Source organism: Vicia villosa, linkage group LG3 (genome assembly GCF_029867415.1).
Source record: "Vicia villosa cultivar HV-30 ecotype Madison, WI linkage group LG3, Vvil1.0, whole genome shotgun sequence".
NCBI classification, from domain to species: Eukaryota; Viridiplantae; Streptophyta; class Magnoliopsida; order Fabales; family Fabaceae; genus Vicia; species Vicia villosa.
In genome coordinates, this window is record NC_081182.1 from 98521851 (window position 1) to 98593939 (window position 72089).

Consider the following 72089-nt stretch of genomic DNA (forward strand, 5'->3'; position numbering starts at 1 on the left):
AGGGAAAGAATTGGGCGCGAAAATAAAAAAAGGCAAAAATAAAGTTTAAAGCAGAAATTAAATAAAAGCAATAAAAATTAAAAATAAAATAAAAAACTTAGCTTTTTAGTGAGTGAGGCGTGACGCGTTATCGGAGGATACTAGATAACCCTGAAAAGGCATAAAAAGAAACATGGAAAATGTTTAGTGCATTAGTGATCTAACGACAAACCTCGCAACCCTGATTAGGGCACAAGTTAATCATAGTTAATAAAATAAATAAAAAAAATCAAATAACTTAATTAAATCGACAAAACAAAATTTTGATTAAATTGTCTAATCTTAATAGGTATTTTAATTAATAATAAAAAAGGGTTAACCTAATTAAATATTTAAACAATTAAATTAATTATAAAAATATTATTAATATAACGATAAAAAAAAGTCAATCTTTCGATAAAAATAAACAATTGTAAAATTGTTATGAAAAAAAAAAAAAAAATTTAAGTTATAGAACTAATTAAAAAAAATAAAATAAAGAAAGAGTAAAGAAATAAGTAAAAAAAACAATTATAATTAAAATAAAAAATAAGTTAGAAAAAGGACTTAGCTGGTAATCCTGTGTGCCACGTTCTGGAGGTTCATGGTGCACCCTCGAGCCCTGGTGCGTTGGATCTGACTGGGAGAAGATCTGATGGTTGCCGATGAAGGGCGCATGGTAGGCATAGGAAAGCTGTAGTATCGGATCTGCGAATAACAAAGAGAAAAAATAGTTTGCAGCATCCTGGGGTCGAACCCAAGTCTTTCTGTTCATATGTATCTCACTCTTGCCAACCATGCCATAACTGTTTCGCTGTTAATCAACCAAAACAAAACTATAAAATATAAAACAATGTTATTAATGAGAAATTCAAATAAAGAGTCAACGTGGGCCCCTCGTGTGCTACAGCAACGAATGGGAAAAAGAGAGAGAAGGGTGGAAAAGTTGACTGGCGAATCAACACATCCCACGCGTGCAGAGAGGGAACGGAAGCATTGACCGGCCAATAGGTGCTGCCCACGCATCTGGTCAATTTTCCAAGGTACTATTCATCTTCTCCTACCTCGGTACCTGCGGAAATTATTGTGAACTTACCCATGGAGTTACCTGCGGATTTTCCGCAGGTTTTTCTTCTTCAATCCCATGATTTCGCAACTGCCATGAACGAAGCTACATGGATCCCGATCTTGCCCAGATCCACTAAAACTGACATTACGAGTTCGATGGTACTATTGGCTTCGTCTGAATATTCCTGCAAAAGCAAACACGAAGAACAAAAGAGTTTTGCCCTAACAATGGCATATTGTGTTATAGGCTTCGAAGCTTTGGTTCAATGGTTCAAACATGTCCTGAATACCATTATGAACTTGTGCACATGATTAGATTCCATTTAAATAGCTTTAATCGAATGTATAAGAATTAAAAGAATACATGAACAAGAAACGATTGGTATGCATGTTATAAGTATCATGGAAGCTTAGTATTCAATCATACATACCATATGTTACCTTAGGAAGAGAATTGGATGATTGGTTTACTCTGCAAATGGCTGGAATGAGGAATCCGATTTTTTTTCTATTCTTTGAATCTTGTATCTTTCAAACCCTAGCTTTGCCTCTCCCAAAATCCGTCCCTTTGTACCTCAGAATTATTGTGAATATATAGTGGGTATGGTTAGGTCAATGGATTTGGAAATAAATCATGTGATTGAGGAGAAAGAAATTTGATTGAAAAAAATCACATATTCTTTCTATTTTTGGGCAATCTCTATCCAATCTCTTTTTAATGATTTTGAATAATACATTACTTGAATATATCCCCAATATATGTTTTAGAAATAAGCCAAAAGCAATATTTGATTTTTCTCATTATTTACTTAATTTAAAATTGAATTTTAAGAGAATAAAATCCAAAATAAAATAAATAATAATGATAAAATCAAGAAATTGGTCATGTGGGTCGTTGATAGGCTATGGACCATGTTTGAATCAAAAGAACCTGGGCCCATTTGAAAGAAACTTCATTTTGAAGCCTTTTATTTCACATTTTCCTCCTCAAACTTGTTCAACTTTGACAAGGAATATCTCTCTCAATTTTTGAGGTATGGAAGAGTTCTAGGACTTTTTAGAAACCTTAGAGAGTCCTCTAACCAGTGTCTTTGGTCTCATATCAAAATTCTTCTCCATTCTCATTTTATATCGTCTTAAAAAAAGTGTCTTTTTGTTGACTTTTGAAAAGGACCTATAATGTATGAAGCCATATCTCTTAAACCATTGACCTATGAGCTCTGATTCTTGGACCATTGGATATAGGAATGAATTCCCTTTAAAATGAGCTTTAGTGGGAATTTTTCTGATGAAGTATGAATATTTGGTGAATTTTCAAAGTTTGGTTGACTTTTTCAGTTCACGCCCAAAATAGTAACTTTTGACTTTTCTGATCTTTCCTTGATTCATCATGATCAACCCTTGATCAAATGATGATTTTAGGGTTATGAGGATGTTGCTGACCAAATACCTTGAACTTTGACTGTGTATTGACTTGAAATGACCATTTTGCCCCTGAGAATTGACTATTGACTTAATCAAGGTTTGAGTGACTCAACTTGCTCTGATTGGCTTGAAACCTTACATGGAGATTCTTTGGGGTGTTTGTGACCCTATGGAACCACCTTGAGCCATTGATTCAGTGATTTTCCTTTGAGAGAACCAAACCCTAGTTCAGAGCTTTGTATAGGAGAATTTGTCTAGGAGCTTTGCATATGGATTTGAATTTGTGTAAGAGAAATAGCATGGGCAAATTTTGGGGTATGACACTACTGAATGATGAAGAACTCACTGGGGAGACTCTATTATCTGCCTTGTACAATGCCCAAGGTTGAGGCTGACTCTTGACAGGGGAGTTTTATTGTTTGGGTGCCTTGTATGAAGCCCAAGGTTGAGGCTAACTGTTTTTGTTGGTTTTGACTCTACTGAGGAGGTTTTATTTATTAAAAGACTGTTTTTCTTTGGAAGCTAACCCTTTCCAGGGATTTTGACTCAGCTGGAGAAATTATTTAGTAAAAGACTGACTTTATCATGTTTTTTTGAGGCTGACCCTTTCCAGGGGTTTTGACTCTTTTGGGGAAATTATCTCCTAAGAGAAATGAATCTTTATTTTTTGACATTTTAATAATTGACTTTGGAGGCTAACCCTTTCCAGGGGTTTTATTGAAATGAAGGAATGTGTGGAAGCTAACCCTTTCCAGGGATTTTATTGAAATGATGGATTGATTTTAAATGACTTTGGAGGCTAACCCTTTCCAGGGATTTATATTAAAAATGAATGGCAGAAAGATTATCTAATGGAGACTTCTTGTTTAAAGCCCAAGATGAAGGCTGACTCAATGCTGAGGATGACCCAAAGCATGGATCCTAGACTCTGCTAAGGAAGATTGATGAAGATAAGGGTGACAGAGACTGTCCATGTCTCTCATTCCAAAAGGTGTACTCAATGCAAAATTGAGACAAACTTAGCTTGTTTAAAGTCTGGTTTAAATTGGAAGAAACTCACCAGGGTAGGCTAAAAGGTGGCTAAAGACCTGTTCCTATGTTTATAAGAAACCTGATGGGTCCTTGTATACAAGCTCAAGAGGAAGCTGGAAATGCTTTTAAGAAGCCTGTGGGTCCTTGTACAAAGCCCAAGAGGAGGCTAATCGAGGGTCCTTGTTATAGCACAAGAGAAAGCTATGTAGTTTTGAACTTATTTTGGCTCTAAGCAAATGGGTAAGAGGTTTCACCGGGAATAATTCCTCTTTGGGTGGATGTGTCCTATTATTTGGATTCTAAGGTTTTTGCCAAGATGTTTCACCGGGAATAATTCATCTTGGGGGTTTGAACTACAGATCTCTAATTAGGAAAGAGCCTTCACCGGGAAGACATTCTCAATCCTAGGTCATATTCCTATAATATATATATAGTTTAACTGTCCTAGGGTTTATACTCAAACGTAGTTCTAAACTAATATATGCACAATTTATATTTGACAGTAATTTAAATAAAGACTGTAAATTGAAAGCTTGTAAAGCCTAACCTGGATGGAGTGGAGGCCATTGAAGAAGTATGTACAGAGCCTCAACAGTAATTTTTGTTGTTTTGTTGATGACAGTTGAATATATGATAAACAGTTAATGGTTTTTGAAAACAGAAGAAGTGAAGATGGACAAAGGTCACATAGGTATCTGAAGAGTTTCACCGGGAATAATGCCCTTCAAATACCAGAAGAATGTTTTGAAAACAGAAAGAAGATTTTGAAAATACAGTTTTGAAAACAAGCTAAGAAGAGAAGGTTTTTGGGACTTACACTCTATTAGAGGCCCAGTACTTTACAGTACTGGTGTAAAAGCAATTTGAAAAATGATTTGGAATGATGCAAGGTTTTGTTGTTTGAAAACCTTAATCATCCGTTTAATCAGAGATTGAAAACAGTTTTGAATATTGACAAAAGTCAACTTAATTAAGGCAAAGATAAAGACTTTTTAACTAATTAAGACCTAAACAATTAGGGTTTTATCATAAAATTATTTACAAAGTGATTAGGTTAAAATAAAGTGATAATATATATTTAAAGTATTTAAGAAAACACTTAAAAACATACTATTTTAAACCTAATTAAAATTCAAGAAATAAATAATATTTTTTATGATTTTTTGACTATTCACAAAATAGATATATTAAATAATAGGTGTATAAAAAATGAAGTGAAAATGATTTAATTTGATAGGTGAATTGATTGTGTGAAGTTGTGAAGAAATTTAGTGTGAAAAGTGATAAAAAAAATGGTTTTGTCACCTAGAGGGGTTGAACTCACGCCCTCCAAGTCATTGGCCAAAACACCCACCATCTGGGCTACGCGCGCAGTTTGTTTAAGATGCACATCCAACTTATTATATTTTCAAACAAGTGGCAAAACATTGAAAAATAAATGAAGCAAAAAGTCTGGGGCGAGGGGGATTCGAACCCCAGACTTGAGGCATGATGAGACTAAGGGCGTATGTGTGGCCACTGGGGCAAGTTTGTTCAGTCGTTTATAAAACACCTATCACTCAAAATAAAATAAACTTTGCCCTGAGATTTCAAAAATGGCGCGCTTCACCATCTTCGTCTTCAACCTCAAGTTCTCCATTTTTGAATTTATGAACTTACTCGTTTCTCAACTATTTGCAACGATGTAAACATGAAACTTGCTCTAAATTCACTCACGATTTTGAATATGTAACTAACATGGATTAATATTAACTACATCTAACTAATTTACCAGAAATCGTGAAGAACCCTAAAATTTCAAAATCAAATTAAATGACCATACTGAAAGATAAATGAATGATGATAGAGGGTTTTCAATCCTCTGATGATGCTGAACAAGATAGAATCGAGCTATTTCACAAAGAGTGCTTAAATTAGAGAGGTGAAGTTCAGAAGCTTACCTCTGAAAATGGAGGTCGTGAGGATGATAGAGAGCACCTGGGCTTGAATGAATGATCTCAATAGCTTCCCTGAGACTCAATGATGCTAACTGAATGCTTATTGGAGCTTGAATCCTTCTGAGTTGTTCTATGGACCTCCCTCGATTTCAGCTTCAAGTGAGCATGGAGGGTGTTGATTCTTGAGTTACAGATGAGCTGCAGACATCTGGTTAGCTTCACTATGACCTGAGGAGTGTGCCTGGATGATTGGCTTGGCTCAGAACCTCCTGAATTACTCCATGGACCTCCAACTGCAAATGCTCCAAAGTGAGAGCAACAATGGTGTTCCTCCAATTACAGAAGTGATCCAGGTGCTTGGATCACCTCAAATGACCTCCCTTGAGATGTTAGAATGTTCACTTCCCAAAGATGAGCTCTGGTTTGAAGAAATCGATTCTTCTTGCCAAAGAACTTTGAAAAACAATGAACATGAGAAGAGAAAGAGAAAGCAAGGAATATGGTTGCTTTGGTGTGTCTTTTTGAATGAGAATGAGGCCTCTATTTATAGGCAAATGGTTCAGTACTGAGTGAGAGTGTGAGCTTGCTTAATGGGAGAGTTTTGGTTTCTTAGCCATGAAGAAATTCAAAGAATCTCCAAAATGCAATGATGCATTTTCGGGCTAGCTTCCCCTATCCATTGATTCTATATGATCTTAGGGGACATTTCAGATGCAAAGTGAGCTCCAATTGGTTGATGAGAAGATTCCTTGGGTGATTCATCAATTTGCCATAAATTCACAAAAGTAATCATTACATAATCACATGTTCTTGTTTTTAGAATCTTCTTCAATTCTTATGGCATGGTGAAAATGAATGCATGGTATTGTTTCAAACATGTTATGGGTCGTGTAGCATCCATAAGAGAGGTTATTTGCACAAAATTTGCAAAGTCCAAAAGTGTCCATGACCTATAATTTTACTTCATGAGGCCAACTTTGAACAAGCATAACTCTTAGCTCAAATTGAATTTGGAGAAGGTTGAACACAATTTGGAAAGCCCTAAACATCTACTTTAAATCATTAGTTTATGTCTTCTTCAGAATCATTTGGGAAATTTGTGAAAAATGAGCCCAAAGTTGGATGAAAACTAGGTTAAAACACTTAGAAAAATTTCTAAGTGTTTATGACCTAAACTTCAAAATTTCCAAAACTTCATAAATGATTGATCTTTTGAAAAAAGTTCCTTTGTAAGATGTTGTTTTATTTTGCAAGATCTACAACTTTCATGTTGGAAGTTTTTTGAGTTGTGTAGGTGAAATTTTGAGTTCTCACCATGCCCTCAAAAACCCTAATTCCCGACTTTTTGCTCCTTGGTGAATTTCTTTGAATTTCTTTGGTCAAATGACTTTAATATCCATATATTGATGATATTGATCTTTGAAAGTCATTTTTTGACCAAAAACCTTAAAAGTCAATGATGATCCTTCACAGTTGACTTTTCCCTGACAAAGTGGATTTTTGGGCTTTTGTGTAGAAACAAGATCTTTTCCTCAAAGGATTGATGTAAATGGATTATATTGAGGTAGTAGAGATTCTTGAATCATGTCTTGAGTTTTGGATCCATGCCCTGATTAAAAGTCAACTATCTTGGTGAATTAGGTCAAAACCCTAATTTGTCGACCATGTGAAAATAATGACTGTAGACTTTGAATTGAGGTGTAATGTCCAGTGGATCTTGTCATATGAGTTATTTGAAGATGGTTGATGTCTTTGAATGGTTCCCTGGGGCTTTTTAGGGTTTCCCAAGAGTGATCCCTGATTTTAGTCCTTGATAGGCTCCAAACCCTAGTCTGTTGATCTGAGTAATTCTGTACTTAGATGACTGGGTGTCTAATCAATCATAGGTGAAATAATGAAGCTTTTGAGTCTTATGATTGTATTAGAGACTAATCCCTCTATTGATTGATCCTTTGCCTGAGTTTTCTTGTCTTTGAACACCCTCGATTGAATGTCAGGCTGCTCTGGGTACTTGCTTTGACTTGATGAAAATCCTGAAGATATGTCATCTCAGGGGGGTCAAAAATTAGGGTATGACAAGATACAATTCGATTTATTGAAAGAAAAGATTTAGAAAACCCTTTGAACTTCCTTTTTAAAGTTGTGATGATTAATTTTATCTTGTGAATGAACATTCAATCTTGGCCATCCATTGATTTGCATGCATGCGAGTAGAGCCCTTGATACCCTGTCATGCTAATGATGGCTATTAGGATAAAGAAGTACTTAATGTTTATAAATATAAAAATAGTTTCCTCTCTTTTTCATCGGTCACTTGTCTAACAATAAATTCCCTTTACAACCACTGCCTCTTGTTATTCTTTCATCTTTTGCAAAATTAATTTCATTCATCTACTCATGAAGCCTAACGACATGTTTATCCTTCTTCCCTTTCTTTATCTTTTTCATTTAATATTTATATGATGATATTCATCAGGTATTGTGAAGCTAGAAGTAATGTAGTTGAGTCATATACCCACATAAAGATATGTGAGTTATAGTGTTATTTAGTTACGAGTTCAAGGCGAGTAGATGATAAAGTCAATTGTATATTCTTCAAAATAGAGTTGTTCGAGAGTTACAATAATAGTTCTAGTAGTTATGATAGCAACAAAAGTAAATATAGTTACATTTTTTGTTATCTTCTTACCCAGGATCGACGAGACCTCTTATGGAGACTTGGAATGGAAGCATGACCACATTTTTTAAATTTGTGGTAAACATCAACTCACTTTATAACAATGATACCCTGGTAAAGTAGTTTTTTCAAGGGCCTATACATATCGAATTTTAGAGACGAAGACAATATTGTCTTGTTGGAGCCTTGCATGGAAGTCGAGAAAGCTTGTATTATGGAGCCTTAAAAAGAGGAGAATGAGTTCTTCGATTTCTACATGAGCGTTATATCTGATTTTCAGGAAAGTATTCCTTTAACCGTGTTCAAGGTTAGGTCCTGAAATCTCTCTACTTCGCTCATTCTTAGCTACATCTAAAAAACTATGATTTTATGAAGAGATTTGAGATCCTCTTATTGGCTTTAGGAATTACGCCCATTGTAGGTGCATTCTATTCTTTTTATTTGTCAAACAATATTGACAAAGGTAGTTGAGTTTTAGTAAGTTCCCTCTCCGATACAGGGTTTCTTACTCCATATTTTTCTAATTACAAAAGCTAGAATGACAAATTTGTTCGAGTTTAGGGTAGTATTGACTATCTCGACGTCATTTTTGAGGAGGATGGGAATCACTGATTTCCACTCTACAGGGCGAGCGAGCCCGTGTGATTTTGACAAACTTATTGAGGTAGAGAAATAAAATGTTTGATTTCTGAAGCAATTTTGCATTCTAAGTGTTAGGGAATTTGTAGATTATGAAAAAGATAAACCAATGTTTGATAGTTATTTGTGTAAGTGTGGTTTGTTTACTTGCTTTCTCGTTATTCATTTGACCTCTTATAGATTATTTGATCTTACACTTTATAGAAACGATGGCTCTATTGCCAATGTCCTAAAGAAATGTTGGAGAAGAGGAAAGAGATGTGAAGCGAGGGCTCCTAACCAAAAAGGGAATCATGTTGATGTATTAACTAGGGTCTATAATAAGAGAAGACAATGAAAGAAAGTCGAATCATCCATGCCACGTCCATCTCTATTGTGAAGCCACCACCACCCTCGCCCAAAGCCAAAAAGCATAAGGTTTATGTGGGGAAGGTTCCAATTGACTTCAAGGAGATTGCCTCCATAGATTTAAAGCTAGGAACTTTTTTTGAAGGTGGTATGACTGGCTCTTCCACGTTTCTTCTATAATGTCTTCAGGAGATCACCAAAAGTTTTTTCTAAAGTAAAGACTTTGATCACATGAGTTTTGTCTATAAAAATTTAGATGATTTCTAATGATGTAAAGAGAGAAAAGAAGATGAGTCTAAAGCATATGTTTCAAATGCTATGGACCTATATCACGATAAATGTTATGTTACATAGAGAAATATTTGAAGGGTTTGACTTAGTGGAGAAACATGAAGAAAGCTTGAAATCTTACCTCGAAAAAAAACATATTTGATTCATATAAGATTATAACTTCAATTTAAAATATTGCCAATGTAATAAGGAAAGGAACTTAATCACACCGATATAAATTACTGACACGAACACTGCGACATGACACGACACTGACACTTCGACACTGATAATGTTAAAAACATAGGACACTGACACCATTTAAACTTCATTTATCTATCTATCATTATAAAAGTTAAAAATATTCTAATAAAAACTAATATCTTTAATTCTTCAATGACATTGTTTCAATACAAGTTTAATCTTTTAGACGTGATTGAGATTGGATCGAAAAATGTATAAGGAATGTTAGACCAAAGAAAAAAAAGAAATTTATTTTGAAACAGTTATCTGAATTGTCTGACACGTGTTGTAAGAGTGTCATACGGGTGTCACACACTAATTCAACGAGCGTCGAAGCAAAGAAAAAAGAAATCATTTTTAAGTAACATTTATTTTACTTTTCTGACACTTGTTTGATTTTTTTGCCACCTATTATAGAAGTTTCGAACACCACAACCCGCCAACCCTTAAAGTGTCCGTGCTTGATAAATTACGAAAGATATAGTTGAGCTCTAAAACAAGTTTTTGCCATACTTCCACAGCATAATATCAAAACTTATGGTTTTTGTGTATCCATATAATACACAAAGAGGAATGATCAGTATAAAATAAATCAATGATTTTACAAACTAGCGAATAAGCATGTCTAGCCAACATTTGTGACCCCAATGTTAGGTGAAATCAATTCATCCACTAATTAATAAAGATAAGCACGGTAGCTCTAAGCTCATATAAGCATGTTATTAGGCACAGCTTTAGAATGTTGCTTAAATCTTGTTGGATACAACTTACATACAAACCACAATATATAAATCTCCACATGAAATTAAAAATGTACACAATAATTACACTTTGCTTTTCATAAACTTTACTATTATTATTATTTGGATAACAGAGTCACATTATTTCATGTTCGGAATTGGTAATAATATTATCAGTCTATTGAAACATATGACCCCATGACAGTTTTTATTTTTCAAAGTAGAATCCTTTGGTTCCTTCCAAAAGAGAAAGCGCGGTAAAACAAAGTTGGATTGTTCAGAAGTGATTTTTGTACTCAGAACTGACCCACAACTAAAATAGGCAGTGATGATTGCCAGCCATTATTGGCATTCTCTGACAGAAGAACATGGTGTTATACTGCATGAATTTGAGTAAGTTAAAAATGCAGTTTGTGATGGATATCATAGCACTTGGCATGTTAACCCACATTGCCTACAAATTCTTCTTCTGTAATTTTGTTCATGCATGATTAGTCCTTTTCGCCTCAGCAATCTCCAATATTCATATTTCTCTGATTTTGTTGTTGGTGATAATTTATGCATATGATAAATAGTTAAAGGTTTGTCCTTTTTCAAGTTAGACTCGTCCATTTCAATAATAAACCTAAAAAAGATAGGTGTTCTTATCACATGGAAGCGAGTTATTACTGGAGGATAGTTATTCTATTTTGTAAAAATCTTTTGTAAATATTCTTACTCTTTCTTGCCGTGACGGATCTTTTAAGGAGCCGGTGCAGTGGCATCCCTAAAAACGTGAGAGGTGGTGCAGACGGTTGCACAATTTACAACCTTACTCCTAAATATTAGGGGTGATCATTATGTAGATTCGTGCACGTCTCAAGCATGGTCATCATGACCATGACGTCACGAAAGGATATTGAAAGGTCCATAAATTGAAATTGCAAGTTCGCAAGAAATGTCCATTTCTACAAGAATTTTGAAATAGGTATTTATTGGGGGCAATTTGTTAGCTGAGAATTTCGACGAATAAGGAGAAGATTATTGAAAAGAAGATATTTCGAAGAGAGACATGAAATCCAACTTTTGAAGGCTTTTCAAAATATCAAATGTTTGAAGTGACATTATCTTGTCGAAATACCTGCGAGCTTTATATCCTCGAAGACGAAGATAAAGACTTAAAATATTATGGAGTTCTTAAGAAATAAGTTTCGACGACCACGTTGGTTGAGTTTGGCGCCTCGAACGAAAGAATATTCAAATTTAAATGATTTTTCTTATCGAAAAAGGACGTGTGGAGGCCTTAGAGTTCGAAGAGCATGCAAGCGAGAAACGTGGCATTCCGTTAAGAAAAGGCTGTTAGGGTCGAATTAGTATAAATTATAATCTTAGCGTTAGATTTCAGGGTGTTCAAATTTGAACAAAACTCAATCATACTCAAAGTATCAAAGTGTATCGAGAAACGAGTGATGAGAAATGGAAATGTGAATTACCATTCATTTTCAATAAAATTACAAAGCCTTTTACAAGTTTACGTTTATCTTCATTAAAGTTCCTTTTACTTTCTTTACTTTTTTGAATCAAAATCTTTAACATTTCTGCACTTTACTTTGTACCTTTAAAACTCATTTCTTTTTACTTACAAATTAGCCACAAATAAAACAAAGAATGAACACAGTACAAACATCAAAATTTTGAAACTTATACTATGTCCTAGGATCAATCTAGTCGATCATGCGAGCAACCAGAATAATAATCATTTTGGAGGACTAGCTCTTGTTTACGAATTTCCAACGTAAAACAGTGAGTCAGTACTCACAAGGATTTTATATTTGATGCTCGAAGTAGCAGTGCCGGTATCAAATCGAAAAGTTAAGCGCCAATCGAAATCGAAAAATTTGCAATGAAAAGAGAAGTTAAGTCAAATAAAATACCTTATGACTTGTGGCCCCATAGCTAGAATTGTCACTTTCGATAACTTCACCAGCAGCAGCAGTCTAAAGAGGCTCTGTATTTAGTACCCTCTAAGCAACAGGTTTCTCTAGCTTGAGTTTGCCTGTGATCTTCGTCTGAATGATGGAGGTCGAGGTCTTGGCCTTCTTCTTTGGAGCAAGTTTCGATTGTGGTGGAGACAGATCCTTAAAGTCTGAACCAATGGGAATGGCTTCTTATGGATTTTCTCTTCGTTTCTTCGGAGTAGCATGAGGTTTATTGTTGACCTGGAAAATTGCAAAGATAAGTATTCGAATACATATGCGTGAATATGGATGTTTGTAAACAATTCGAGTAATTACTTGCGGAGTGGGTTTGTTAGTGGTGGTCCCCTCGCTTTTTTCTTTCTCTTTCAAAGAAGCAGCAGCTTCCGTGCAACAACACTAGCTTTGTCTTTGGTGGCTTGTCTTCGATCAACCCCTGAAATTCAAAAGAAAGAAAAGTAAGTCACAACAAGTTAAAAAAGTTGTTAAAGCAAGTCGAAAGATTCGCTCATTCCACACCTTCAAGTATCGAAGAAAGTACGCGAATGTGTTCTAGGCCAATATGAAGATGCCATTTGAAACTGTCCAAGTATGCTTAGTCGAAACCACCCCATGAGAATGTTTCTTTGATTCTTCATGAAGGTTCTTTACAAAATCCCCACAGACGAACCAATCTGGAAATGGAGGGATGAGAGCCTCGCCAAATTTAAGACTGAGCAGTCGAGGAAAATTTGGAGGATACATATTAAAAGTTGTTTCATAGCGTTGTTTAGGTTTAACATATGAAGGCGGTTTTAATGTTTCCATTCTTTGGCGAACTTCTCTTTTAAAGTATCTGCAGCTTCACATATGGTTCGACTAAGATCATCAGGCTTGTAGGCAGTTTCAAAGTACTTTTGGAACGCTTGAATCTCCTTGATATGAGTTTCTCACCTTTCTTGAAACGCTCATGCGTAAAAGCAAAAGCACGAGTCATGTATTTGGTGAAGTCAGACACATAAAAAATTTCATTGGTGTAGTAGTCCTTCCACTAATTCGCAAACTCTTGAGTGCAATAGAAGAAAGGTTAAAAAGAGATTGGAGTAAGAGTGGTGACGCCAATGTATCGAGCTATCCTTTGTTCATATCCAGCTTCAGTGGAAAACATACTATAGAGACTCATGTGAGCTTTCTTTGCATAAAGGGGTTTAGGTTTTATCTGGATCAAACCAAACTTCCGAGAGACTAAGTTGGGTTGATAACTGACTAGAGCATAATGTCTTTTCAAAGGCCCCAGTCTATGGACAAGTAACTTAGGGGTGAGGAATGCCTCATAAATGGCTATAGACTCCTCCCTCTGATCTGGTGAAGGGGCATGAAATTCCCAGTTAAACCATTCGGGACCTCAAGTCCTACTAGAAAAAGGAGCCATCGAAGGAGTAAAAATATACCGTTTTGCAAACTTCATCACGAAGGATGTAAAAGAATCTAGCAGATGCACCCCTTTGTTGCTAGGAGTCAAACACGCTAGCCTCCTTCCTTCGACAATCCCGTTCTTGATCACCTCGTCATCTTCGTCAATGGTGTCCTTGGTGGGTAATGAAGACTCGAATGTGGCATTCAACCACAGTTGGAGCAACCAGAAAGGGCCCACAAAGAGAATGTTGGTTCCTAGTTTGTACTGCCTCAAGTAATCAACAGATTCCCCTAAGGATTCATAGAGTGAACCTAGGATCATTTGACTTAGGCATAATTTCCGCCCAGCATTCAGTTGATTCGCCATGGTGAGGAACCTCTTCGCTACTTGAAGTGATCTCGAGCAAAAGACACACCTCGTTAGCCAAAGGGCTAGAAAAGAAATGTGCTCTACATCCGAAACTTCATTACTAGTTTTGTCATGATGGTGAATAGTATACTGAGAAAAGGTGGCTTTACCTTCACTGAAGCTTATAGTATCTTCGTCCATAAAGTTTGGGTTGAAATCTTCCCCCGTTGGTCGAAGCCCAATGACGATAGCGATGTCAAAAAGGGTCAGGTCATCATTGTAACGCCCCAAACTGCTTTCAGGATGATCGACTGACCCCACAAACCAACACGGGTCTTTTCACCATGATTTGTCCTCACTCACACGCTTTCTGGGAAACTTCCCAAAAGGTCACCCATCCCAGAATTTCTCCAAGTCAAGCACGCTTAACTATGGAGTTCTTATGGAAAGGGCTACCAAAAAGAAGATGCATCTTGTTGGTATAGGTAGTACCCATCAATCCTTATAAGCTTTCCTTCAACCATGCAGTCCCATACCTGCACGGCCTTAGGATTTCTCTCATTCCGATGTGGCGACCACCCTTGCCCTCTTCGGCCTCAGGTGTTACATGCGGTGCAACCACCCCTTGCCATCTTCGGCCTCAGGTGTTACATGCCCACCAGCTTCCGCATGGTTCGTCCTCGAACCACATCGTACTGGGAGAGGTCTGGCTCTGATACCATTTGTAAAGCCCCATACTACTTTTAGGATGATCAATTGACCCCACAAACTAACACGGGTCTTTTCAGCATGATTTGTCCTCACTCACACGCTTTCCGGGAAACTTCCTAAAAGGTCACCCATCCTAGAATTTCTCCAAGTCAAGCACGCTTAACTATGAAGTTCTTATGGAACAGGCTACCGAAAAGAAGATGCATCTTGTTGGTATAGGTAGTACCCATCAATCCTTATAAGCTTTCCTTCAACCATGCAGTCTCATACCTGCACGACCTTAGGATTCCTCTCATTCCGATGTGGCGACCACCCTTGCCCTCTTCGGCCCCAGGTGTTACATGCGGTACAACCACCTCTCGCCATCTTCGGCCTCAGGTGTTACAATCATCCCACAGGGGAGATGGAAGGTATTGTGGGAAGCATCCCAGAAGTATAAAAAAGCCATTAAACCTTGGCCAGCCAAGCATAGTAGGGTTCAGGGTCCTTTGCTAAAGGTGTAGATCGAAAAAAATTTAAGAGTGTTGGTCATATAATCTAAATTTATTGATTTATACATGATTGGAGCGTCAGTCGAAAACTTTGCTTGATCCTGTGGTGGTTTGGGCTGCGCAACAGTCACAGGTTTCCCCTTATCATCTAGTTTCTTCTTACTAGCTAAAGGCCTAGTTCTATGATACACAGGGAAGAAAATTGAGATAAGACATGCATATACATTAGGGTCAAGCATAGGACCCATAAACGCATGTGTCTCACCAGAAATTGTTAAAGGTATGAGTACCTAGGAAGCATAAATTCTAGTTTTTTCCTCAAGTAGAGGAGGCTTTGGTACATATTCTTGATTCCCCACCAATGTTGGTTGAGGAATTTTGATGATAGGCTGAAAAGAAGCTTCTTGTTGTTGCTTCTGTGCCTTGGTTTCCTTTGGTTCCATTGTTGAAGTATTTTGGAGTTTGGAAGCTTGAGATTGTGGGGTTGGAGAAGGAAGTAATGGTATAGTTGAGAAAAACAAAGAAGCAGGGGAAGTGTGAAGTGGGAGAAACTACACTATTTATAGAAGTAAAAAACAATTGTTTGTACTTCTTTGGAGTTAAAGTGTTAAGGTGAGTGGGGCACGTGGAAGTCTGCAAGAGGATGCATAAGCGGTTGCACAAGTTACAAACCCACTCCTAGTTAATAGGAGTAATCGTCAAGGGTGGCTACGCACGTCTCGAAGAGACATTTGAAAGACATGGTTATTATGACCATGAAGTCACGAAAGTGAAGAGTCGTGTTGAAATGGTTTATGCGTCGAAGTTGAAAGTTCACAAAAAATGTCCATTTCTCCAAGGTTTCGAAATAAACATTTATTGAGGGAAATTTGTTAGCTCAGAATTTCGACGACAAAGAAATGTTGAGTTAAAATAAAGATTGTTGAAATAGAGTTGTTTCAAGAAGAAATTTAGGATAATCTCATAAATACTGTTCGACTACCAAGCTCATGAGTGGTTTTATTTTTCTAACTATTGACAAAAGCCTTTGTTCTCGTGAGGCAGATGAAACTTAGAATGTTTTGGAAGCTTCGAAGGAAAATGCTTCTACGATCGCGTTGGCTGATTTGGTGCTTTGAAAGAAAGAAGATTCAAATTCAAACAAATGATCTTATCCAAAAGGACACGTGGAAGCATGAGGATTCGAAGGACATGCAAATAGCGAACGTGACTTTCTGTTAAGAAAAGAAAGTTATGGTCGAATTAGTATAAATAGAATCTTAGCATTAGGATTTAGTATGTTCAATTCCGTTCAAACACTCAATATCACTCGAAGTACCAAAGTTAACCCAGAAAAGAGTTTCTGAGAATGTATGTATGATTCACCAGATTTTATTCAATTGTCAATTTAATTTTACAAAATTTCTTTTCATTCCTTTTACCTTTAAGTCGAAATCTCTTTACTTTCCTGTATTTACTTCCCATAGCATCACAATTCCTTATAAATTAACTATCATAATTGAGAAGATGAGTATTCGAAACACTTGGATCACCAAAATTATACACATGTCCTAGGATCAATCTAGTTGATCCTGTAAGTAACCAAAATCTTTTGTTTTGGAAGACTAGCACTTGTTTACCAAATTCTAGGGTAAACATATACATACATGAAATTTCAAGGAATTTCAAAATTTTCGATATTACCTTAAATTTCAAATTTTTCAGTAGAATGTGACAACCGAAAATTTCAAATATTTTGGTAAGTTACTCTGGTTTTCTCTTTCGACATCGAAAATTTGAAATTTTCAATAATTTGCTACCAAAAATTTGTAAAATATAAATAACCTCCAATAAATAATAAATTTTGTATACTGGAAATTTCTAAGAATGTACCGCAAATGTCAAATTTTACTAATTTTAAAAAGTGATTTTTTTAACGAATGTAAATATTTTTTAAGTAAATAATCTCAAAAACATTTTTGTCAATAAAAAAATATAAAGGAATGTCATATATAACTTAGGGGGGTGCATGTAGAATCCTCGATTTATTTAGAAAAAAAGGAAATAGAATAGATTTGGGGCCAGGCCCATTTTGAGTCAAATAGAGAGAAAATTGTATACCCAACATTGGAAATTTTATCCTATTCCCACCCCTACTTTTATCTTCATTTCTATAAACTATAAAAAATATAAAATTTAACATTTTTTTATTTGACTTCACTTCCACGCTATTTCTGACATAAATGTTTATTTTAAAAATGGAATGAAATTTCAAAAAGTTTGAGTTAAAAATTTTGGAAGCTAAAATTGTAAACCGTAACACTTGCAAAAAAGATTTTCGAAAATATATTTTTTTGAAAATTCGTCCGTGACTAAATTGTAATTTTCTTGGATTATAATTATCCATAACTACCAAACTGCATATTACCAATTGGCATAAGAGGCCATAAATTATGCAAAGAGTTTAAATTAAAGAAAAACATAAAGCATTAAAAGGATTAATGAAAAACTCTTTTCATTAAGTTTTAGGTTAAGTCCATTCTCATTTATGAGATTTATCTAATTTTTGTTAGAAAATTAATTTCAATCAAATGGTTCGAGGTTAAATCATGAACGGAATCATTTTTTTTAGAAGTATTTCAAACACTTTCAATATGTCTTAGAGTTGAAACGCATGAATACCCAAGATAATTCAGCCTTTTATCAAGTTTTCGTAAGACCGACGAAAAACTCGGATGTAGCAAAGAGTGTCTGAAATTTTAGTGAAGATGATAGGCTTATCGGATGTATTTTCTGAATCTAGAATGTTCAATTTATAGGTATTTGATAAACAAACGTTAGTCTTCCAAATCAAACACTTTGGTAACTTACAGGATCGATTAGATTGATCCTAGAACATGTGTCGTAATTTATAGGTTTATAATAGAATTCATGTTTTTGACAATATTACTTCTTAATGAATATTAAAGCTTTTCTTGAAGGCAATAAACGATAAGAGCATGAAGCAAAGTAATTCAACTAAATAAAGTAAATAATTCTTGAATAATAAAGGTTTCAACTAGGAAATAAAGGAAATATAAAGAGTATGTAAAAGACTTTTGTACTGATAAAGTAAATGGCTTTGAAATAAAAACAATGGTGTTTCTAAACGTACATTCTCTGCAACTCTTTTCTCTAACACTGGTACTTTGAGTATTTGAGTAATTTGTACAAAATGAACACACTGAATATTAACATTAAGACTCCTATTTATACTAATTCGACCCTAACGGTCCTTCTCCTGAAACATGTCCCGTTCGACATTTGCATGATCCTTTTGAATAATAGACTTCCACGCGTCTTCGACGAAGGGCTTGATCAATTTTGAATTCAAATTCTTTCTTCCTGTGAGCGCCAAGTCTTCGACGCGTTATATCCAAATAACTTCAAATTTTAAAGCTGTCAACGAATACGACTATTCGATCCTGATAACTTGGGATTTTGTCCCATCTTATCCAATCGAAGCCCAAAACATAAAGAATAATTTGTTTTACTCTTTGACCCAGCTACTGTCGAGATTATCAGTCAACAAATTGCCCCATCAAAAATGTGTATTTCGTTATGTAGAGAAATGCTCATTTTTGAATACCATATGGAATTTCGACAGGCTAAACCTATTATTATAATCATTTACTGCTATGACGTTATGAGTAATGATTACACCTTTTTCCAAAACGTCCATTCAGACGTGCCTGTAACAGCTTTCATCATTGCTATCAAAGCAATCAATTTCCAAGAAAAGAAAAAAAATAACCACTCTTTCTTCCCCATAGGGAGGTAACACGTGTCCCACTAACTCTTTAATGGGCAAACTTTCTAACTGCCACAGACCTCCTATAAATATCTCATCTTCCCCACTTCTTCACTTTTGCTTATGCAAATTTGAAACCCTTAAACATTCTCAGAGCAAAAACCCATTTTTTCCTTCTAAGAACTTCAGTTAACTCAACTTTCTTCAACAATGTCTCTCACAAAGAAGCAACACAAGTCTAATAGCAAGAAAGAAACCAGAAGTTCAAAGGATTCCGCTCCTCAAACTGAACTTCTTAGCAAACTTATGACTTCTAGAAATCAAGTGTTCATATCACCTCCGAAGCTTACTCCAGAACAGAAAGCCATCTATGCTTCTCAGGTACTCATTCCTTCATCTCTTTCTGGCAAAACCCTAGGTTTTATAGGTCCCTAGATTTCTATTAGGGATTTAGAAAAATTTGCAGAGTTTTTCCCAGTTTATCACGTGACAAAACCTATAGCTAATAGAACCAAACCTTCACAAGAGGAGAATGAAGATTCTGCTAAGAAAACCATAAAAACTCTTAAGGAAAAACTGCTGAAAATACTTCCTCATTCTCTAAAACTGAGAGAGAAGTTTTCCAGTTAGACTATATAACTGAGAGTTTCAGGCCTTTTCGATCATGCCCCACATTAAACAAACCTTACCTAGCTTGGCTTACCAAAGTCGAAAAGAAAAAGGGCCAAGTTTGGAAAGACTTAGGTATCTTCGACTTAACTCAGATGTCGAAGTTAGGTTTCAGCTATTGTCAACCTTTACTGCTCGCATCTTTATACTTATGGGATAGTACCTATAACATTTTTCATCTCCCATTTGGGATGATAACTCCTACCCTTTTTGACGTTGCTGCCATAACTGGACTCCCTCTTACTAGAGAGGCATTTAATCCTTATCTGCAGTTAGATAATACCATTGAATTTCAAGTTAAAAATGATCCATCTTTGGTTGATCTTTATATGACTTTTAATAATAAATTTCATTGAATTCAAACAATACGCATAACATATTTATCATAGAATCCAAGTTAAAATTCAATTATATAATTTAAAATTATAAATTAATAAATTTAATCACTTTGATGATTAACAAATTCTATCATACAATTTTATCACATCAACACGAAATTTTATGTTTATTATTATGTAGACATGAAGCAGAAATGCTAAATATAAACGTTAAATTCAATTAAAGTGTGTGTGTATATATATATATATATATATATATATATATATATATATATATATATATATATATATATATATATATATATATATATATATATATATATATATATATATATATATATATATATATATATATATATATATATATATATATATATATATATATTATAAATTTAAAAATAAATTATAATAAACCAATTCAAATGTACAATACAAACATATAGATCCTTATCCTACAATACTGATGGATGGATTTAATTTTATACGCATATTTGTTTCTAAAATAAATTATATAACATACTGATAGCATGATTTTATAAAAGTTGCAGCGTATGATATTTGCTTTGGTTTCCAAATTATATAGCCAAACTACACCTCAATTGACACAGTGCTTGATAAGAATTATATAAACGTTAATATTGCCAAACCATACATATATTGGAATAGTGCTTTCTGGAAAATTATATATAATGTGCACTGCATCAATTCTATATGTATATATAATGCATTGTCACCGTAACATCATATCTTTTCATGCAGGGTCCTAAGTGCTTTCAATAATATATATTACTGAAAGTGATAGGTGATTTTTTCATTTAATGTTTATACGTTGCAGCAATATACATACATCGTTAATAATACATACATATCAGATGTGGTAATAATATCATTAACAATCTATACATATTGATAACAATAAATACTTATTGATTAACCATTACCGAACAATCATAATATCAATTATAAAAAACAATGTTCTAATTTTTTTTAATGAAAACTATAAAATGTATCCGGATTTATGACGTAAATTTTTCTTCTGTTTAGAATGTGTCTACAACACAAACACTTATCTTTTTGTGCTTGAAACGAGAAGCCTCTGTTGTCAATTTCTTGAATTACTTATAAGATTGTTAGAAAATTAATTTCAATCAAATGGTTCTAGGCTAAATCGTGAACGAAATCACTTTCCTTATAAGTATTTCAAACACTCTCAATATGTCTTAGAGTTGGAACGCAGGAATACCCAGGATAATTCAACCTTTTATCGAGTTTTCGTAAGATTGACGAAAAACTCGGATGTAGCAAAGAGTGTCTGGAATTTTAGTGAAGATATGATAGGCTTATCGGATGTATTTTCTAAATCCAGAATATTCAATTTATAGGCTAAAGTGGTGTTGTTTCATAAGGTTGCGACCCTTGATGAAACACACACTTTAAGCAACACTTTTGCACTGTTTCGCCTACAACAACATTTTTCAACCGTTGCACTGTTTCGCCTACAGCAACAGTTTCAAAGGTTGTACTGCTTCACATTCTGCAGCACTTCACGAAGTGTTTCCTATTTCCGATTCAAACTACAAACTTCCTTTTGCAACACTTTCACAAAGTGTTGCCTATGTTTGAAAGTTATCATGGTTATAGACTATAGAAGTTCTAATTCAATAAATCTTTGATTTAGTTGGTTCTAGACTATAGAAGTTCTAATTCAATAAATCTTTGATTTAGTTGTGGTTGAGCCAGATCAAATTTCTGAATATATTTCCCCAAGTATTATGTTTTATAATTTTGACTATTCCAAAAGAGCGGAAACTTTCAATAAATGTATTTCACTTAAAAAAAATATTTATATGCAAAAAATATTTTGTAGACATTATTATGGAAAATACATATGATAATGGTTATGAAATTATGTACTAAGTTCTTATATATAATTTTATTAATATAATTCAAGTGTGAAAGTTTAGTTGAGATTCAATTAATAGTTCTCAATAGTAATTTTTTTAAACAATTATATTGAGAGATATAAGTGTACATGAGTTGGTTTGACCCAAATAATATAATGTACATCAGTTTCTGTGAGGTAAAATAATCATATACAATATTATTGGAATGGTTTGTGTAAAATTGCAAATATGTCGGTTGGATTGAACTCTGTAGTAGGTTACCCAACTTTTTCTCCTTTCTTCCCTTACGTAATTATAAATGATGTATCATAATTTTTTTTTTTAAAATGCTCCAAATATTTTTCCTTAAAAAGTAGTCTTTCATATTACCGATATTCTTTTAACTAAGGGTGACAAATAGCCATGTCTACTCCGTTTAGGCATGCCATGCAAAAACCCACAAAAAATAGGGTGGAACGAGACGAGTATAGTAGAGAATGCAGGCCTAAAACTTTACCTCACCCGACAAAACTTGGGGGCGGGACATGGCGGGACGACGAGCCTGCACTCTAAGTCTAAAAGGTACAACAATTCATGTCTGCCTCGTTAATGTCTGCGCTCGCCAAAATAATCACATGGTGTGGGACAGGCATAGTAAAGGGTGCGTGCATAAAACTTTGACTCGTCCCGCAAAAAAATCTGCAAAATAGGTGTGTGCATTGGGCGCGACCCAATTTTCTACCCGTACTTTTAGCATAAAATGTCTAAACATACAATAAAATTCATCATACAAATACTTGTAAAAATCAAAGTCATCACAGTAGTACCTAGAATTTCATATAATACTTAAAACTTACAAGCATTAGTATCAAAATAATTAAAGTGCAACATCATAAATAAGTTTAAATCACGACTCACAAAATAATAATGTACTATTAATATAAGGGCTTATGCATAACATATTAAGCATATGAAAATTAAAAGATAATGGGTATGATATAGTCTTTAATAAAAAGTAACGTAATATCATATTGGTCCAAAGGATGACTCTTCCCTCTTTAGTAAATTTACAAAATTAAGTTATCTGATTTGTGAGACACATGAAAAATATATAAAAAATTGTGAAAACTTCTTTTCATTCAAAAACTAGTGTTTCCTTCTCAAGAAATGTAGAGTTTTTACCAATTGGTCTATTTAGTCTAGTGAAAACAACATAAATAAATGGAAAAATGTTTGAACTAGTTATTGTTGATAAATATAGTCGATGGACATGAGTAAAATTCCTTAAATACAAAGATGAGTCACACTTTGTACTCCTAGTCTTTTGCAAACAAGTGCAACTTGAAAAATATCTGAAAACTGCAACAATTAAAATTGGTCATGGTGAGGAATTTGAAAACAAACTCTTAGATTTATTTATTTTTTTAATAAAATGATATTTCTTATGATTTCACCTGTCTTAGAACCTCACAACAAAATGAAGTTTTAGAGAGAAATATTGATTTCGTCAAAATATGACTAGAATCATGGTGAGTGAGAAAAAGGTTGCAAAGTACTTTTAGGAAAAAAAACAATAAATATTATGTATTACATTCAAAGTAGAATCTACATAAGACATATTTTAAATAGTACTCATAAATTTTGTAAAGGAAGAAAGCTCGATATTTTATACTTTCATCAATTTGTACATGTTATATTTTGAATACTAGAGAGCATTCGATGACATAAAAGTGTATATTGTTAGGAAATTATGAATGCTCTAAAGCATACAAAGTATACATAAAACAAACCTCAATTATGGAAGAATAAACTCATATATGCTTTGGTGACAAAAGCTTGACAATGATAAATCAAAGATAGTGTAAAAATTTGTAAAACCTAAAATCGAAATCAAAGAGGAATCCGAGTCAACACCCTATATAGAAAATATGTCTCGTGACAATCCCTCTGGTAACGATGTGTCTGGTAATGATGCTTCTAGTAAAGAAGCCTCTAGACAAGAAATATCTCAAGAAACCTTTATAGAACTAGATGAAGAGAATGCCTCCGGTTCTAGTTATCAATGGAAGTATAAAACATCTAAATGAGGTGGTTAATGAATTAAGTTCTTCTAGAGACATGCATAATTTTTAATGAACATGATAACTTAGAGAAACTATGACTACTATGAGTCAATATCTTTGTGGTACTTCCTAAAATCTCTAACTTCCTCTTTATTTTAATTTAATGTCGACTTTTAGATTTCCGAGAATGAAGGGTGTCAGTTTGTGTAAGAAAATTATTTTATTTTTATATGCCATAATTACTTGCCTTTAATCCATTAACTATTTTCAATTAAGGTTTATAACCCACTACACCCACTCACACACGACTTCACATTTTTCCTCACATATTAAACCTTCTTCCTTATCCATCTCCACTATTACCAAAAATCTGAACTCACATAGCTTAATCCTTTCAAAAATGGAAAGAAAAAAAAACATCTCATTCAATGAAAGTTGAGGATATTAGAAGAAAATCAGCCATGTATTTCAATGAAAATGATATCTGAACTAGGATAATTTTACTAGATCCTACGAGGGAAGGTCTATGCGTACATGATATAAGCTCATTGCCTCAACATTGGTCAGACACCTAACTCGTGGGCAAGAAGCCCCTAATGTATCGTGATAGACTTCCTGAATTTGGTGATAGGCTGTCCTATTGGGCTTGGGCCGCTCGAACTAACTTACACTACCCATTTGCTCAATAAACTTGCTTGATGATGTGTCCCAACAATGATTGATTGCACTTTTTAGCAAGTACAATTGGCACCACCGTGGAGCCTAGTAAAATTGAAATGGGAGACTTTCATAATCATCGATTAATTTAATGTCCGACTCTTCAATACTCTCCAATATGGCGAATAGGTGGGCATCAACTACAGTAAATAGTAGCTCCGACGGCGACCATGCGGCCATAGTAGAGATGCACACTTTTATGGACGACTTACATCGCCAAAACTAGACTTTGGAGGATAACGTCCCTAATATCCAACCGTGTCTGTAGAAGACAAATCCTATTGATGACACATAAATATTTTATCATTAACCTCTCTCTGATGAGATTAGGGGGGTTGTACCAGAAAGTTTTAATCCTCCTTCGAGGGATGCTCTCTGCAATGGATTTTTGACGATCCATCGATTCTTTGTCAGTAATATGGCCATGTCAGCTTCTGAAACCAAGGCTCGAAGTTACTGGGAAGAGTTAGGGGATGGATTTATCATGGTCAACAACAACCTCTTGACTGCATGAGGGTTCTCTCCAAATTTTGAAAAAGAATATTTCCTTTTGCCAAACTTGGTCTGTCAAAGACACCTAACAATAAAGGGTCGGATGGCCTAGAGAGAGTAGTACACTCAAAAGCCTCTCCCTATATAGGCCTCTTACATCGGGCAGAGGTATAAACTAATCAGCCAAGATAGTCAACCTCGTCGAAGGACCGCTTACCATAGTAATAAAGTAGGTACATCTCAACTTCAACATTGGTTGCCTTAACATTAAGAGCAACCATTTCTCTTTGTTGGCCTTATAATTGATGTCTTCGGCCATATTATCTACACAAGAAAAATAAAATCTATTAGCAAAATAAATAGTCACAATAAAAACTTACTAGTCTGCAAAAGGAATAAAAAATTTCAAACATTTCCTCTTTGCTGAAAGTCATCACCAAATACCGAGTATCTATGTACCAATACATTATTTTGACATTCTCCGTCTCCCTCTCAACATAAGTAGTCTTGTCAAAGCCACATAAGAACTATAAAATTTGTAATGCACATTTCTTCTCTAGTTCATTTAAGTTTGTCTCATTAGATAAAACTATGCTCAAGTTTTCTCAAAGTGCGATCAACTCAAACAACAAGGAAAACACACTTCACAAATTGACGCATTGGTGTCAAGTGGTACCTCTCGACTGTCCTTACATATTGTCAGGTGATCATCATTTATTATAGATTGTACGATTAAATATTTGAATTTAAACACCAAATTTTAAACACGATATATCAAAGCCGTTATTTCTTTCTTGTTTTTTTTCTCATACACTTTCATTCATGAATTAAAAAAACACATTAACATACTCTAAAATACTAAATAATCACCTTTGGAAAACCATTTTTAAATGCTCAAATAACATTTCTCTAAATAAATAGTATCCGAACTTAGAAGTTACAAACATTTTATATGCAATCGCCACGTGCCAAAACGAGAGCCATTGCAAATAAATATCCGACAAAAATAATAATCATAAAAAATCTCCAAGCTGTTAGAGTAACAGCAACCTGAGGAAGAGGAAGAAGAAGGAACAACACAATGAGTAGCAAAGCTCTACTTTTCTCTTTCTCTCCTCCTTCACCTTCTTCCTCCCCACAATCCCGCACCAGAACCACCCATTCCCCTTCCCCGTTCCCATCCCACTTACTCTCCCGCCGGAGGGGAGCAGGAAAGGTTTGGGCGGATGTCAAGTCCGAGAAGCAGGTGCCTGAGCCCTCCAGTAAGTACCAGGATCTATCGCTTCACAAGAAAGTTGCACGTGCTTTGGATATTGGTGAAGATGTGGAAGATGAAGAAACATTATCATTTTCACCATGGTGGGAGGTTTTTCCGAAAAGATGGGTTATTGTTATTCTTTGCTTCTCAGCTTTTCTTCTGTGTAACATGGATAGAGTGAGTATGCCCCTTTTTTTTAAGATATTACAAAATAGTTCGAAATTGGAATGGAGCTATATATAGCATGGTTTGTTAGTTATTACCTATGAATCACATAAACTAGTAACATAGTAACATGACACATCAACGCCGATAATAATTTGAAAAAAATTAAACGCGATCACAAGTGTCGGTTCGGACAAGATTCTACAAGATACTGACACGGACACACATTTTTTTCAAGAGTTGTTAGTGCTATAGAGGCTATTACTTGTATTGTACTTAGCAACTAAAGTGAAGTGTAATTTATTAGACCCTAGTTTGGGTTAGTTTTTAAATTGTGGAAGTTTCTGATTAACTTTATAAGTCTGCAAGAAGTTTAAGTAAGAAATTTTGAAAACGTTGAGGTAAATAACAAGGCTTTACATGTTAAAACTGTGGAGCTACGAAGCACAGACACCGGAAATAAATATGACATTGACCTATCGACACCAGTTAATTTGAAAATACAAATAAATTAAACGTAATCATAAGTGTCGGTATTCGTTTCGAACACGGACGTTGACACAGACACAACTTTTTTCTTAGGTGTCGGTGCTACAGAGGTGTGGAGAACAGCCATCCTTTATGTTGCAAAAAATTATGGTCAAATTGCAGTCAATAGACATCAAAACCTTTGATATTGTGGGAATAATTGTGGTCATGAAAGAATTTTTGGAAAACTTGGTGGACATGTAATTTGAAATTATAGAAGATTATATTATAATTGCAGTGGAGTCTTCAGTTAGCTTTAGCTCTTAGAAACTTCCATATGTTTCATATTTACAGGTAAATATGAGCATTGCTATACTTCCTATGTCAGCAGAATACAATTGGAACCCAACCACTGTAGGTTTAGTACAGTCTTCTTTCTTTTGGGGATACCTTCTTACTCAGGTAAATGTGATTTTCGTTTTGATTAGTAGCTTTTTCTCTATTCGCATAAGTTTGAACTTAAGGCCATGGCTCTGATGCATAGGTAGATACTTGTTGCAGATTGCTGGTGGAATATGGGCTGACACAGTGGGAGGAAAGCAGGTTTTGGGATTTGGCGTCGTTTGGTGGTCCATCGCTACAATCCTCACTCCTGTCGCTGCCAAACTTGGGTTGCCTTTCCTACTAGTTGCCCGTGCGTTCATGGGAGTTGGTGAGGTGCGTATAATTAAATGTTTTAAAAAACATGCTTTCTTGGGTTATACTGTTATGAACAAGCTTATAATAAAGCAAAAAATGAATTGTTCTTTGTGCAGTCTATATTGTCACTGATTTTAGTAATGATTTGATTCATATAGCTCGCGATGATACAATATGATGATAGCTTTTTTCCACGTGGAGTTAACTTCTTTTGGATCTTACTAGGGGGTTGCTATGCCGGCCATGAATAATATTCTTTCGAAATGGGTTCCTGTGGCAGAGAGAAGTAGATCATTAGCTCTTGTATACAGTGGCATGTACCTTGGATCAGTCACCGGACTCGCCTTTTCCCCTTTCCTAATTCATCAGTATGGATGGCCATCAGTGTTTTACTCCTTTGGTTCTCTAGGGACTGTTTGGTTTTGTATATGGCTTAATAAGGTTAGAATTCACATATCTAAAAATTTTATATGCACACACATTTTCTCAATAGAAATACTTTTTGTTTTGAATTTGATATCTTTATTATGAGTTTTCTTACTACCAAGTCCAAAACTTCGCCCTATCTTAGTAGAAATTTTATTTTCTCACATGCTAATTTACCATGTTATATTGGGAGCAATATAGGCACATAGTTCGCCACTGGATGATCCTGAAATGCTGCCAGCAGAAAAGAAGTTGATTGCTACAAACGGTATGTCCAAGGATCCTGTGAAGGAAATACCTTGGAGATTAATTTTATCAAAACCACCTGTCTGGGCCCTGATAGTGTGCCACTTTTGCCACAATTGGGGAACTTTCATTCTTCTAACATGGATGCCAACATACTATAACCAAGTAAGTCTTTTTTTTTTTGTTGCGTGTTTGCCAAGTACGCGACTTGGTGCGACCAAAGTTAGATTCATTCTCATATTTTATTTTCTTTTTATGTTTGCATTTTACCTATGCATAAGAAAAAGTACCTATATTCATCAAGCTTCAATTCCCACTCAGCACTGTCAAGATTGAAGCTAGTAGAGTTCAGATTTTGACTCGTGTTTTAACCAACATCTTGATACTCAATATTTTTACTCGCAATCTTATTGGATACTTCAAAAGAAAATGACTTTGTTAATGTTAACTAGAGGTATTTTCAATTATAATCATAGGTGTTGAAGTTCAATCTTACAGAATCTGGACTATTTTGTGTTTTACCATGGCTTACAATGGCAATTTCTGCAAATTTTGGTGGTTGGATTGCAGACACTCTTGTGACCCGAGGTGTATCTGTTACAACAGTCCGCAAGGTATCTCTCATCAATTTATTTTCTCTCTTTTTTAGTTTTTCTTATAGCTTATACTTGTCGAACAATTTACTCATTTGATGGTTTACTTATCGAGAGGCACACAAAATATTTTAATACCACGGTTCACACTATAATTCTACGTTTTTGTTACAGATAATGCAAACAGTTGGGTTTCTAGGTCCTGCTTTTTTCTTGACTCAGTTGAGCCACATTCATTCTCCCGTGATGGCTGTTTTGTGTATGACATGCAGTCAGGTTTGCTTCTTCTGTATCGCAATATCACCGTTAAAGCTTCTATTTAACAATATTATTCCCAAGTCAGAGTTCACTTCTATAACTTTTATCATAGTTTTTAGTTCATACCAGATGCTTCATATTCTGCACAACTTAAACTGCAAAATGAAATTTTCTTTACAACATTGTCTTGAAACTTCTTTTAAGACGACCTGACCTAACGTATATTTCTTTCTCTCTATAACATCATTTAAAATTAGTTAGCGTTGGTTAATCCATTCATTCCGTTGACCTTTCATGTTCCTCACTTGTTTCAAATTCTGCTTAATCAGGGAACAGACGCATTCTCTCAGTCTGGATTATATTCAAACCATCAAGATATAGCCCCTCGATATTCTGTAAGCGGTTTCATTATAATTTTGAAATGCAGAATAAGAATGCAAAAACAAGATAATTTCCTATGCTAAATTGTTGTCCTTAGGGAAAGAAAATGATTTCTATATTCATTTCTTATTTTTCTTTTTAGGGGATATTGCTTGGTCTATCCAATACCGCTGGAGTACTGGCTGGTGTCCTTGGAACAGCAGCAACAGGTTACATTCTACAACATGGTAAGTCAATGTTCAAATATTAATTAACCTAAAATATTCGGTGAAGACATGAATAATTATATCTCTTAATATTGAAGATTGATTACAGATTTCTATTGTTCATATTCATTATCTTTCTACGAAATCTTATCATTGGAACGACGATATGACACTATTTATTCTCTTTGCTTATTATCAGGCTCATGGGATGATGTTTTCAAGGTTTCAGTTGGGTTGTATCTGGTTGGAACCGTAGTGTGGAACCTTTTTTCGACCGGTGAAAAGATCATAGACTAACAAACTGTTACCGACAATTGATACTTTTTCATGCAAATACATATAGATACATCTCAAGCACTTTCTCACCGAACGAGGACTAAGAACAAAAAAGAGTTCAATCACGAAGCAACTCATTTCATCGGAAATTTATGCCCGACGAAGTGGTAAATTTTGTGGATAACGCGTTTCGTTGGCCTTAATAGATGGATTGGATTATCTTTATTTAATCCGAGATGTATTTTTTATGTTCTTTTTCCCATATTTGGTGGGAAGTTCATAGTGATTTCTTAAATTAACACATCATATACGTGTAAATATAATTTCCAAACCAACACATCAATTTTGTGACAATGAATCAAGAAAAGTAGTCTGTGTAGTATTATTTTTCATGGAGCTTCTTTTGTCTTTCCATTTTTTCTTATCTGTCTGTTTTACTTGCAGTCTTTGGTCAACTAAGTTGGTGATGTTAGTGTTGCAGAGAGTAGACTAAAATCTTTGAGATACTTTTGAAATTACTTCTTGTAGTGACCAATCATAGCTATTCAAAAGAACAGTGGTGTAGCTAAAACAAATCTATGTATGGGAATATTCTAATGTTGTGAGATTTGTGATACAGTGTTACAGTTACTATTGATCAACTAATTTCACCTAAGCATAGGATTAGAATTGGTAAATTTGGGTTAGTGTATTGATTCAGGAATTGATGAAATAGATGTCAATGCTTCATATAACCCAAATCTAGGTTTATCTAATGGGGTAAATTGTGATTTTATTGATTAATTTTAATAAATAAACAAAATGGAGTAAGAAAAAGTAAAACATTCTTAAAGGAGTTGAATTAAATTTATGTGTGTATCAAGAATCAAATGGACTACTTGCTTGTGCTAGCTTATATTTACCAGGATGGTGAAAACTTTACCTTTTTTTCCTAAAAATATCAATCAAATAAGAGGAAATATGAGAGTCTGGACAAATTAATAAGTAGACTCATGTATGAGTATGATAGTTGAGAAAACATCTTCAAAAATTAACTTGATATTAAAGATGGAAAATGTAATGGTCTATTGACTTGAAATTAAATAGTTTATGTTCTAGGTTATTCATGAGGTCCATCTGAAAAGGTCCAAGAGCTGCATCGTGTGAAATGACACGTTGTAATAGGTGGTCCCTTATTCTATTAAGAGTAGATGATTCTGATTCGAGGCGTCAATTAGCGACTGATCAGTGCATTTTGATGCACGTTCTTCCATGTTTGTACTCAAGCATTTCTTCCATTTATTTTAATTATTTTTATGTTTTAATATGTTTTTATAATTTATTTTTTTTTTAGCTTTATTTAATTTCCGCACTTTATTTTTCAGCTTTAGCAGTCTGCACGGAAACGATCATAACTGGAGTTCTGGGAGTCCGATTGAGGCGTTCTAATAATCTCCGGAAAGCTAAGAGAGAGAGCTACGACTTTCATGTTAGAGTCAAAGTCAGATTCGGAGCCTATAATTCCCAGATTTGCGTTTGAAGCTGCAGCACTTTATATTTTAAGTTTCGGGTCGCTAGTAGTGGGTCGGGTTTTGTAATTCGACCCAGTGGGGTCATAAACATTTTTTTGGCTGATTCCTAATAAGTCTAGCAGCCACGAAACACTGTTCACCATACACTATTCACGAAAAAATACTCTGAGTTTTGTACGATTTCATGGAGAACTAATCCGTCTGAGTCGATCTACCGTGTTCAGGTTCTAATACTATGAGATTACTATAATTTTACAATTTAATTTCTATTCCTTTCAATGATATTTTGTATTCTTGTATGCTTAATTCAATTGTATGAAATATATTGATTCAATTTGGTTGATTGTATGTCCTAACATAGACACGTTATGTTTGCTTAATTCGTACCGTGTCTGATCGATCGTGTTTGCTTAATTCATGATAATTTATCCCGTTTGCTTAATTCGGACATTAGGATCGCACATCTCGCAAACCTCACCGCGCTTGTCATTGAGTTTGCATCCAAATAGGAATGGAATGGAATCCGCTTAGTATAGTGAAGTTATAATAATCGATGATTGGTAGGAACTGAATCGGTAGATTGACTTATTTTATAATCACTTATTTTCGCAACAGCTTATTTTTAGAATCACTTATTTTAAGCATTTTTTTCTTAATCAGAAACCAAACCACCCCCCCCCCCCCCCAATTTCTTCGGTTAGTAAACTCAAGAATCCTTGTGAGAACAATAATCCGAGTTAATTTGTCGATGCACTACATTTTTGAAAAACTACTCGTTTTGATCCGTGCGCGACAACGGATCAAATTGGCGTCGTTGCCGGGGATTCTTGTTATTATTAATCGTTTTTAGAGTCATAGGTTTAGTGTTCTCGTATTTAGGTCGTAGTTTCCTCACGGTTTTGGCCAATTCGCGTTTAGAGTAGAAAAAATCGGTTTTTGGAAAAATTGTGTTCGATTGTTAAACATTTTTGCCTACTGGGAGCAGAAAAATCGTGCGATAAATACTCCATTACTCTAAAAGAGTAAAGGAAATCGACCCAAAATTGCCAAATTCCTCTTTTATCTATTTTTAATTAATTATTTACTGTTTTGTCAGTTTTGAAAAATTCCAAAAAAAATCCCAAAATTCGTATTTGTCTTAATTAGTTTAAATTTTGTGTTTTTATATTTTTATAAATTTATTTTAATCGTTTTCCTTCTTTCAATTTCTTTTTGCCTATATGGGACATAATTGGTATTTCTGTGTTTGTTGAAACCATGGTTGAACAAAGAACTTTGACGCAGTTGGCTGTCCCTAATGTGAACTATAATTGTTTATGTATTGACTATTATGCGGCCGATACACCTTTTGAATTAGAATATGGTTTAACACATTTGTTGCCTAGGTTTAATGGTTTTGCAGGCGAGAATCCGCATAAGCATATGAAGGAATTTCAGGTTGTGTGCTCTGCACCTTCCGAACCTTCACTAGAGGATATTGTCAAACAAATGGCTGCAAATAATCTCCAGTATCAACAGCAAATAGATTATACTCTTCAGACTTTGCAAACACAGATTGGACAGCTTGCCACTTTGATAAATGCCATGCAGCAAGCTCAAGGATCAAACCAACAACCCTAGGAAGAGCAATCTGTTTTTCAAATAGAGTTGCTTCCTAAAACTGTTGATGATACTTGTACTAATTTGCTTGCATCTGATTTTCCATCACTGTCTGATTTTGATGATGTTTACTCATGTTTTGATTGTACTGACACTAACATTTGTGTTGTATGTGCTGAGATTGATGTTGCCTTGAAGGGTAACATATTTACTACAGGTGAAGTTGTTATCGATGAAGCTGTTCATGCAGCTGATACTCTTGACATCCCGGCTGCCTCAAGCACTCCTTCCATTGAACAACCACCTTTCCGAGAGCTGAAACCAATTCCTGAAAATCTTAAATATGCTTATTTAGAGATGAATGAAAAACTTCCGATTATAATTTCTTCTAAACTTTATTTTGATCAAGAAAGTAAGTTTTTGCAGGTTTTGAAGAAGCATAAGAAAGGAATTGAATGGACCTTGGATGACATTTATGATATTAGTTTGTCCATGTGTGTGCATGAGATCTCACTTGAAGATGTAGCAAAAGTAGTGAGGCAGCCCCATAACCTTTGGTTCCTTGATTTTGCGAAAGATAATAGCACCTTCACATGCCCATTTGACACTTTTACTTTTAAAAGAGCATTCCTTGATCCTGGAATAAAAGGTGAAGGCACTAATAAAGATTTCAAGTTAAATGGACATTACCCAAAGCTACTCCATGAGAGCCCCACTTTGGAAGAAGAGAATGTAGAAGATCTCTCTTTGGGAAAGGCTGCTTATGTGATCACATATCCTCCTTGACTACTCGGGTGTGTTCTTTCCTTTCTCTCACTCTTATTTTATATTAATGTTCTTTCATTGAGGACAATGTATGTCTTAAGTGTGGGGGAGAGAATCATTTATTTGTTTTGTTTTCTTTCAATTTTTTTTTGTTTTTGTTTTGTTTTCAGTACTTAAAAAAATGCATCTTTTTGAAATTTTTGGGTTATAGATTAATCTGAGGTTAGTTGTGGAGACTTGAAAAAAATTCGCAATATCGGTATCTTTTTAACACCGTAAGTCTCCTGCATATGGAAATTGATTTGAATTTTTATTATGTTTTAGCCTTAAATTCTCATTCTCTGACAGCTCTTGAGTAGTTTATTTCAGTAGTCGGCACCATCTCTCACACACTTTACGCAGTGAAGCCGATGAATATAAGTGAGTGTTCCGAAAAAGAAAAAAAAAGTAACGTACCTTCTAAGTTTGGTGACCCTCACCCGGTCACTTAACCCAACGGTTGTGGAACCTTCAAAAAATTTTCAAGACTCTTTGTTAGTTGGTTCAGCGGTTTCTGGTGCTGAACTTGGTAGGGAGGATTACGGTCCGATCCCCCGCAACTACAACTGAGTAAACAAAGGGTTATGCCACGTAAGTACCAGAACCCCGTGCAGAAAAGGATCAGAGTCACTAACCGGTCGTCTTGCTATAAGTGTGTGGAGATAACGGGCTTAATGTGATTGCACCTGAATGAAAAAGAGCAAAAAGGATGAGTAAGTTAGGCTATGGTATAATAATATGATTTGAATTGGTTTGTGTATTTAGGAGACTTATGTCTGCACAATTGTGGATTAGTGTTCCTACGATATCCTTAGTGTGCAAGATTAGTACCTGTCGATGCAAACTTACCCGAAGAAGATTTGTAGCCTAGGATGAGTAACTGTTGATGTATTTGTGCTTTCTTTGTTTTGTTTTTCATTTTGCTCGGAGTGCAAAAGCTCAAGTGTGGGGGAATTTGATCAGTGCATTTTGATGCACGTTCTTTCATGTTTGTACTCAAGCATTTCTTCCATTTGTTTTAATTATTTTTATGTTTTAATATGTTTTTATAATTTATTTTATTTTTAGCTTTATTTAATTTTCGCACTTTATTTTTCAGCTTTAGCAGTCTGCACGGAAATGATCACAACTGGAGTTCCGGGAGTCCGATTGAGGCATTCTAATAATCGCCGGAAAGCTGAGAGAGAGAGCTACGACTTTCATGTTAAAGTCAAAGTCAGATTCGGAGCCTATAATTCCCAGATTTGCGTTTGAAGATGCAGCACTTTATATTTTAAGTTTTGGGTCGCTAGTAGTGGGTCGGGTTTTGTAATTCGACCCAGTGGGGTCATAAACATTTTTTTGGCTGATTCCTAATTGGTCTAGCTGCCACGAAACACTGTTCACCATACACTATTCACGAAAAAATACTCTGAGTTTTGTACGATTTCATGGAGAACTAATCTGTCTGAGTCGATCTACCGTGTTCAGGTTCTAATACTATGAGATTACTATAATTTTACAATTTAATTTCTATTCCTTTCAATGATATTTTGTATTCTTGTATGCTTAATTCAATTGTATGAAATATATTGATTCAATTTGGTTGATTGTATGTCCTAACATAGACATGTTATGTTTGCTTAATTCGTACCGTGTCTGATCGATCGTGTTTGCTTAATTCATGATAATTTATCCCGTTTGCTTAATTCGGACATTAGGATCGCACATCTCGCAAACCTCACCGCGCTTGTCATTGAGTTTGCATCCAAATAGGAATGAAATCGAATCCGCTTAGAATAGTGAAGTTATAATAATCAATGATTGGTAGGAACTGAATCAGTAGATTGACTTATTTTATAATCACTTATTTTCACAACAGCTTCTTTTTAGAATCACTTATATTAAGCATTTTTTTCTTAATCAGAAACCAAACCAACCCCCCCCCCCCCCCCCCCCCCAATTTCAATTTTGGTTAGTAAACTCAAGAATCCTTGTGAGAACGATAATCCGAGCTAATTTGTCGTTGTACTACGTTTTTGAAAAACTACTCGTTTTGATCCGTGCGCGACAGCAGATCAGCGACTTATTAGTTTCAACGGCCACCCGCACAATGCACCTCTCATGCATATGGTTTTAATAACTCATTATTATATGTATTCAAGTTCATTCTTACTCCCAAATTACTCTTTTTTAAAAAGAAGAATACCTAAGGTGAGGATATTTGGGACAAAATTGACTCCAGAGTAATCACTTTAAAAGAAAAATATCTCTTACCGAACATAAGGTTCTAGGACCTAGAGAATGAGTTTGGATCTGCCCTAAATAAAACACCTGATCCAAGCAAATGTGAGAGAGAAGAATTATTGGATAATTGAACAAATTATATATCGTCATCAGGAAATGTGAACGGTCTGATTGCTTGTATGTTTGAGCAATAAGAAGTCTCTTTCTTGCGTGCTTGAGCAATTAGAAGTCCCTTGCTTGTGTGCTTGAGAAATCAGAACTCTTTTTCTTATGTGCTTGAGTAATCAAAAGTCTCTTGCTTGTGTTCTTAAGCATTGGAGTCTCTTATTTGTGTGTTTGGGCATTGGAAGTCTTTTGCTTGTGTGCTTGAGCAACTTGTAATCAGATTTGGTTATAGTGGAAATCTCTTAAAAGTGCAAGGGGACTGGACTACTCCTAATTTGTAGGAGTAACCAGGATAAATTGCTTGTGTATTATCTTGCTCTCTTCTATACTTCTATTAAATATTATTCTGGTGCTATCCATCAGACTCTAAATCAGATTATGAACATTATAATCAAAATCTAATAATATATCTCACTACTACAAAACGTGCAAACAACAACGCCCAAGTCACCAAGGTTCTTCCAAACACCGTGGTGACTTCCCTAACACCCATTTTTTCTCTTCTTCGTCATTAGCTTTAATATTCTACAGCCGACAATCTTGTTTTTCATACATGAAGGTATTCTTTTTCCTCCTTATTCTCCCACTTTTTGTGTATGTTGTTGTTATGTTTCACATGATTTTCATATTATTTCTTCTCTTCTTCATCGTCATTACCTTTGCTGTTGTTGTATGTTGTTGTTGATAAATATTTGTTGACATGATTTTTTTATATTATTTACTCCAGTTTCACATGTTTTGTTGTTGCTGACAAACCTTTTTTTTCATATTCGTCTCCACCATCTTAACAAAGCGCATATGTGACTATCGTGCATATGGTTTGCGTAACTATGAGAAAAAAAAAAGAAGTGTGAAGTTATTGTGGAAACTTCATCCACCTTACATTTCTTTTTTATAGTTTCACAAACTAGATGAACTTCATAATTTGTTCTTGTTCCGCAATTATTAATAAATGGTGCGTTCTTAAAACAATTTAATATATCTTGTGATGTTGTATGTTGTTAGTGTTTTGTTTCTAAACTGTATGTTTTTTTATTTTGTTGCATGTTGTATGTTGTTGTTGTTGTTGATATATGTTCTAAAATCAAGAATAAGACATTGCAAAGTCACAAGAAAGAGGCTTCTTGTGACTTGCTGATCGGTAAAATAACAAGTATACTATTTTACCTTTGTAGTAATAAAGGGGACATTTCCCGAATGTCGATCTCAAGGAGTGCGTATCAGTATAGATTTCAAATTCTCCTTCGATTAAAAAAACTAAATGTTGGTTTTGATTTGCAAACTTATGAAAATAAATGCGAAAAAGGTAAAGGATAAGATTTTGGTTTTAACAGATAAGAGTAACATGCTTGGGAAGGTGTATGACTCATCCATGTAACAATTTGACTTATTACGTCAACAACATATTTTAAAGAATGAATTACCGGTTCTTAAGGGTATTCACTCCTAAGTCCTTAGCGAGAAAACCTTTAAACGTTCAATCCTAGTCCCTATGTCCATTGAAATTAGGGATGAAATTAAGCATTATACTATCAAGAATAGTTCGGTTACTATAGAGTATCCCTATTTCTAGGTAATATCTACTATAGCATATTCTCATGAAAGCATTATCAATGGTGGTCCAACATAATTGATAATCATACGACAATTTCAATTTGTCCCAAAAGAAAAAGCATTAAGAACATCAAGAGAGTATTTTAATACTGAAAAACCAATTGTAATTGCAAATACTAACTCAGAGTCATTACAGGTTTAAATATGGGACACCCCCTAGCATTGGGGAATTTATCTACTCATGCTATTCAAATAAAACAAGATATAAAATAGAGACATTACAAGAATTGAGATGAAAGTTGATCTTTAATCGCTTCTGTTATGAAAACCTCCTTCTCTCCCAAATCCTTGTTTTCTCCAATCTTCAATCGTGTATTCTTCTCTAGCCCAAAAAAGTCCCCTAATTCTTCTTCAAAACTCATTTAAATAGCACACATTCACTTAGGACGGTTGGAAATACCAAAAACACCCTCGCAGGCCAACTGCGGAGCGAAATACCCAAATATAATTGAAATCAGCGTCGCAACCCAACACGGGCCGTGTCAGGCAACACGGGAACCCATGTTGGGTCTCTGTCTATTTATTTTTCTTTTCAAGTTCCAGGACGGGAAACACAGCCCGTGTCAGTTGACACGACCACCCGTGTTGCACCACTGACTTCCAATCTTTATGAACTTCGTCCTAGCCTTCCTCCTGACAAGGCTCGTGTTAGGTGACATGGCCAGCCGTGTCAGGTCTCCTGAAGCATGCGTTTTACACCTCCTCTGAAACTCCTATTTTTGCACTGACTTGTCCTGATTTATTTATTTGAGCATAAAAACAGTAATACACACAACCACAACATAAAATGAAGAAGAATGCAATAAAACGATTAACAATTTAAATCAAAGAAAACTAAAATCAACGGTAAATAAATGAGTAAAAACCAGTGACCTAACTCCCCCAAACTTAAACCGTTGCTTGACCTCAAGCAACCAATATAAGAGCTCATGAAATTCAAAGTATAACGACACTCATACGTGAAACTTTTATTCACATTGACCGAGAAACAGTTCGTCCGGCATTCACATGACGCAAAGAGTTTCCGCGAGAACATTTTAAACCTGACCTCCCCTTTTGTATATCTCTCTAACTATGCTTTGTACTTAAGTCTTTTTCCGATTTTCCTCCTTTTTCATTCGGAAAATCAAATTAAGGCAATGCGAATTTATGATGATCGTCACATGCATGAGACTAATCAAGGCTTTTTTATTTTGTTTAGGTACCAAATAAGTAGAAATTTAATATAACGATGAAAGTTTCAAAACTTTTCAGTTTATGTATTCTTATTTGGACGACGTTTGGGGATCAACCTCCTTTGGGCTGAATAAACAGGTGAGGGGTAGCGGGCCGGCTGCCTTTTACCGCATTTTTATTATTTGGTGCCAAAATTATTTATTTCTCAACCAATCATACATGCATGTGAATCTAGATTATGCCAGATTGTCAAGATAAACTACTTAAGGAGTATTTCTCATGATATAAGCATTATGGTACAAATCTACACGTTAGCCTCGTATCACTTTTTAGGAAACCTAGGATGTTCAAACAAAAACCCCTCTTTGTTACAATATTTTGAACTTCCTACCTTCAAACAATCATCTCGTCATCTCTATATAATATTCCCGATCTCTTTTGAAATAAAAAACTCTTATGAAAAACAAAAAATTTCAGTCAAATTTTGGGAAGAACACAATGTGTGTGGTTTTACACATACCATAACAGCAACATAAAATAAAAACGCAAAGAGTAAATCCCTCGTTCTATTGCAGGGAACTTGATCGGTAAAATAACAAGTGTACTATTTTTCCTCTGTAGTAATAAAGGAGACATTCCTCGAATGTCGATCTCAAAGAGTGCGTATCAGTATAGAGTTCCAATTCTCGTTCGATTAAACAAAAACTAAATGTTGGTTTTAATTCACAAACTTATGAAAATAAATGCAAAGAAGGTAAAAGATAAGATTTTGGTTTTGACAGATAAGAGTAACATGCTAGAGAAGGTGTATGATTAATTCATGTAACAACTCTGACTTATTAAATCAACAACATATTTTAAAGAATGAATTACCGGTTCTTAAGGGTATTCACTCCTAAGTCCTTAGCGAGTAAACCTTTAAACAATCAATCCTAGTCCCTATGTCCATATAAATTAGGGATGAAATTAAGCATTATACTATCAAGAATAGTCTGGTTACTATAGGGTATCCCTATTCCTTGGTGATATCTACTTTAATATATTCTCATGAAAGCATTATCAATGGTGGTCCAACCTAATTGATAATCATACAACAATTTCAATTAGTCCAAAAGAAAAAGCATTAAGAACATCAAGAGAGTATTTTAATACTGAAAAACCAATTTTCATTGCAAATACTAACTCAGATTCATTACAGGTTTAAATCAAGGACATTCCCTAGCATTGGGGGGTTTAGATACTCATGTTGTTCAAAGAAAACAAAATATAAAATAGAGACATTACAAGAATTAAGATGAAAGTTGATCTTCAATCGCTTCCGTTCATGAAAACCCCATTCTCTCCCAAACCCTTGTTTTCTCCAATCTTCAATCATGTGTTCTTTTTTTGTCCCAAAAAAGTCCCCTAATTCTTCTTTAAAACTCCTTTAAATTTCACACATTCACGTAGCTCGGATAGAAATACCAAAAACACCCTCGCAGGCCAACAATAGAGCTTAATACCCAAAAATGACTGAAATCAGCGTCGTAACCCAACACGGGCCGTGTCAGGCAACACGGGCACCCATGTTGGGTCTCTGTCTATTTATTTTTCTTTTCAAGTCCCAGGACGTGCAACACGACCCGTGTGAGCTGACACAGCCACATGTGTTGCACTATTGATATCCACTCTTTCTAAACTTCGTCCTAGCCATCCTCCAGACACGACTCGTGTCATGTGACAGGAAAACCCGTGTCAGGCCTCCTGAAGCATGCTTTTTGCACTTCTTATGAAACTCTGAGATTTGCACTGATTTGTCCCGATTTATTTATTTGAGCCTAAAAATAGTAAAACACACAACAAACACATAAAATGAAGAAGAATGCAATAAAACGCTTAACAATATAAAGCAAAGACAACTAAAATCAACAATAAATAAATGAGTAAAAACCACTGATCAAACTCCCCTAAACTTAAATTGTTGCTTGACCTCAAGCAACCAATATAAGAGCTCATGAAATGAAAAGTATCACGGTACTCCTACGTGAGACTTCTGTTCACATTGATCAAGAGACAGTTCGTCCAGAATTCACATGACGCGAAGATTTTACGCGAGAACATTAAACCTGAGATCCCCTTTCGGATACTTCTCTAACTATGCTTTGTACTAAAGCCTTTTTTCGATTTTCCTCCCTTTTCATTCGGACAATCAAATTAAGGCAATGAAAATTTATGATGATCATCACATGCATGAGACTCATCAAGGATTTTTTTAGGCACCAAATAAGTAGCAATTTAAGATAACGATGAAATTTTTGAAACTTTTTAGTTTATGTAATATCGTTATTTGGAAGACGTTTGGGGATCAACCTCATTTGGGGTGAATAATCGGGTGAGAGGTAGCGGGTTGGCTGCCTTTATGGCCTTTTCATCATTTTGTGCCATAGTTATTTATTTCTCAACCACTCATATATGCATGTGAATCTAGATTATGCCAGACTGTCAAAATAAATTATTCAAGGAGTATTTCTCAAGAAACAAGCACTATGGTACAAATCTACACGTTAGACTCGTATCGCTTTTTAGGAAACCTAGGGTGTTCAAACAAAAGCCCCCTCTTTGTTACATTATTCTGAACTTCCTACCCTCAAACAGTCATCCCTTAATCTTTATAAACTATTCCCGATCTCTTTTGAAATAAAAAACTCTTATGAAAACAAAAAAATTTAGTCAAATTTTGGGAAGACCTCATTGTGTATGGTTTTACACATACCATTGTAGCAACCTGCCTAAAATTTAACTTAGAGTCGCCACCTATTCTGAAGGGCGAATAGGAAACCCTACGCAGATGTGAGATTCAGGGTAAGTTACTATATTCAGGTCGAGGGAAGGTGTTAGGCACCCTCAACCCTTTCCTATTGGCTTTGAATCTAAGGTCAAGGTTTATGGCTAAAATATTGAGGTTTTATAACTAAAGAATTGAATAAGGGGAAAATTGAGATTTTAGGGAGGGGGACTCGCCTTGTTGCCAAGTGCCTACGTACCTCCTTATGGAGGATCAGAGTCTACGTAGTTCGGGGACAGGGTTGTACGCCTTAGAATTAGAGTTTGAATGTGCTGACGGTATTTTGAATTACCGTTTCGCAGTTTTGAAATTGATTTGAAAGGCATTTTGAATTGCCTGATTGACAAGGATGAAAATCCGTAATGTCGTGGTTTAGTGTGTTTTAGATGTTTGGGCGTACAACCCTGATTTGATATGGCACCATTAGTTGCAATAATCAATAGGTTTGATTACCACGGCTAACGGATTAAAGGGAGGATTGCTAACCACTATAACCGATAGATTCGATTATCGCGAATAGCAAATGTGTATTTTAAATAACTTAATTTATTAATTTATCGTTACCTCTCATAATCGATAGATCCGATTACAAATGATAACGAATTGATAAGAAATGCTAATCATCATAACCAATAAGATGGTTACAACCTTTTAGCAAAATAAGTTTATTTGAATTATATTAATTTACTTGATAATTAAATGATCGATTATTACCCATCGCGACCGATTAATACGGTCGAAACGAATAATAAATTAAATCATAAGATTTCGGCTAAAAACTCATGGGATCGAGCAAACCCTAATATCTTATATCACTGTTCTAGGGTTTTTGTGATTTTTAATATTAATTAAAATTAATTAACCAAATTAAATCGACATGATCGAAATAATCGGGAGAAAATCCTAAACCCTAATTTATACCTAATCCTAAAATAAATCAACTAAATTAAATACAAGTAAATATTATTTATCCTAACAAAATAAATAAAACAAATAAAATAAAATAGAAAAGCACATAGGAACCTGGACCGGATCCTGTATGTGTGGTCTGTGAGGTTCCATGATGCGCCTCCAATCCTCTGAGCGTTGGATCTGCCTTGATGCGAATCTTACGGTTCATGCCTTGAGGTGCACCATATGCTTTTTGCTTACGCGCGCATGGGATCACAGAGTGTACTAATTAAAAGAAATAGATGCGAGAGCTGGGATTCGAACCAGCGTGTCTTCACTCGCTAGCCGCTCCCATTGCCAACCATCCACACTTGCTTTGCTGTAAATAACGTAAATGCTAAATAATATATGGAAAAAAAGAAACAACATGACCTGGGAACGAAATAATCATGCGCATCCCCCATTGTTTTCAAATTAGACCAACAGAATGCTCACACCTCATCATCTTCTTCTTTGCAACCTGCTAATACTTTTTGCAGCGCTTTTCAGAAAGTTAGCTATAAAAACTAAAATATACTACACCTGCGATTTATACAAAGACCTCAAACAAGCATGAAAATAACAAATAAATCCATGGCTAAACTCGTATCGCCCTTGCGACTCCAACCATGCCCATAATTTTGACTAATTCACCCTGTACCAGAAAACCCCAAAATAAAACCCCAAAATCCAACAATGGTGGATTGTCATATATGCAAGCCAAGAGCAAATTAATGACCCAGAAACTATATAAACATTGCACCCATCAGTAATATGAGATCAAAAGGCATTTATATAAGGTGAATATCAGAAAACGAATCCAAGTTATGCTTGAACAAACCGTGGCCGAATTGGGAGCGGTTCTCAGTGCTGAAGCTTGGAGGATGGACGAAAATCCATCTATGATATGCCAGGGAGGTGTTTGAATCACCAAGACTCCTTGAATTGGTCCATCGTCCCGAATTCGAATTGCATTTTTTCTTGATATTTTTACGGTTCAAGGCCTCCCCACTGCAGATTTCCGCCCCCCCTCTCTCTGCAATTGTTATTAGTCTTTATATGATTGCATTAGGTCATTTAATTTGTACAAAATCCTTTTGAATCAAGGAATTGCACTTGATTGCAAATCACCATCAAAACTTTCCAAACTTGGCTAAAACTTGGTCTTTCTATTTTCTTCTCTTGTTTCACGTTTTTGTTTGGCCCTTTGGACAACCAATCTTTCCCCTTTTTTTATTTATTTCATGATTATTGTATTTAGCTTAATATTTTAAATGAGTAAGAAAATCTAATATTTATAAAATAGAATGATAAATAACAATAATTTAAACTAATAATAATGATAATGCTATTAAAATTAGTAATACTACTAATCCTAATACTAACTAATAATAATAATTAATAATAATAATAGATGATTAAATCAAATATTAAAATTAATAATCAAATAATAATAGTTAAAAATTGTGGAAAATGATCAAACAAAAAAATAATAATAATAATCAAACAAAAATCCTAAGGCATATGATCAATTGTGAAATAGACTAAAAATCTCAAAAACGGGATAGATGGCTGAGCTCAAACACCTTCTAACCTTAACCCTCATTTTAACTCCGGATATTCTATAAGAACGCAGGTTTGACAATAGGGATGTCAAACCCCATGATTCTTAATTTCGATCCTTGATGAATTAAAAGACATGAATTGACTGGGCAAATTTTGGGGTATGACAGCTGCCCCTGTTCAATCTTCTTAAACCTGAAGAGTCAGATAGGCACGTCTGCCTATCGTGATCTAAAGGTAGAAGATGATTGAACACTGAAATGCCCTGAAATTTGCATGGGAAGAAGTTCCGCAGGAGATGGGCTTACAGATGCCATCCGAGGTGAATACCGCTTTTTCAGAGTGCGGAGCAAACGCTTTGGAAAGGGACCACTGTGTTTTTTTTTGTAGCACGGCCTAAAAAAGGCAACCTGAAATTTATGCAATGCAATGTATGATGCGATGAGCCTCTCAAAATAAATGAGAGTGATGCCTGTATATGCATTATGTATGAATGAGGTTAGTTAGTTGAAATGATGCATGATTGTTAGTTACGTTAATCGAAGTATGTTAGTACTTCTGAAAAGAAAGAGGACACCTTTGACTGTTATTGAAGTTTTGGAGAATATCACTGCCGAGGGACTAACGCGATAAACCCAGTTGAGGAATTGTTTGAAAAATCTTGTATGCCCGGAAAAGCTCCTAGAAAGGATTGAATACGTCTTGAAGAAGACTTCCTGGAAAGGTTCCTGAAAAGGAATAGCGAGGACCTTCTGTTGGTTGTGTAATTGGCTTGCTATGGTCAGCAAGCTTCCGTAGTTTGTGAACCCCTCACTTACCATAATGCTGGTAAGCTACTCGCAGTTTGTGAATTTCTCACTTACCATAGTGCTGGTAAGCTACTCGCAGTTTGTGAATCTCTCACTTACCATAGTTCTGGCAAGCTACTCGCAGTTTGTATCTCTCACTTACCATAGTTCTGGCAAGCTACTCGCAGTTTGTATCTCTCACTTACCATAGTTCTGGCAAGCTACTCGCAGTTTGTATCTCTCACTTACCATAGTTCTGGCAAGCTACTCGCAGTTTGGACCCCAATAGGATTGCTTGCTATAGTTCTAGCAAGTTCACCTTCACCAATAGGATTACTTGTCATAGCTCTGACAAGCTCACCTGCACCATTTGGATCATTTGTCCTAGTTTGGACAAATTTCCTGCATCATTTAGATCACTTGCCCTAGTTCGGACGAGCTCACCTGCACCAAAGGAATTGCCTGCCATGATTCTGACAAGTGTACCTGCATGAAAGAGATTCACCTGTTTTTAGACTCACGACTCGAGGGTCGGAGACTGGGCTGTTGTCACAGTCAGACGGGAACTGACTACCAGATGGGAACCGGATTTTGATGTAATAGTCAGACGGGAACTGACTACCATACGGGAACTGGATTTTGACGTAACAGTCAGACGGGAACTGACTACCAGACGGGAACTGGATTTTGATGCAACAGTCAGACGGGAACTGACTACCAGACGGGAACTGGATTTTGATGTAACAGTCAGACGGGAACTGACTTTGAAAATGATTTGGATGGCCAATAAAAATTGGGTTTTTTTGTGATATGTGAATGCGTTAGATGATATGCATATGCTAGTGCGTATGTACGTATGCTGATGCGTGAAATGAACAGCAAGGTTGCTATCATCGGTGAGGTTACCGGAAAAACATCAATCAGGTGATTGGAAAATAAATCTCAGTAAGGTTACTGGCATCGGTAAGGTTACCGGGTAACATCAATCAGGTGATTGGAAAATAAATCTCAGTAAGGTTACTGGCATCGGTAAGGTTACCGGGAAGCAGGTGGACAATGTAGCTTAGTACCAGAGTTTTGAATTGGATGTTTGGATGTATGGGGTAATGCTTATGCTTATGCATATGTTGATTGATGTAATGTGTGGAATTAAGCAATGTCTTCTGTAAGATTACCTGAAAAGGTCTTTTGAATGGAAGTGAACATTTGTCTTAAAGAAGACTACCTGAAAAGATTCTTAGAGTAGATAGAAATTTGTCTTAAAGAAGACCACCTGAAGAAGTTCTTAGCAAGGAATGGAGAATGTCTTTAAAGACGACTACCTGAAAAGGTTCTTAACAAGGGCTGAAGTTTGTCTTAAAGAAGACCGCCTTGAAAAGTTCGTAGAGTATCTTAAAGAAGACCACCTGAAGAGGTTGAAAGATGTCTAAAGAGACTACCTAAAAAGGTTCGTAGAATGTCTTAAAGTAGACCACCTGAGGAAGTTGAAAGATGTCTAAAGAGACTACCTAAAAAAGTTCGTAGAATATCTTAAAGAAGATCACCTAGAAAGGTTCGTAGAATATCTTAAAGAAGACCACCTGGAAAGGAGTTCCTTAAAAGGATGACAATTCGTCTTGAATAAGACTACCTAAAAAGGCCCTTGGAAATAGCGATGATTGTCTTAGAGAAGACTACCTAGAAAGGTTTTTAGAAAATAATGTCTTAAATGACCACCTCGAAAGGTTCCTGGAAAGGATGACAGTTCGTCTTGAATAAGACTGCCTGAGGAGACTCCTAGGAAGGATCGTGAGATTTGTCTTAAAGAAGATTTCCTGAAAAGGTTCTTAGAAAAAGACTGTCTTAAAGAAGACTACCTGAAGAGGAACTTAGAAAAGTAATGTCTTAAAGAAGACTACCTGAAGAGGTTTCTGGAAAAAGGCCATCTTAAAGAAGATTACCTGAAAAGGTGTAATGTATCAACCCATGTATGTAATGTATGATTTGTATGTATTTGTATGATGCTCCGATGATAGGTTGTTGAAAACCAAAGCGTATATAGCTCACTGGATTTGCAGGTTTGTTGGATGCTAGCGCGATTCCCCAATACTGTTTTTTTTTTTAGATCGTAGTTAGGAGAAAGATTTGTCGGATGTTGTAAAGTGCGAGAACGCCTTTTTCCTTTTGTTGTGTGTCTTGCGGATTTGATATCCATTGCCCCAGTATTTTCATGGAGAAAGATGCTTAGGAAGGAAGTGCCCCAGGGAATAGCCTTGTCATATGCTTCGATGTTTAGATTGAAGGGTGTGCCCCTGATCTCCAGGTCATGGAAGGTTATCCATAGTGTTCTATCCTTTGAATTTGAATTCTTCCCATGTCTGACATGCCCCTGTTTGAGATTGCTTTGAGATGTGCCCCAAGTCGATTGAACCTTAGGAAGACTGCCCCTAGTTAATAGGATGTTCGATTGTATGCCCCTGTACTCCTTGAAATTTTTGCCCCTGTTTAGGAGAACCCCCTAGATGTGGTTCCCCCGACTCCAGGGTCTTTATTAGAAATGATCACCTTTGATTAAACCAATTTCGAGATTTCCTCGATACTAAGTGTATACTTGTAGATGACGTTGTACCCTTTTGAGAAGTAACTCCAATGCAATGCGTATGCAAGTTTTGAAATCGAGGTCCTTTATGAATTAGGACTGGATGGTTTTGGAAAGAATGCTTGAAGAAGCATAGTGGTTAGAGATAATTTTAACAAACATAGGAGTCAGTATAACAAATCCTGCTTAATATGCTTTCATAGTTAACCTTGCCTCAATTAGGACTTTTGAATGTTGTAACTTGGCCTGGTTCATGTTTTAAGAAACAATGGATATAAGGCTCAAAATTTTATTTATCCCACCCCTTTCTCCTTGATGTTCTCCAGATCCTAAAAATTCTACTAATCCAATGGATGTGCTTTGTTTGTAAGAGAATCGTTTTAGTTTCGATGTCGAGCAGAAGCCTTAGTAGAGATCCAAGCATTGATGTGAAGCTTTGATGGTTTAGCAGTCACAAGATTATCCTTTGTATTTCGCCTTTGTTTTTATCCCTTATTTTTGCATGAACCAATTCTTTGGATTTGATTCATCGGGATGCCCTAATTTTTGCCTAAGTCGTTTTTGTTTTCTTTCATGGAATTTTTTCATTTTGACTTAGCGGGCGTTTTTCTCCTTTTTCTTTTGAAATGCTCTTTTTGATCTTTGGATATTGAATGTTGTGACTGCCATGTCGCCTTTGATTTGTAAGCTTCGCCTTTGATACTTCCTCGATCTTGAACGATGTAATGAGGAAGAAGATTGTTGTGAATGTTATCTCCATTACTTCCTCAATCTTTGATGAATGCGAGGAAGAAAATATGCTTAAACCTTTGCTTTGCTTGCTCCTTTGCTTGGATTGAGTGATTCTCTTGACAACCAAAATACACCATTGAATTAATTGAAATCTACCCTGCCCCTGGTTAAAATCAAGGTTCTTTTGAAAAGTAGAAACAAACTCCAACTCCTGGCTCGAGGGGGTAACGAGGGATTAACATCCTTATATCTCCACTGTTTGGGAATGGAAACAATGCCTGTACATCCTCGGCTCGGTCTTACCTTGAAAGCATATATTTAGCTGGACTTAGTAGAGATCCAATGGATGTGCTTTGTTTGTAAGAGAATCGTTTTAGTTTCGATGTCGAGCAGAAGCCTTAGTAGAGATCCAAGCATTGATGTGAAGCTTTGATGGTTTAGCAGTCACAAGATTATCCTTTGTATTTCGCCTTTGTTTTTATCCCTTATTTTTGCATGAACCAATTCTTTGGATTTGATTCATCGGGATGCCCTAATTTTTGCCTAAGTCGTTTTTGTTTTCTTTCATGGAATTTTTTCATTTTGACTTAGCGGGCGTTTTTCTCCTTTTTCTTTTGAAATGCTCTTTTTGATCTTTGGATATTGAATGTTGTGACTGCCATGTCGCCTTTGATTTGTAAGCTTCGCCTTTGATACTTCCTCGATCTTGAACGATGTAATGAGGAAGAAGATTGTTGTGAATGTTATCTCCATTACTTCCTCAATCTTTGATGAATGCAAGGAAGAAAATATGCTTAAACCTTTGCTTTGCTTGCTCCTTTGCTTGGATTGAGTGATTCTCTTGACAACCAAAATACACCATTGAATTAATTGAAATCTACCCTGCCCCTGGTTAAAATCAAGGTTCTTTTGAAAAGTAGAAACAAACTCCAACTCCTGGCTCAAGGGGGTAACGAGGGATTAACATCCTTATATCTCCACTGTTTGGGAATGGAAACAATGCCTGTACATCCTCGGCTCGGTCTTACCTTGAAAGCATATATTTAGCTGGACTTAGTTTTTGTATTCATCATTCTCCCTCAAGTTTGTTAATAGCCCTAAAAATAGAAGTGTGTGACTGGAAAGTCATAGTAGTGAGTGAATGAATTGACTCCAAAACCTGCATGGTTGTCCCATTAGAATTACTAATCCGAAGGTACAACTTTTATCTTGAGTAACACTTAGCGGTCGTAAGGGTTGAAATTGTGAGCACGGTAAACACCTATTGATCCTAGGGATAATCTCCTTTGTAGATCCACTGACCTTGTTTCACTCCTTAGATTCTTAAACTTGTAGAAGTGAGGGCAACCTCGAATTTTCTTTGGACATGTCACACCTGGCGGGAATAAATCGTTAGCGGTGGGTTTTCGTCGTATCGGAACTTCATGAGTTTCCTTTGACTGAACCTCTTTTGCTTTTCCTAAGGATAGTATCACCTATGACCCTTTTTTCTTGGTGTGGGGCTGACATATGTCGAATTCCCTCCATCGTAGTTATGCCTCTTTGCTCAGGGTATTGCCCCAGTTGGACTGACCCTTGCCCCCATGTTATCGTGGAGCGTCCTCGAAAGTTTGATATGTTCTAAGATGAACCCCTTTATGACTAGATACATCTCGAGTGTATCTATGAGGGAACTCTTTGTTGAACTGGTCCTTGCTCGATGACAACCTTTATTGTATTTATAATTATGTTATGACAAGCCATGGACATGCGGCTGGCATGGTGAAAGACATCCTCTTTTTCTTAGTAAGACTAAGGTCATTCTCAATTTATCCTCCTTGCTCCATAGTCTACGATCCTTTGATTTTTTTTTCGAGAAACCGGCTAGCACGGTTGGTATGGATGCGGGCGAGGATAGAAATGCAAATGAGAATGTATGAATGCATGAAAATGCCAATGCACACGTAAGCGAGAGACTCCTTGTATTGTAACTCCGTGTATGCAGATGTGTAACATATGATCCTAGGGATGGCCTTAGAGGCGACATTAGACCCTCTGGGAATCTTTGCAGGATAAATGTTATGACACGCTAAGGGAAATCCCTTGGATTCGAGAGTATGCAGAAGATAGAGGCTAGTGACCGTTCAAGACAGTCAGTAAATCTCATGGCCATCGAGAGGCCAATCAACGTGTACCAATGAATTTGTCCCTCGTGGGAAGGTTCTCTATGCGGAACACAACCTATCTAAGGACGATATGGACGAAGAGCAATCCCTACAGGCTAGGGATGTGATGTGTAAATGGAGATCCAAACCCTACAAGTTAGAGGGTGCGCGGGAATAAGCATGGAGTGACCGTTCAGGACAGTCACTAGATTTCATAGCCATCGAGAGGCCAATCGAACACATGCTAATGAAGTTGTCCTTCGGGGAAGGACGCGTCGTTGTGAAAACACACGGGGATGTAACAGAAAATCCCTATAGGCTAGGGAGTGTGTAGGTGTAGGCACGAGGTGACCGTTCGAGACAGTCCCTAGATCGCATGGCCATCGAGAGGCCAATTGACGTGCGTTAATGGAAATGTCCTTCGTGGGAAGGACGCGTAGTTGCAAGAATACAAGGATATAAAAATAAAATCCCCACAGGCTAGGGGATGCACAGATGGTGATGTCTTCCGTGGGAAAGACACGGTCTTTAGAAATTAGGGTCCCTACAGGCTAGGGACCATGTAGGGATACCTGCAAAATCGAAACGCATAGATATTCGAAGTATATAAATTGCAAACATATAAAGAGCACAGCAGCAAAAAAGTCCTAGGTTCATAGGTTCGACGTAGCGGCTCTAGGGAGCCTACCCTTTTTTTGGGAGTGTTCTAGAAGGTCTCATGGGGTCGTTCGTAGCCGCCGAGACTTTTTGTCTCTTTGGATTTTAGAACAACTCATTTTATCCATGAGGTTCGAGTTTTAGGGGTAGGTTCTCAGAGAGATCAACTAAGTATCCAGTCCAGCCCTCCACAAAGTCAAGCTTCGTTTCGGACCTTTCCAAATACCCAACCCACTCCGAGTGGAGTTATCAGTGAGACTCGTAAGGCGATTCATGTCCCCTTTTGGTCTCAAAGTTAACTCCCACACTTAGGTTTAACAACAATTTTATATATCCCAAAAGATGCAATAGAAATAAAAATATTCATTTAAATAAATATTTAATTAAATTGCAGTAGTGAAATTGCAGAGGGAAAATAAATAAATAAAATTTAAATATTTACTAACCTCGAAATCCGGCTGCTTATGATACAAAAGAATGCAATACACAGCAAATATTTAAATAAACAGATAAATATTTTAAATGATATAAATAGTTGAAATTACAGATAAATAAATAAATAAAAATTAAATTTTATTTATTTATATTTTTTTTTTTAAAAAGATAAACCTTCCTCCAAACCAAAAAAAAAATGGCAGATTTGCCAAACCCTAAAATGCGCCAAACCTAAACCCTGCCAAAACCTAAAACCTATAGGAGCATAGTATTCACCGTTATGGTTATCCCCAGCAGAGTCGCCAGCTGTAGCAACCTGCCTAAAATTTAACTTAGAGTCTCCACCTATTCTGAAGGGCGAATAGGAAACCCTACGCAGATGTGAGATTCAGGGTAAGTTACTATATTCAGGTCGAGGGAAGGTGTTAGGCACCCTCAACCCTTTCCTATTGGCTTTGAATCTAAGGTCAAGGTTTATGGCTAAAATATTGAGGTTTTATAACTAAAGAATTGAATAAGGGGAAAATTGAGATTTTAGGGAGGGGGACTCGCCTTGTTGCCAAGTGCCTACGTACCTCCTTATGGAGGATCAGAGTCTACGTAGTTCGGGGACAGGGTTGTACGCCTTAGAATTAGAGTTTGAATGTGCTGACGGTATTTTGAATTACCGTTTCGCAGTTTTGAAATTGATTTGAAAGGCATTTTGAATTGCCTGATTGACAAGGATGAAAATCCGTAATGTCGTGGTTTAGTGTGTTTTAGATGTTTGGGCGTACAACCCTGATTTGATATGGCACCATTAGTTGCAATAATCAATAGGTTTGATTACCACGGCTAACGGATTAAAGGGAGGATTGCTAACCACTATAACCGATAGATTCGATTATCGCGAATAGCAAATGTGTATTTTAAATAACTTAATTTATTAATTTATCGTTACCTCTCATAATCGATAGATCCGATTACAAATGATAACGAATTGATAAGAAATGCTAATCATCATAACCAATAAGATGGTTACAACCTTTTAGCAAAATAAGTTTATTTGAATTATATTAATTTACTTGATAATTAAATGATCGATTATTACCCATCGCGACCGATTAATACGGTCGAAACGAATAATAAATTAAATCATAAGATTTCGGCTAAAAACTCATGGGATCGAGCAAACCCTAATATCTTATATCACTGTTCTAGGGTTTTTGTGATTTTTAATATTAATTAAAATTAATTAACCAAATTAAATCGACATGATCGAAATAATCGGGAGAAAATCCTAAACCCTAATTTATACCTAATCCTAAAATAAATCAATTAAATTAAATACAAGTAAATATTATTTATCCTAACAAAATAAATAAAACAAATAAAATAAAATAGAAAAGCACATAGGAACCTGGACCAGATCCTGTATGTGTGGTCTGTGAGGTTCCATGATGCGCCTCCAATCCTCTGAGCGTTGGATCTGCCTTGATGCGAATCTTACGGATCATGCCTTGAGGTGCACCATATGCTTTTTGCTGGCGCGCGCATGGGATCACAGAGTGTACTAATTAAAAGAAATAGATGCGAGAGCTGGGATTCGAACCAGCGTGTCTTCACTCGCTAGCCGCTCCCATTGCCAACCATCCACACTTGCTTTGCTGTAAATAACGTAAATGCTAAATAATATATGGAAAAAAAGAAACAACATGACCTGGGAACGAAATAATCATGCGCGTCCCCCATTGTTTTCAAATTAGACCAACAGAATGCTCACACCTCATCATCTTCTTCTTTGCAACCTGCTAATACTTTTTGCAGCGCTTTTCAGAAAGTTAGCTATAAAAACTAAAATATACTACACCTGCGATTTATACAAAGACCTCAAACAAGCATGAAAATAACAAATAAATCCATGGCTAAACTCGTATCGCCCTTGCGACTCCAACCATGCCCATAATTTTGACTAATTCACCCTGTACCAGAAAACCCCAAAATAAAACCCCAAAATCCAACAATGGTGGATTGTCATATATGCAAGCCAAGAGCAAATTAATGACCCAGAAACTATATAAACATTGCACCCATCAGTAATATGAGATCAAAAGGCATTTATATAAGGTGAATATCAGAAAACGAATCCAAGTTATGCTTGAACAAACCGTGGCCGAATTGGGAGCGGTTCTCAGTGCTGAAGCTTGGAGGATGGACGAAAATCCATCTATGATATACCAGGGAGGTGTTTGAATCACCAAGACTCCTTGAATTGGTCCATCGTCCCGAATTCGAATTGCATTTTTTCTTGATATTTTTACGGTTCAAGGCCTCCCCACTGCAGATTTCCGCCCCCCCCTCTCTCTGCAATTGTTATTAGTCTTTATATGATTGCATTAGGTCATTTAATTTGTACAAAATCCTTTTGAATCAAGGAATTGCACTTGATTGCAAATCACCATCAAAACTTTCCAAACTTGGCTAAAACTTGGTCTTTCTATTTTCTTCTCTTGTTTCACGTTTTTGTTTGGCCCTTTGGACAACCAATCTTTCCCCTTTTTTTATTTATTTCATGATTATTGTATTTAGCTTAATATTTTAAATGAGTAAGAAAATCTAATATTTATAAAATAGAATGATAAATAACAATAATTTAAACTAATAATAATGATAATGCTATTAAAATTAGTAATACTACTAATCCTAATACTAACTAATAATAATAATTAATAATAATAATAGATGATTAAATCAAATATTAAAATTAATAATCAAATAATAATAGTTAAAAATTGTGGAAAATGATCAAACCAAAAAAAAAAAATAATAATCAAACAAAAATCCTAAGGCATATGATCAATTGTGAAATAGACTAAAAATCTCAAAAACGGGATAGATGGCTGAGCTCAAACACCTTCTAACCTTAACCCTCATTTTAACTCCGGATATTCTATAAGAACGCAGGTTTGACAATAGGGATGTCAAACCCCATGATTCTTAATTTCGATCCTTGATGAATTAAAAGACATGAATTGACTGGGCAAATTTTGGGGTATGACAACCATAACAGCAACATAAAATGAAAACTCAAAGAGTAAATCCCTAGTTCCATTGCTGGGAACTTGTTCGGTAAAATAGCAAGTGTACTATTTTGCCTCTATAGTAGTAAAGGGGACATTCCCCAAATGTCGATCTCAAGGACATCGTATTAGTATAGAGTTCAAACTCTCATTCGATTAAACCAAAAGTAAATGTTGGTTTTGATTTACAAACTTATCAAAATAAATGCGAAAAAGGTAAAGGATGAGATTTTCGTTCATGAAAACCTCCTTCTCTTCCAAAGCCTTGTTATCTTCAATCTTCTATCGTGTATTCTTCTCTGGCCCAAAAAAGTCCCCTAATTCTTCTTAAAAACTCATTTAAATAGTACACATTCACTTTGGTCGGTTGGAAATACCAAAAACACCCTCGCAGGCCAACTACAAAGCAAAATACCCAAAATTACTGAAATCAGCGTCGCAACCCAACACGGGCCGTGTCAGGCAATATGGGCACCCGAGTTGGGTCTCTGTCTATTTATTTTTCTTTTCAAGTCCCAGGACGTGCAACACGGCTCATGTCAGTTGACACGGCCACCCGGGCTACACCACTGACTTCCATTCTTTCTCAACTTCATCCCAGCCTTCCTCCTGACACGGCCAGTGTCAGGTTACACAGCCACCTGTGTCAGGCCTCCTGAAGCATGCTTTTTGCACTTCCTCCAAAACTCCGAGTTTTGCGCTAATTTGTGGTTTTAACGGTTGAGTTAACTAACCATTGTGATATCGTGCGCACTTTCCAGTAAACTACAACAATCCCATGATCGTGATTGTAAGTAACACATTTACAAAAACACTCTACATAACAATGCTAGGACCTGCTTGATTATATATCTTTTACAACCGTTGTTAAATGCCTTTTTCGTACTATTGTCTTAAGGAGAAAAAGAAGAAAACGTCAACACAATTCAACCCCCTTCCTGTGTTTTTCTCATCTTCAGTTGGCATCAAAGCACGGTATGTGCATCAACACTTAACAGTGGTACAAAAAGATCCTAAGAGAAAAACATCATGGCCGATCCTGAAGTCATTAACAATATTGAAGATAGTCCATATGAGAAGAATAATATTATTTCTAAACCTCCAACATTCAGTGGAAATTCTAGTGAGTTTGAGTGGAGGAAAATAAAAATGTATAGTCACATCACATGCCTTGATGATGAGTTATTGGATATTCTTCAAGATGGAATTGATTTTGTAGTTGATAAAGTATGTATGATGGCTAATAGAAAGAATCTCACACCTGCTCAGGATATATATATATATATATATATATATATATATATATATATATATATATATATATATATATATATATATATTGAAGGATAGAAAAACACTTAGAAAGGGGGGGTTTGAATAAGTGTAGCTTTAAAAAACTTGACAGATAAAAATAAATTGCACAGTTATTTTTATCCTGGTTCGTTGTTAACTAAACTACTCCAGTCCACCCCCGCAGAGATGATTTACCTCAACTGAGGATTTAATCCACTAATCGCACGGATTACAATGGTTCTCCACTTAGTCAGCAACTAAGTCTTCCAGAGTCTTCTGATCACACACTGATCACTCCAGGAACAACTGCTTAGATACCCTCTAAGACTTTCTAGAGTATTCTGATCCACACGATCACTCTAGTTACAACCTGCTTAGATAACCTCTAAGACTTCCTAGAGTATTCTGATCCACACGATCACTCTAGTTCCTTACAACTTAATGTAATCAATTCTAAGAGTATTACAATTGCTTCTTAAAAGCTATAATCACAAACTGTGATATTTCTCTTAACGTTTAAGCTTAATCTCACTAATATATTACAACAGCAATGTAGTGAGCTTTGATGAAGATGAAGATTCTGAGCTTTGAATAGAACAGAGTTTCAGCAAGTTAATGTGAGTTGTTTTGTTCAGAATCGTTAACCTTGCTTCTCATCAGAACTTCATATTTATAGGCGTTGGAGAAGATGACCGTTGAGTGCATTTAATGCTTTGCGTGTTCCGTACAGCATCGCATTTAATGTTATACGCTTTTGTCAACTACCTCGAGCCTTGTTCACGCTGTGTCTACTGACGTTGCCTTTAATAGCTTTTAACGTTCCTTTTGTCAGTCAGCGTAGCTTGCCACTTGTACTTCCTTCTGATCTGATGTTTGTGAATACAACGTTTGAATATCATCAGAGTCAAACAGCTTGGTGCAAAGCATCTTCTGATCTTCTGACCTTGAAGTGCTTCTGTGCGTGATACCATCAGAACTTCAGTGCTTCTGATCTCATGTTCTTCTGATGCTTCCATAGACCCATGTTCTGATTCTGCATGCTGAACCCTTGAGACAAAGCTTCTGAGCGCTGAATTATGCATACTCTTTATATATTTCCTGAAAAGGAAATTGCATTGGATTAGAGTACCATATTATCTTAAGCAAAATTCATATTATTGTTATCATCAAAACTAAGATAATTGATCAGAACAAATCTTGTTCTAACATATATATATATATATATATATATATATATATATATATATATATATATATATATATATATATATATATATATATATATATAAAGCATCACATAGTTAGAGGAATCTTGATAGATACTCTACCTCACTCTGAGTATCTCAAGATTCTATACAAATCTATTGCCAAAACTATCTTTAAGTCTTTGTGGGCTTCTTATAAAGGAGGATGAAAACATTTGAACCATGTTCTTAAGGTTTCAAGTTCTTGTATCCGGTCTTCAAGTGTTGAACAAAAATTATACAACTGCTGATCATGTCAAGAAGATTCTTAGGAGTCTTCCTTCCAAGTATAGACCTAAGGTAACTACTATTCAAGAAGCTAGATATTTAAACAACATAAATCTAGAAAGCTTGATTATAAATATTCAGAGTCATGAAATGGAGCTAATTGGAGATGAACCTGTTCAGAAGTCAAAGTCTCTATTGTTTTGAAGAAACTTCTCACGATGAAGGTTTTGATGAAGAGTCGGAAGATGAAGAAATGGCATTTTTATTCAGGAGATTTCAATATCTGGCCAACAAGAAGAATAAAAGGTTTTCATGCAGAGGAAATGGTTTCAGGGGTACAAGCTCCAAAATTAACAGAGATGATCAGAAAGGATGTTTCAACAGCAAGAAGCCTGGTCACTTTATTTCCGAATGTCTAGAGTTGCAGAAGGAACAACCAAAGAAAGGAAGCTTTCAAAAGAACATCTTCAGAAACAAGATTAAGAAAAGTCTCATGGCAACATGGGATGAACTTGACAAAGAAGAAGAATCTGATAAAGATGAGGAGAAGCCTGACTCTGATGGCTTCAACATCTTCTAATACAAAATATGACCTAGGCTCTAGCTCAGATTCTGAAGAAGAAAATGATGTACTTTCTAAACTATCTCGCTTAGATTTAATTTCTTTCGTTCATGCTATTATGATTTATTATCAGGATAAATCCACTCAATTGATAAATTTAAAAAGGGATTATGATCTTTTGGAAGTTGATATAGAGTCTTCCAAAGAGAAGATTAACAAACTAGAAAGAGATCATATGTCTGACAAACCTCTCAGTGAGTATGACATGGATATTCAAGAGTTTGACGTTTCTGGCTTTAACATAATAAAATTTCTTTTATGATCTATGGTATAAGTATATGCAAGGGAGAGGGTCATGGATTCTTTAAACAGTCTGTTGATTCAGAATCTGATATCTGGATAAAATCTGCATAATCCCTAGTCCTACTCAAAAAGGACTTTCTTCTTGCTTTGTATTTGCTGATGACAAAGTTAAGACTCTCAATTAGTCAGAACTAAAGATTAAGAAATCATATGTTTTATAAAAATCAGAACCATATACCTCAAAGTCTAAGGTTCTTAAGAAACCATAATCCATGATTCTAGAGTCTAAGATACTGAAGGTTTCAGAATCAAAGGCTAAGAAGTTTTCAAGACCTAAATCTTCTAAACCAAAAATCTTGAATTATTCCAAGCCTCACTACTCAAAGGCAAAGGTACAAGTTCATAAAAGACCTTTCATAACTAACCCTTAAGGACCCGTCAGATTATATATACCTAAATAAATTGTTTTTGCTGCAAATATGCTTAAAGGGAGGAGCAAAGTAGCAATCCTGGTACCTGGGCAGTGTATGATCACGACACATAACAGGAGAAAAACATATGTTCCAAACCCTCATTATGAAATAGGGAGGAAATGTGGGATTCGAAGGAAACCAAAAAGACAATATCTGCATTTAAAGGAGAACACTCTATTCTAGGACTTATCTCAATGATTGAACCAACTTCTATTGATGAAGCACTATCAAATGATGGATGGATTATGGAAATGCAAGAAAATCTTAACCAATATCAGAATAATGATGTTTGGGATCTGGTACCCAAACCTCGTCAGAAGAACATTATTGGAACAAAATGGGTCTTTAGAAACAATTTCAACGAACAAGGAGAAGTGGTAAGAAATAAAGTTAGACTGGTAGCTCAAAGTTATAGTCAATAAGAAGGTATAGATTTCTCTGAAACCTTTGCACCTGCTGCAAGGTTAGAGACAATCAGACTACTCTTTTCCTATGCTACTAATCATAATATTATTCTATATCAAATGATGTCAAGACTGCCTTCTTGAATTGTGTGATTTCTGAAGAAGTGTATGTCAAATAACCTCTTGGATTTAAGGATTCTATCCATCCAAATAATTTTTTCAAGCTTAAAAAATATCTTTAGGGACTTAAACAAACTCCCAGAGCTTGGTATGCCCTTAAAAGCGTCCCAGTACAGGACATCGACAAAGCTACCGGGGTCGATAAATACTCTCTTGACGCTCCAGTCATTGATGTAAACCTTGATGACCATTGGATCATTTTCATGTGTTAGTACTCCTTGGGAGCCCTTCTTTGAGAAGCTTACTGCGGTTGATGCAACGACCTCAGCCTCAGAGGTGTCGACCTGTGAAACGTTCATCACCAGACGTTCGTAGCGTTTTTGGGTTGAGTTAGTCTCCCCGCCGCCCGCAAACCCTCCGACGATGGTGTTCAGCAGATTTGCCTTTTTTGAGTTGCAACCTGCTTGTGTTGGGATCCTTCCGTTCTGGACTCCTTTTTCTCGACGGCGCCGATCCGTCTTCCTTTACGTGCGCCGACAGAAATCTTCAAATCAAAAATCCTTATTAGAAGTCCATCTTCCAGTTAGAACAATAACATCCTTGGTAGATATAAAATCAGGAACACATTCCTCATTTAGGCCAAGAAATAACTAAGCCATACAGTTGTTCTTTGAGATAGGTATGGCATAATGCTCCATAGAGAATCCAAGGTCTTCACACTCAATTCATTGAATGTTTTGATATTAATTGGATTTTACCTCCAGCTCCAGCTTCACATTGAGAATTATAGATATATTGATGTCAGAACAGATGTTCAGGACATTTGATTACACATTCAGTTCATTCTCCTAAAAAAAAGAACTGATTGGATTGCCTTCCAAGGAACGTAATAGCTATAAGAAAACCTTCACTACAGATCAGAACACAAATTCCTCCAGAGTTTGAAACAGAAAGAATGCTATTGTTTTTCCTCAAAAACTTGTCACTTTCATGTTAAATTTTTTGATTAGAGACCAGAGTACTTCTTCTTGATCAACCTTACATATGAACTCTTTTCTTTCAAACATTCTTAAATGTGCCTTTATGAGTGGAATTGAGATATTCCCTAGTATCTTTGGCCACAATACAAGTGATAAAGGATATGGAACAAAAACTTCAAGGTTAGAGAGACCCTCTTCATACCCTTCCCTTTTGTCTTCTTATCACCAGGATTCTTCCAACCTAACAAACTTCAAAATTCTATTGGCCATTGATTTCCAAATTGCTATCACTAGCTTTCCAAAAGAAGAATGGTACCAAAAAATATCTCCCTAAAGCGCACCCAATAAACACACAGGGTGCCGACTATGATGCCAATTGAAATTTCTGGTACATGCATAACACATGCTAACACAATTGTCTCACATGATGTCAAGACAGATGTTACAACATCTGGAAACCTAAGCTTTCTAAGCTTCTCCTAATTTTACAATTGTGAAAGACTTGGCTACATTAGGTCTAGGGATCTCTCTAAATAGTCTTCAACAGTCCTGGGCTTAGAAACACTTAACTTGATCCACAAGCTGAGAGTTGCAACAAATCTGCAGAGAAATCTTTTTGAATCTTGAAAACAAATATTGTCTCGATCATCTAAATTTAGAAGCTTTAATTCTGGTGGAGATTTGATTCCTTTGTTCCAGATTAAATATTCTTGACCTACCTAAATCACTGAGATATATCCAAAGGAAATATCACAAAATCAATTTAAAAATAAATCAGATTTGTCAAGATTCCAAACAACCTATGCTGATCTTCTAGTTCAGAATGTCATGACATCAGTCAGGATATCTGGTTTTTCCTGTAAGCTCGTACTCATTTGTATCAAGATATCAAGATGTGGTGACATCTTGCTTAACATCTTTCAAGCACCATATTTAACAAAATTTCTCCAACCCCAAAATCATGGAGCTAACAGGTTTCCTCTTGGGAAATTAGGGTTTTTCGTTTTTATGAAGCACATAATTAGTTAGGTGATATGCATAACCTATTATGAGCATTAAAAATCCCATGGGTAGTTTTCCTTTTGAGTCATGATTTCTCTCTTATAAATATAGTAATGATGATACTTTGTCATTGCATAATTTTTACGAGCAATTTTGATGTAATCGAGTTATTTTCGAGCAAAATATCAGTTAAAATGCTGAAGAAATGAGAAGAAGAGAAAGAAAAGAAAGAAATTAGACTTGGACGAAAAAATGAAGCAAAATAAGAAAATTTTCCCCGTGGAATAATCGTGATCGCGATGCTTTTCATCCCAGTCGCGATGCTTTACATTGTGGTCACGACGGGTTTTTAATTTGACGCATTTTGACTTGTTTAAAAGGAAAAGAAAGGCACTTTGAGAAGGATTGTGAAAGTTGAAAAGGATTTTGACGACAAGGAAATATGGGAGATCGAGAATTGGAGTTTTCAACCATTAAAGACCTTATTCTTCATTGATTCTCATGTATTGTTCATCTAAACTCGTGGTATTTATATGTATAACTATGTGTTGCTTATATAATCTTGATTAGGTTTTGTTAGACGAAGCTGGTTTGATCTTTTGAATCATGTAGTTGGAATTGTATTATTTTATTGATTTGATATTCTAGTTTTTATTCAGTTATTCTTGATCGTAATGTTTTTGTGTGTTGACGGGCATATGAATTGAACCAAGGATCATAGCGGTTACTGACCCTAATGTTGTGAACCTGAAAAACGATAATTGTTCAAAATTAGTAATTAACTAGGGGTTGGGAATTATAAGTTTGTGAACAAGAAATTAACAAGCGCTCTTGCCCTTTTTACTTCGAATTTATCTAAGGAATTAGGGAGTTGTTGTTAAGAAGAGCTAGTAATACTCCAAGGAATTGGGTGTAACGGTAGTGTTAATTTATCTTAATTCTTAAAAATCACTTCAAGAAAATAGACACACTTACCGATAGTGATAATTAGTGGACTCAAAATGAAACCTAATTACTTTCTAAATCTCGTATCTTCTATCATTTTTATTCGCACAATTTACTTTTTCAAAAACAATTTGGAAACCCCATGTATTTACATTTAAAAGCACACTAACAACCTTGTTAAATTAAGAAGTCCATGTGAAGACAATATCTTATTTTTAATACTTCGACACAATTAATTCACTTGCTAATTAAGTCATCAAGGGCTTTCCTCACTTAAAAAAGTTTTTTAACACTCTTTTTCACTTTCTACTCCTTTTCTTCTCATTTCTCTCATTTCACTATAATTGACTTAGTGCTTTAAGAATGAAATGTATTTATGAGGTTTTTGTTGTGTATCTTAGTGCAAGGGTAATATTGTAATTTGTGCAAGAATTTTTTATCTTGTAGCATATCTTCGATGGAAGTCTCAGTTTAATTTGTGAGCTTAGCTAGTAAAGACTCTCTTTTGGTTTGTGAGATTGTCCATTAAAATCTATGTTTGGTTTGTGAGCTTCAATTGATATAAAAGCTCTCATTTGATTTGTGAGATTGTCTTTTAAAATATCTGTTTGATTTATGAGTTGCACTTGGTATAAAAGTTGTCATATGGTTTGAGATTATCCTGACATAAGATCTCGTGTTTTGTTTGGAGGATAGTTAGGGTAAAATTTCATGTTTGATTGTAAGAAGGTTCGTGGGCATAACATTTGAAAAGGTCACACATAAAGTGGATATCAAGAAGAATTTTTTTGAGCAGAGAACGTAGGCCAAATGGTTAGACTGAACCTCTATAAGTTGCTACTGCAATATTTTTCTCACTTATATCTCTTTATTTATGTTGTTTACTTATTTGCGTTTTGTTTAAATATGTTGTCTACTATTATTTATACTATTTATTTATTATGTTGTTTTACTCTTTTTAAAATTGTTTTGAACAATTGATTTTACACAAGATTTATTAATTGGACATTGCTTTTTAAAGCAACACAATTCACACCCCTCTTACGTTTAGAGTCACTTATCTAACAAGTGGCATAAGAGCCTAACTTATGTTATAAGACTAATTGTCTTAGGTGTAACGCCCGAAAATTCGACTATTCGCTTAATTTAGACGTTTGAAGTGTTTATGGAATTTTTCGCGTTTTGGGACGATTTAATCGGTATTAGTTCGGGATAGCGGATCGACAATTAATTGAGATTTTTAATATTTTTAGTATTAGAAATATTATTAGAGTGTCGGGTAGTATTTTAGGAATTTTCAGAGCAAATAAAATTAGACCGTAAAATAAGAGTTAACGAGTAAATTGGGAGTTTTAATAAAAAAAATTAGATGGGCTGAGTGGTGTTATGTTGTAATTTGGTTTTGGCCCAAATTGGAATAATTGAGAAGTGAGGATACACCTAGGTTTTTAGAAACTCAGTAACATAACATTTGGGAAAAAGAGAAGGACAACAGAGAGAAGAGGAAAATTGGAAAAGAAAAGAGATACGAGAATTAGGCCGCAAAGAGAACAACGGAAGAATTACGCGAAGCCGGAAAGCTTGGATTCGACCGGAATTTTAGAGCGGATTCCGAATACAAGGTAAGGGTGGGGTTCTTGCTCTATAAACGGAGATATGATGGACCGTATGTGGGGTTTAGGGAATTTTATTATCTCTTTGTGTTCGATTGATTTCTAAAAATTGTATGAAATTATCTTATGTTCGATTCTGTGTAAATTTGTTGTTTCTGTAAAAATTGATGTGTTGATGATTTTATTGGTGTTAAACTTGTGTGATTTGATGCATATAATTTGATACCGATATTCGTACGGCGGACTGTTTATAACATCAATTTTCGTTCTCTTATATACTTATATTGCTTCGATAATGAAAAAAAATGATATATATATATATATATATATATATATATATATATATATATATATGAGGAGTGCTAGCAACACTCTTTTTTTAACACTCTCTTAAACACTCACTTCCTTATTGGTTGAAACATGTGTGGGTCCCTCACTTTGAAAATAGGTCCCATATAAAATGGTAGGACCCACACATGTTTTAACCAATAAGAGAGTGAGTGTTTGAGAGAGTGTTGAAAAGAGAGTGTTCTTAGCATTTCTCATATATATATATATATATATATATATATATATATATATATATATTAAAAATATTTACTGTAGCGTTGTCACGTTCATGTAATGTTTGTTTTCATTCTACGTCACTGTAGCCTCACGTTTATTGACATAGAACCATGTTTCAATATATGGTATGCTTAATTGTTTAGAGAATTGAATGAGCATGTAAAATCTGGAATTGAATGAGCATGTAAAATCTGGAAATAAATATAGGATTTAATGGTGATGCACTGACAGTGTAAAAAAGTTTTACACTGTCATCCAATGAGAATATATCATTCTGCCATGTCATCTCATTAATTTAAAAATATTAGTATGACTTGGTAGGATACATGGTCGTGATTGGTTGACAGTGTAAAACTTTTTTACACTGTCAGTGCATCACCCTTTTTCTCATAAATATATTACATCATTCTAAAGAAAAAAAAGAGATGCTTGCTTAGAAGACAATATATATTGCATTAATATGCATGTTGCTTCTCTTTTCTACTATAGCGACCACTGTTATTTTGGTAGATATAATAAACTAAGTAGGTGGCAATTTGATGAAATATATTAATGTAAAGCGTATACTGTAGCTGTAAATTTAGTCAATTAGGAATCAGGTTGCAGGTTCACTAATATATAATACTTCATTAGTTTATAATAATAATAATATTAATAATAATAATAATAATAATAGTTTAATATTATTAGTGTAATATTTTTAGGAGTTTTGAGTTAGAGATGAATATTTGTAATATTTGGTTAATTTAAATTATCTTCAATAGTGTTGTTAGAGTTGTCAATAGGGTTGTCAGAGTTGCTTTCAAGTTGTTTAGAGTAAAATCTGATAAACTATAGATTAAAATTGAAGGTATTTGACCCTTTAGAGTCGTTTTATTATTACTTGAGTCAGACTATTAGCCAATTTGATGCATAAGAGTTACCCTTATATGTAATAAGAATTGTCAGTAGGGTATTTTTGGGCACTTTAGAGTTGTATGAATTATTGTAGAGTTGTTTAGAGTCCCTTCGAAACTCTGTCAAATTATAATTATATATTATTATAATTTTTGTGAGTTAATAATATAGAAGGAGTTAATGAAAATAACAGTAGCACTTTGTTGCCCATCAATGTAGTGACCAATTTCGTAACAGAGGCATTATATAAGTAGCAGAGGAATATAATAATAGACGGAAAAATATATAGCGAGTTGAATAATATTAGGAGTGTTCGGGAATAATCCGATAATCGTTGTGCTTGCGGTGTTTTTGGTAATGTTGCGACGTGACGTATTTTTGTGAGTTTTGTGAAGTATGGCGATGTTTGCATGAATTATCTGTGATGAATTATTATTGTTGATTTGTCGTGTGATATATTGCGATGTTGCGATGAGTTTTTGTGAATTATTGCGAACTGCAGCATGTAAGGTGACGATTGTTTATCAATAACTATTGATATATTTTGGCGATGTAGGCGAATGCCTTTGTGACGATGATTGGTGATGTGTTTGTGATATAGGCGTATGTCTCGCGACGTTGTTTTGGGATGTTTGTGATTTGTTGCATTTCATCAGTGTCTCATGATTTGCATGTTTTAGCGACGGCCTGGATTGACAAACAGCGACGAAGGCTTATGCCTGTTTTGATGCCTCTATTATCTGGCAATTGGCGATGGGGGCTGAAGCCCTGGGTACCACATGCATGTGCATTTGTTAGAGTCGCATTTCATTTGTGTGATTATGATGTTATGTATTTTGATGTGTGAATTTATGTGACTTGTTGTGAACTTTGAATATGATCTTATGTGAGATATTGTGACTTGTGTTGTTGATTGAAACAGTGAAGTAAACTAGACGGTAACGATTATACCGCAAAGCGATAAATTATTATAACTTGAACCTGAATATACTGTTTATCATCACCCTGTTTATATTGTTTGATATCTCACCCCTTTCTTTTGTTTTGCCGTTACCTTTATACTGGTAACGTGCAGGTGATAGCTTGATGAAGATTTAGACGTTGTGAGTTAAGTCGGTGGTCGCTCTGATACGTAGCACTCGGGGGGGGGGGGGATAAACGATTGTTTTACTTATTGTTTTATTTGCTGAATTTTATATGGTTTTGGTTTAAATTATAACTTAAAGTTACCGTGCAAAGATGCTACGATATTATTTGAATAATTATGAAGTTTGTTGATTCCGCTGCGAGTTAATTGTTTTAATTTGAAACAAAGTGATTTTCGAGTAATTATTTAATTGTCGTTTTAAATTTCTGTGCTATGTATCTATATGAAGGAAAGTAAGCTGTAAATATTTTCGAATGACGAATATGTGATACCTCAAATGAACTTGTTTGAAATTTATACTCTGATTTTTCCGTATAATTTATCGGGTAGATTTGGGGTGTTACATTAGGAAGTAGTATAAAAACTACGAACACTTCTACTTTTAACCAAATACTTTTCATGAATACACCTAGTTTGATGGTGAATGGTTTGAATCATGGAAATAGAGATTTGAATTTTTTATTAAAGCAAATGATTTTGAAATGTAGGATTTTATAATTAACGGTCTATGTACTTCTACTTTTTTTCTTTGAAGATAAAGTAGTAAACAAACCTGATTTTCATTAGACCAAAAAGATAAGAGAAAACTAAAAATTTATTTTAAAGCCAAATATGTTTTGATAAATGCCTTAAGTTCTAAAAAATTCTTTTATGTTTTTAATTGTGATTTTTTTAAGGAAGTGTAGAACATTCTTGAGATGATCCATGCAGTTTTTCCCAAAATCGAAGAAGAGAGAATGAACAAACAAATTCAGGAAGTTGGAGTACTAAATGAATATGAAAATCATCCTCATAGATGGTACTCAATCAATAAAATCCTTGGAGGTTGTGTTAGAAATTTTGTATCTAACAATTATATAAGAATTAAGAGTTGGCATCAGAAAACTGATTCAGTCCTCAATTCAAAAAATAATGGTGCCTTTGTTGAGATTCGAGAAGAATCTAAAAAGAAGGAAATCATTAAAAAAAACTCAAGTAGTTGATCCAGTTGCTCAAAGAAAAAGAAAGATTTTCATCTCCTCATCATCATCGACTTCATCAAAAGGAATACTAAAAGATGAAAGTAAAAGATCTAGGGGTGTTCGCGGTGCGGTTTGGGCGGTTTTTACTTAAAAAATCATCCGAACCGCAAGAGAAAAAAATGTGCGGTTTGGTTTGGTTCGGTTGGCTTTTAGAAATAAAACCGAACCAAACCAAACCAAACTAATGCGGTTTGGATTGGTTCGGTTGGTTCGGTTTTTTTACAAAAATTTATTGAGCCATACATATACATATAGATGACAACATAATTTTGTACTTAGTCATTTACGCGTTATCAATTAACAACGAAATTCATCATATTTGGATAACAACTCTCGATTTAATATACAAAAATAAGATTAGATAAAAGTGGAATAAAAAAAATAAAATAGTAGCATAAAACAATATCAAAAACATTATAATAAAATAGAAAAAAATTGAAAGATTAGAGAAGATGAAAAAGAAAGAGCAGAAGAGAGAAGAGATTATATAAGAAGAGGAACATTAAAAACGTAATTGGGAGACAACAGTATAATAAAAATAATAAGATAAAAAAAGAAAGAACTTAAGAGATGAAAGTCTAGAAAAGAAGAGGTGATATGTACCTCGAAAAGAAGATGAGAAGAAGACGTAATATCGCTAGGAGAGATTTGAGAAGACTTAAACTGAAACCTTAAGTGTGGGGAAAAGAAAATCATTTTTAATCATAAAGGTTAGGCATAATTTGTTTGAGTTTGGGTTGGATATAGGTAAAGTGAAGTTTGGGAGTTGTAACATAATGCGGTTTGGTTTGGTTGGGTTCGGATTGTAAAATTCAAACCGCAAACCGAACCAAACCGCGCGGTTTGTTAAAAAATGGCCCAAACACATCCGAACCAAATGCGGTTTTTTGCGGTTTCGGTTTGGTTTGGTTCGGTTTTGCGGTTTTCTATTGGGCCGGTTTAGTTTTGAACACCCCTAAAAAGATCAACATTTTTAGAATTTGTTGAATGAACAATCTTAATAGATAAACGATCTTCCAAAGAGCTATCATTCGATAAAAATGTTGAATAAGTTTCATCAAAAAAAAATCTTTGAGAAATCATCATCGGAAAGAACATTTTGTGATTCATCATCACATGTATTTATTATTTGTACATTACCATAACCCTTTAAATTTCTATCAATATTCCTACAACTATTTATATGTATTTAAATGCTTTCATCATAAAATTGTTTTTTATAAAATTATCTTTTAAAAAAAATTATTACTCTTTGAATATTTTTAATTATAGAAAAATGTAAAATAAATTTTATATGTAAAAATAATTAATTCAAATAAAATTTTAAAGAGAATCTTATGTAAAAAAATCTCTTAAAAATCTTATATTTAAAGACTAGGAAGTATATGTCACTTTCAAATAGAAATATTTAAAGTCAATCCAAACATATAAGAGAGTAACTTTATAAATATTTGTCTTAGTTAATGTATTATAAATATTATTGATGAACAATAGGAATATTTAAAGCCCTCTGAACTGGACCTTGTATGGAATAAATATAAAATCAAATGACACTTTAGTTCAGCAAACTGTAAACTCAAATTTGACCAACCCATGACTCAACTGAAATCAACCAACTAGAAACAAACACACTATCCCAATTTCCAATAACAACATAATTAAATACCACAAAATAAAATGAAATATGTATAGTAATTAAATGACCACATTGCCCTTTGTACAGCGTACAACCGAATCAACGAGACACAGCAGATTCGGGTTTCTGAAGCTGACGTGGATACAAGAACACACGTAACCCATACTTCATGAAAAGCGTGAGAGACATCTTTTGCTGAACCCGATGACCGGGAACCGGTAAAAGCCGGTAACGAATCAACACAGCAGCAGCAACAGATTTCATCTGAAGGTAAGCCAAATCCTTCCCCAAACAAGTCCTCGGTCCAGCATTAAAAGCCACAAACTTATACCCATCTTTCGGCGGTTCGAACCGGTTTCCCTGAACCGATAACCACCTTTCCGGTTTAAACTCCATGCAATCTTCACCCCACACACTCTTCATCCTTCCCACAGAATATATCGAATACGTCACCGTCGAACCCGCCGGAACCACACTTCCGTCCGGCAAAACATCGTCCTCCACCGCATATTTAGAATCCTCCGGCACAGATGGATACAGCCTTAGCGTCTCAGCCAACGCTGCTTTCAGATAAACAAGCTTATCAGCTTCTTCAAAATCCACCGCCTCTTCCGTCCATTTACGACAATCTCCTCCACGAGTTTCAGCCAAAACCGCCGTCAACTCAGAGACAATCCTCTCCTCCACGCTTGGATGATTCATGACAAGCCAGAAAAACCAGCTCAAAGCAACCGAGGAAGTATCTCTCCCGGCGAGAACAAAATTCAACGCTATATGTCTCAGTTTCTTGGCATCAAACGGTTTTCCATCGCCATCGCGCTTTTTCAGAAACCGTGAGAGAAGATCATCGGAGGGAGATTTCTCACGAACCGAAACGGCGTCGTTCATGTACGTTTCAACAATTTTCAAACTCTGATTCAGTTTTCTCTCAGCTCCGACGCATAGAAGCTTCTGGAACCTCCAGAAGAATCCGGGGTAAAGTAGTCTTTGCAATGTAGCTTCGGTGGCATAATCAAATGAAAGTGAAAACGGGTTATCGGGTAGATCCGGTGAGAGAGTTTCCGGATCCTTACCGAAAGTTAGTCCACAAATGTTATCAAAAGTTAACCGTAAAAGAAGGTCTTGTAAATCAACACTAACTTTTTCTTTAGCGGCTTTGTCTAAAATACACCATAACCGGTTTTTAATGGTCCGGTTCACCCAGCGAGCCATGGCTTGGCGAAGGGTTCGAGTAGTGAATTCGAGTGCAGCGGTTTTGCGTTGAACCAGCCACGTGTCACCGTCGCTGTTGAAGATTCCGTGACCTAAAAGATCGTGGAAAGCGGTTTGCCATGTGGGTCCTTTTGGGTAATTATCGAACCGGGTTCGGAGGATGTGTTCGATGTTTTTTGGGTTGCTTGTGACTGTGTAGAAGCCTTGTCCCCTTGCCAAGAAAGGGAAAGGGAGGATGCATGTTTGATAAGTTGATGAGCCTCCGGTTTTGTTTAGGTTTGAGGTTATCCAGTCGTGAACCCGGTTCCGGTTTAAGAAGAGAACCGGGAGGCTCCCGAAAAATGGGAAAACTTTTGGACCGGTTAAGTTTCGGGCTAGTAAATGGAACCAGAACAAGTATGCGAAGAGTGTTGCTGTTAGAGTGAACAACAATGGAAATGTATTTGTATCCATTTCCATCATCATGTTCTTAACAAAAGATATCATAATGATGAAGTGTGTTTAATTTTCTTCTTCTTTTTGATGATAGAAATGTGTTTATGTGTTACTAAAATTATTGTTGTTGGGTTTGTGTGAATGTGTGTTGTTTGGGGAACTTTAAGCAAGTTTTGGTTTGGTTTGAAGTTTAAGGAGAGATGGTGTTTATATATGTAGGGATGGGGTGGGATTTAGGAAAGGTTGTTGGGAATTTTTTGGTTTTTTTACAAAGTCACTGTTTGGTTGATAGAAGTGTTACGTGTAAACAAATTAGTAGACATCCATGCATGCACTTATTACTACTACTATCAATATTTGGTGGATACCCAATATTTTTAACATTACTATTTCTGTTCCTAAAACAATACTTCCTCCATAATGATTTATGAGGAAAAAACACCTTTTTTTTTTTTTAATAAATTATAAGATAAAAAAACATCAAACTTATTTTATTTTAGAAATGCAGAAAATGTAAAATTAAATGTAAATTGTATTAGTGTGGGGAGTATACAATAAAAGGAAGGGTTGAGCCGGGGCGCGTGCTATATCTCCGCCCATGATCCTAGTAAAACATACTCATGCAACATTACCCGGATAATCTAAAGGTCATTATTATTATTATTATTATTATTATTATTATTATTATTATTATTATTATTATTATTATTATTATTATTATTATTGAGTAAATCTCAAACTTCACATTGGTAAGAGATAGAGCATTGAAAAAATTTATATAGAGTGACATCGCTCATCCTACAAGTCGGTTTTCTAGGCATGATTTAGGCCTAACAACATTTCTTAACATGATATCAAAATCTAGTTTAAGATTTGGTGGACCACCTATGATCAGGCGAGGGATGCCATTATATCAGAATATATCGATCGGATCATGGCCGCCCATCGATTATATCTATGCACCAAGCCCAAAGGTTTTAGGATATTTTTTGAAAG

The 72089-nt window shown here is 35.3% G+C and overlaps 2 protein-coding genes across 2 annotated transcripts; one reads left to right on the forward strand and one right to left on the reverse strand.

Annotated features, from left to right (window-relative positions):
• The first annotated feature begins 26241 nt into the window (after positions 1 to 26241).
• Positions 26242 to 30597, forward strand: LOC131662212 (sodium-dependent phosphate transport protein 1, chloroplastic-like). Its single transcript, XM_058931931.1, has 10 exons — positions 26242 to 26664; positions 27475 to 27582; positions 27682 to 27837; positions 28045 to 28260; positions 28447 to 28656; positions 28968 to 29105; positions 29259 to 29360; positions 29672 to 29737; positions 29866 to 29950; positions 30129 to 30597. Exons 1-10 carry the CDS (start codon positions 26311 to 26313, stop codon positions 30224 to 30226), a joined length of 1533 nt encoding a protein of 510 aa, XP_058787914.1. The 5' UTR covers positions 26242 to 26310; the 3' UTR covers positions 30227 to 30597.
• Positions 30598 to 69268: 38671 nt separating this feature from the next.
• On the reverse strand, positions 69269 to 71258 carry LOC131656409 (cytochrome P450 86A1-like). Its single transcript, XM_058926136.1, has one exon. The coding sequence runs from the start codon at positions 71142 to 71144 to the stop codon at positions 69546 to 69548; it is 1599 nt and encodes a 532-aa protein (XP_058782119.1). The 5' UTR covers positions 71145 to 71258; the 3' UTR covers positions 69269 to 69545.
• Between the last annotated feature and the right edge of the window lie 831 nt (positions 71259 to 72089).

What these genes read in the sequence shown, in the direction of transcription:
- LOC131662212 (XM_058931931.1), top strand. Translation starts at nt 26,311, where the DNA reads ATGAGTAGCAAAGCTCTACTTTTCTCTTTCTCTCCTCCTTCACCTTCT. An exon ending in TTCTGTGTAACATGGATAGA is followed by an intron (nt 26,665 to 27,474) that starts GTGAGTATGCCC and finishes TCATATTTACAG; the next exon opens with GTAAATATGAGCATTGCTAT. An exon ending in CGTTCATGGGAGTTGGTGAG is followed by an intron (nt 27,838 to 28,044) that starts GTGCGTATAATT and finishes GGATCTTACTAG; the next exon opens with GGGGTTGCTATGCCGGCCAT.
- LOC131656409 (XM_058926136.1), bottom strand. Translation starts at nt 71,144, where the DNA reads ATGATATCTTTTGTTAAGAACATGATGATGGAAATGGATACAAATACA.